The sequence below is a fragment of the Bombus vancouverensis genome, chromosome 7 (genome assembly GCF_051014615.1).
Source record: "Bombus vancouverensis nearcticus chromosome 7, iyBomVanc1_principal, whole genome shotgun sequence".
In the NCBI taxonomy this organism is placed as follows: Eukaryota; Metazoa; Arthropoda; class Insecta; order Hymenoptera; family Apidae; genus Bombus; species Bombus vancouverensis.
The window spans coordinates 2,417,220-2,489,308 of NC_134917.1; positions in this window are offsets into that span (position 1 = coordinate 2,417,220).

Below are 72,089 nucleotides of genomic sequence, written 5' to 3' on the forward strand. Positions count from 1 at the left end.
TAACGTATTACGTTAAATGGGATGACGTTGTAACGTATTACGTTATATGGGATGACGTAATAACGTATTACGTTATATGGGATGACGTTATAACGTATTAAGTTAAATGGGATGACGTTATAACGTATTACGTTATATAGGATGACGTTATAACGTAATAGTTTATATGGTTTGACGTTATAACGTATGACGTTATATGGTATGATGTTATATCGCATTACGTTATATGGCATAACGTCATATGGTATATAATTATAACGTATTACATTATATGGTATGACGATATACCGTATTACGCTATATGGGATGACGCTATAACGTATTACGTTATATAGCATGGCATTATAACGTATTACGATATATAGGATGACTTTATAACGTATTGCGTTATATGGTATGACGATATAACGTATTACGTTATATGTTTTAACGTTGTAACGTTATAAGTTATATGGTAAGACGTTATAACGTATTACGTTATATGGTATGATGTTATATCGCATTACGTTATATGGCATAACGTCATATGGTATATAATTATAACGTATTACATTATATGGTATGACGATATACCGTATTACGCTATATGGGATGACGTTATAACGTATTACGTTATATGGGATGACGTTGTAACGTATTACGTTAAATGGGATGACGTTGTAACGTATTCCGTTATATGGGATGACGTAATAACGTATTACGTTATAAGGGACGACGTTATAACGTATTAAGGTATATGGAATGACTTTATAACGTATTACGTTATACGGTATGACGTTATACCGTATTAAGTTATGTGGAACGACGTTCTAACGTATTGCGTTATATGGGATGACGTTATAACGTATTACGTTATATGGGACGACGTTATAACGTATTACGTTATATGGGACGACGTTATAACGTATTACGTTATATGGTATGACGTTGTATCGTATTACGTTATATGGGAAGACGTTACAACGTATTACGTTATATAGTATAACGTTATAACGTAATACGTTATATGGCATGACGTTATAACGTATTACGTTATATGGAACGACGTTATAACGTATTACGTTATGTCGGACGACGTTATAACGTATTATGTTATATGCTAAAACGTTATAACGTATTACGTTATATGGAACGACGTTATAACGTATTACGTTATATGGAACGACTTTATACCGTATTACGTTATATGGGATGACGTTGTAACGTATTACGTTAAATGGGATGACGTTGTAACGTATTACGTTAAATGGGACGACGTTATAACGTATTACGTGATATGGGATGACGTAATAACGTATTACGTTATATGGGATGACGTTATCACGTAATACGCTATATGGTATGACGTTATAACGTAAATAGGTTATATGGTATGACGCTATACCGTATTACGTTATATGGAATGACGTTATAACGTATTACGTTATATGGGATGACGTTATAACGTATTACTTTATATGGGATGACGTTGTAACGTATTACGTTAAATGGGATGACGTTGTAACGTATTACGTTAAATGGGACGACGTTGTAACGTATTACGTAAAATGGGACGACGTTATCACGTAATACGTTATATGATATGACGTTATAACGTAAATAGGTTATATGGTATGACGTTATACCGTATTACGTTATATGGGATGACGTTATAACGTATTACGTTATATGGGATGACGTTGTAACGTATTACGTTAAATGGGATGACGTTGTAACGTATTACGTTATATGGGATGACGTAATAACGTATTACGTTATATGGGATGACGTTATAACGTATTAAGTTAAATGGGATGACGTTATAACGTATTACGTTATATAGGATGACGTTATAACGTATTACGTTATATGGGATGACGTTATAACGTAATAGTTTATATGGTTTGACGTTATAACGTATGACGTTATATGGTATGATGTTATATCGCATTACGTTATATGGCATAACGTCATATGGTATATAATTATAACGTATTACATTATATGGTATGACGATATACCGTATTACGCTATATGGGATGACGCTATAACGTATTACGTTATATGGCATGGCATTATAACGTATTACGATATATGGGATGACTTTATAACGTATTGCGTTATATGGTATGACGATATAACGTATTACGTTATATGTTTTAACGTTGTAACGTTATAAGTTATATGGTAAGACGTTATAACGTATTACGTTATATGGTATGATGTTATATCGCATTACGTTATATGGCATAACGTCATATGGTATATAATTATAACGTATTACATTATATGGTATGACGATATACCGTATTACGCTATATGGGATGACGTTAGAACGTATTACGTTATATGGGATGACGTTGTAACGTATTACGTTAAATGGGATGACGTTGTAACGTATTACGTTATATGGGATGACGTAATAACGTATTACGTTATATGGGATGACGTAATAACGTATTACGTTATAAGGGACGACGTTATAACGTATTAAGGTATATGGAATGACTTTATAACGTATTACGTTATACGGTATGACGTTATACCGTATTAAGTTATGTGGAACGACGTTCTAACGTATTGCGTTATATGAGATGACGTTATAACGTATTACGTTATATGAGATGACGTTATAACGTATTACGTTATATGGTATGACGTTATAACGTATTACGTTATATGGGACGACGTTATAACGTATTAGGGTATATGGTGTAACGTTATAACGTATTACGTTATATGGGATGACGTTATAACGTAATAGGTTACATGGTATGACGTTATAACGTGTTACGTTATATGGGAGGACGTTATAACGTATTGCCTTATATGGGACGACGTTATAACGTATTACGTTATATGGGATGACGTTGTAACGTATTACATTCTATGGGGTGACGTTACAACGTAATGCGTTATGTGGTATGATGTTATAACGTATTACGTTATATGGTACGACGTTATACCGTATTACGTTATATGGGATGAGGTTATACATTATTACGTTATATGGTGTGACGTTATACCGTATTACGATATATGGGATGACGTAATAACGTATTACGTTATATGGGACGACGTTATGACGTATTAAGGTATATGGGATCACTTTATAACGTATTACGTTATATGGGACGACGTTATAACGTAATACGTTATATGCTAAATGTTATAACGTATTACGTTATATGGTATGACGTTATAACGTATTACGTTATAAGGGATGACGTTATAAAGAAACAGGTTATATAGTATGACGTTATAACGTATTACGTTATATGGGACGACTTTATAACGTAATACGTTACAAGCTAAAACGTTATAACTTAATACGTTATATGATATGACGTTATAACGTATTGCGTTATATGAGATGACGTTATAACGTAATAGGTTATATGGTATGACGTTATAACGTATTATGTTATATGGTATGATGTTATAACGTATAACGTTATATGGTATGGCGTTATAACTTATTACGTTATATGGGATGGCATTATAACGTATTACGTTATATGGGATGACTTTATAACGTATTACGTTATATGGTATGACGATATAACATATTACGTTATATGTTTTAACGTTGTAACATTATACGTTACATGGTATGACGTTATAACGTATTACGTTATACGATATGACGTTATAACGTATTGCGTTATAAGGCATAACGTTATAACGTATTACGTTACATGATATAACGGTATAACGTATTACGTTATATGTTATAACGTTATAACGTATTACGTTATATGATATAACGTTATAACGTATTACGTTATATGGCATAACGTCATATGATATAAGGTTATAACGTATTACGTTATATATTATAACTTTATAACGTAATAGATTATATGGTATGACGTTATAACGTATTGCGTTATATGTGATGACGTTATAACGTATTACGTTATATGGTATGACGTTATAACGTATTACGTTATATGGTATGACGTTATAACGTAATAGGTTATATGGTATGACGTTATAACGTATTATGTTATATGGTATGATGTTATAACGTATTACGTTATATGGTATGGCGTTATAACGTATTAGGTTATATGGAATGGCGTTATAACTTATTACGTTATACGGAACGACGTTATAACGTATTACGTTATATGGTATGACGTAATAACGTATTACGTTATAAGGGACGACGTTATAACGTATTACGTTATATGGGACGACGTTACAACGTATTACGTTATATAGTATAACGTTATAACGTAATACGTTATATGGTATGACGTTATAACGTATTACGTTAAAAGGGATGACGTTATAAAGAAATAGGTTATATGGTATGACGTTATAACGTATTACGTTATATGGGACGACTTTATAACGTAATACGTTACAAGCTAAAACTTTATAACTTAATACGTTATATGATATGACGTTATAACGTATTGCGTTATATGAGATGACGTTATAACGTAATAGGTTATATGGTATGACGTTATAACGTATTATGTTATATGGTTTGAAGTTATAACGTATAACGTTATATGGTAACGCGTTATAACTTATTACGTTATATGGGATGGCATTATAACGTATTACGTTATATGGGATGACTTTATAACGTATTACGTTATATGGTATGACGATATAACGTATTACGTTATATGTTTTAACGTTGTAACATTATACGTTACATGGTATAACGTTATAACGTATTACGTTATACGATATGACGTTATAACGTATTACGTTATAAGGCATAACGTTATAACGTATTACGTTACATGATATAACGGTGTAACGTATTACGTTATATGTTATAACGTTATAACGTATTACGTTATATGATATAACGTTATAACGTATTACGTTATATGGCATGACGTCATATGATATAAGGTTATAACGTATTACGTTATATATTATAACTTTATAACGTAATAGATTATATGGTATGACGTTATACCGTATTGCGTTGTATGTGATGACGTTATAACGTATTACGTTATATGGTATGACGTTATAACGTATTACGTTATATGGTATGACGTTATAACGTAATAGGTTATATGGTATGACGTTATAACGTATTATGTTATATGGTATGATGTTATAACGTATTACGTTATATGGTATGGCGTTATAACGTATTAGGTTATATGGAATGGCGTTATAACTTATTACGTTATACGGTATGACGTTATAACGTATTACGTTATATGGGATGACGTAATAACGTATTACGTTATAAGGGACGACGTTATATCGTATTACATTATATGGGACGACGTTACAACGTATTACGTTATATAGTATAACGTTATAACGTATTACGTTATATGGTATGACGTTATAACGTATTACGTTATATGGAACGACGTTATAACGTATTACGTTATGTCGGACGACGTTATAACGTATTATGTTATATGCTAAAACGTTATAACGTATTACGTTATATGGGACGACGTTATAACGTATTACGTTATATGGAACGACGTTATAACGTATTACGTTATGTCGGACGACGTTATAACGTAATACGTTATATGCTAAAACGTTATAACGTATTAGGTTATATGGTATGACGTTATAACGTATTACGTTATATTTTATGACGATATAACGTAATAGGTTATATGGTTTGACGTTATAACGTAATACGGTATATGGTATGACGTTATAACGTATTGCGTTATGTGGGATGTCGTTATAACGTATTACGTTATATGGGATGACGTTATAACGTATTACGTTATATGGGATGACGTTATAACGTATTACGTTATATGGTATGACGTTATACCGTATTAAGTTATGTGGAACGACGTTCTAACGTATTGCGTTATATGGCATGACGTTATAACGTATTACGTTATATGGAACGACGTTATAACGTATTACGTTATGTCGGACGACGTTATAACGTATTATGTTATATGCTAAAACGTTATAACGTATTACGTTATATGGAACGACGTTATAACGTATTACGTTATATGGAACGACGTTATACCGTATTACGTTATATGGGATGACGTTGTAACGTATTACGTTAAATGGGATGACGTTGTAACGTATTACGTTAAATGGGACGACGTTATAACGTATTACGTGATATGGGATGACGTAATAACGTATTACGTTATATGGATTGACGTTATCACGTAATACGCTATATGGTATGACGTTATAACGTAAATAGGTTATATGGTATGACGTTATACCGTATTACGTTATATGGGATGACGTCATAACGTATTACGATATATGGGATGACGTTATCACATAATACGTTATATGGTATGACGTCATAACGTAAATAGGTTATATGCTATGACGGTATACCGTATTACGTTATATGGGATGACGTTATAACGTATTACGTTATATGGGATGACGTTATAACGTATTACGTTAAATGGGACGACGTTATAACGTATTACGTTATATGGGATGACGTAATAACGTATTACGTTATATGGGATGACGTTATCACGTAATACGTTATATGGTATGACGTTATAACGTAAATAGGTTATATGGTATGACGTTATACCGTATTACGTTATATGGGATGACGTCATAACGTATTACGATATATGGGATGACGTTATAACGTATTACGTTATATGGTATGACGTTATAACGTAAATAGGTTATATGGTATGACGCTATACCGTATTACGTTATATGGAATGACGTTATAACGTATTACGTTATATGGGATGACGTTATAACGTATTACTTTATATGGGATGACGTTGTAACGTATTACGTTAAATGGGATGACGTTGTAACGTATTACGTTAAATGGGACGACGTTGTAACGTATTACGTAAAATGGGACGACGTTATCACGTAATACGTTATATGATATGACGTTATAACGTAAATAGGTTATATGGTATGACGTTATACCGTATTACGTTATATGGGATGACGTTATAACGTATTACGTTATATGGGATGACGTTGTAACGTATTACGTTAAATGGGATGACGTTGTAACGTATTACGTTATATGGGATGACGTAATAACGTATTACGTTATATGGGATGACGTTATAACGTATTAAGTTAAATGGGATGACGTTATAACGTATTACGTTATATAGGATGACGTTATAACGTATTACGTTATATGGGATGACGTTATAACGTAATAGTTTATATGGTTTGACGTTATAACGTATGACGTTATATGGTATGATGTTATATCGCATTACGTTATATGGCATAACGTCATATGGTATATAATTATAACGTATTACATTATATGGTATGACGATATACCGTATTACGCTATATGGGATGACGCTATAACGTATTACGTTATATGGCATGGCATTATAACGTATTACGATATATGGGATGACTTTATAACGTATTGCGTTATATGGTATGACGATATAACGTATTACGTTATATGTTTTAACGTTGTAACGTTATAAGTTATATGGTAAGACGTTATAACGTATTACGTTACATGGTATGATGTTATATCGCATTACGTTATATGGCATAACGTCATATGGTATATAATTATAACGTATTACATTATATGGTATGACGATATACCGTATTACGCTATATGGGATGACGTTATAACGTATTACGTTATATGGGATGACGTTGTAACGTATTATGTTAAATGGGATGACGTTGTAACGTATTACGTTATATGGGATGACGTAATAACGTATTACGTTATAAGGGACGACGTTATAACGTATTAAGGTATATGGAATGACTTTATAACGTATTACGTTATACGGTATGACGTTATACCGTATTAAGTTATGTGGAACGACGTTCTAACGTATTGCGTTATATGGGATGACGTTATAACGTATTACGTTATATGGGACGACGTTATAACGTATTACGTTATATGGGACGACGTTATAACGTATTACGTTATATGGTATGACGTTGTATCGTATTACGTTATATGGGAAGACGTTACAACGTATTACGTTATATAGTATAACGTTATAACGTAATACGTTATATGGCATGACGTTATAACGTATTACGTTATATGGAACGACGTTATAACGTATTACGTTATGTCGGACGACGTTATAACGTATTATGTTATATGCTAAAACGTTATAACGTATTACGTTATATGGAACGACGTTATAACGTATTGCGTTATATGAGATGACGTTATAACGTATTACGTTATATGGTATGACGTTATAACGTATTACGTTATATGGTATGACGTTATAACGTATTACGTTATATGGTATGACGTTATAACGTATTACGTTATATGGTATGACGTTATAACGTATTACGTTATATGGGACGTCGTTATAACGTATTAGGGTATATGGTGTAACGTTATAACGTATTACGTTATATGGGATGACGTTATAACGTAATAGGTTACATGGTATGACGTTATAACGTGTTACGTTATATGGGAGGACGTTATAACGTATTGCCTTATATGGGACGACGTTATAACGTATTACGTTATATGGGATGACGTTATAACGTATTACATTCTATGGGGCGACGTTACAACGTAATGCGTTATGTGGTATGAAGTTATAACGTATTACGTTATATGGTACGACGTTATACCGTATTACGTTATATGGGATGAGGTTATACATTATTACGTTATATGGTGTGACGTTATACCGTATTACGATATATGGGATGACGTAATAACGTATTACGTTATATGGGACGACGTTATGACGTATTAAGGTATATGGGATCACTTTATAACGTATTACGTTATATGGGACGACGTTATAACGTAATACGTTATATGCTAAATGTTATAACGTATTACGTTATATGGTATGACGTTATAACGTATTACGTTATAAGGGATGACGTTATAAAGAAACAGGTTATATGGTATGACGTTATAACGTATTACGTTATATGGGACGACTTTATAACGTAATATGTTACAAGCTAAAACGTTATAACTTAATACGTTATATGATATGACGTTATAACGTATTGCGTTATATGAGATGACGTTATAACGTAATAGGTTATATTGTATGACGTTATAACGTATTATGTTATATGGTATGATGTTATAACGTATAACGTTATATGGTATGGCGTTATAACTTATTACGTTATATGGGATGGCATTATAACGTATTACGTTATATGGGATGACTTTATAACGTATTACGTTATATGGTATGACGATATAACATATTACGTTATATGTTTTAACGTTGTAACATTATACGTTACATGGTATGACGTTATAACGTATTACGTTATACGATTTGACGTTATAACGTATTGCGTTATAAGGCATAACGTTATAACGTATTACGTTACATGATATAACGGTATAACGTATTACGTTATATGTTATAACGTTATAACGTATTACGTTATATGATATAACGTTATAACGTATTACGTTATATGGCATAACGTCATATGATATAAGGTTATAACGTATTACGTTATATATTATAACTTTATAACGTAATAGATTATATGGTATGACGTTATAACGTATTGCGTTATATGTGATGACGTTATAACGTATTACGTTATATGGTATGACGTTATAACGTATTACGTTATATGGTATGACGTTATAACGTAATAGGTTATATGGTATGACGTTATAACGTATTATGTTATATGGTATGATGTTATAACGTATTACGTTATATGGTATGGCGTTATAACGTATTAGGTTATATGGAATGGCGTTATAACTTATTACGTTATACGGTATGACGTTATAACGTATTACGTTATATGGGATGACGTAATAACGTATAACGTTATAAGGGACGACGTTATAACGTATTACGTTATATGGGACGACGTTACAACGTATTACGTTATATAGTATAACGTTATAACGTAATACGTTATACGGTATGACGTTATAACGTATTACGTTATATGGAACGACGTTATAACGTATTACGTTATGTCGGACGACGTTATAACGTATTATGTTATATGCTAAAACGTTATAACGTATTACGTTATATGGGACGACGTTATAACGTATTACGTTATATGGAACGACGTTATAACGTATTACGTTATGTCGGACGACGTTATAACGTAATACGTTATATGCTAAAACGTTATAACGTATTAGGTTATATGGTATGACGTTATAACGTATTACGTTATATTTTATGACGATATAACGTAATAGGTTATATGGTATGACGTTATAACGTAATACGGTATATGGTATGACGTTATAACGTATTGCGTTATGTGGGATGTCGTTATAACGTATTACGTTATATGGGATGACGTTATAACGTATTACGTTATATGGGATGACGTTATAACGTATTACGTTATATGGTATGACGTTATACCGTATTAAGTTATGTGGAACGACGTTCTAACGTATTGCGTTATATGGGATGACGTTATAACGTATTACGTTATATGGGACGACGTTATAACGTATTACGTTATATGGGACGACGTTATAACGTATTACGTTATATGGTATGACGTTGTATCGTATTACGTTATATGGGACGACGTTACAACGTATGACGTTATATAGTATAACGTTATAACGTAATACGTTATATGGCATGACGTTATAACGTATTACGTTATATGGAACGACGTTATAACGTATTACGTTATGTCGGACGACGTTATAACGTATTATGTTATATGGTAAAACGTTATAACGTATTACGTTATATGGAACGACGTTATAACGTATTACGTTATATGGAACGACGTTATACCGTATTACGTTATATGGGATGACATTGTAACGTATTACGTTAAATGGGATGACGTTGTAACGTATTACGTTAAATGGGACGACGTTATAACGTATTACGTGATATGGGATGACGTAATAACGTATTACGTTATATGGGATGACGTTATCACGTAATACGCTATATGGTATGACGTTATAACGTAAATAGGTTATATGGTATGACGTTATACCGTATTACGTTATATGGGATGACGTCATAACGTATTACGATATATGGGATGACGTTATCACATAATACGTTATATGGTATGACGTCATAACGTAAATAGGTTATATGCTATGACGGTATACCGTATTACGTTATATGGGATGACGTTATAACGTATTACGTTATATGGGATGACGCTATAACGTATTACGTTAAATGGGACGACGTTATAACGTATTACGTTATATGGGATGACGTAATAACGTATTACGTTATATGGGATGACGTTATCACGTAATACGTTATATGGTACGACGTTATAACGTAAATAGGTTATATGGTATGACGTTATACCGTATTACGTTATATGGGATGACGTCATAACGTATTACGATATATGGGATGACGTTATAACGTATTACGTTATATGGTATGACGTTATAACGTAAATAGGTTATATGGTATGACGCTATACCGTATTACGTTATATGGAATGACGTTATAACGTATTACGTTATATGGGATGACGTTACAACGTATTACTATATATGGGATGACGTTGTAACGTATTACGTTAAATGGGATGACGTTGTAACGTATTACGTTAAATGGGACGACGTTGTAACGTATTACGTAAAATGGGACGACGTTATCACGTAATACGTTATATGATATGACGTTATAACGTAAATAGGTTATATGGTATGACGTTATACCGTATTACGTTATATGGGATGACGTTATAACGTATTACGTTATATGGGATGACGTTGTAACGTATTACGTTAAATGGAATGACGTTATAACGTATTACGTTATATGGGATGACGTAATAACGTATTACGTTATATGGGATGACGTTATAACGTATTACGTTAAATGGGATGACGTTATAACGTATTACGTTATATAGGATGACGTTATAACGTATTACGTTATATGGGATGACGTTATAACGTAATAGTTTATATGGTTTGACGTTATAACGTATGACGTTATATGGTATGATGTTATATCGCATTACGTTATATGGCATAACGTCATATGGTATATAATTATAACGTATTACATTATATGGTATGACGATATACCGTATTACGCTATATGGGATGACGCTATAACGTATTACGTTATATGGCATGGCGTTATAACGTATTACGATATATGGGATGACTTTATAACGTATTGCGTTATATGGTATGACGATATAACGTATTACGTTATATGTTTTAACGTTGTAACGTTATAAGTTATATGGTAAGACGTTATAACGTATTACGTTATATGGTATGATGTTATATCGCATTACGTTATATGGCATAACGTCATATGGTATATAATTATAACGTATTACATTATATGGTATGACGATATTCCGTATTACGTTATATGGGATGAAGTTATAACGTATTACGTTATATGGGATGACGTTATAACGTATTACTTCATATGGGACGACGTTATAACGTATTACGTTATATGGCATAACGTCATATGGTATATGATTATAACGTATTACGTTATATGGTATGATGTTATACCGTATTACGTTATATGGGATAACGTTAAAACGTATCACGTTATATGGGATGACGTCATAACGTAATAGGTTGTATGGTATGACGTTATAACGTAATACGGTATATGGATTGACGTTATAACGTATTGCGTTATGTGGGATGTCGTTATAACGTATTACGTTATATGGGATGACGTTATAACGTAATGCGTTATATGGTATGACATCATACCGTATTAAGATATATGGGATGACGTAATAACGTATTACGTTATATGGGACGACGTTATGACGTATTAAGGTATATGGGATCACTTTATAACGTATTACGTTATATGGGACGACGTTATAACGTAATACGTTATATGCTAAATGTTATAACGTATTACGTTATATGGTATGACGTTATAACGTACTACGTTATAAGGGATGACGTTATAAAGAAATAGGTTATATGGTATGATGTTATAACGTATTACGTTATATGGGACGACGTTATAACGTAATAAATTATATGCTAAAACGTTATAACTTAATACGTTATATGGTATGACGTTATAACGTATTACGTTATATGAGATGACGTTATAACGTAATAGGTTATATGGTTTGACGTCATAACGTATTATGTTATATGGTATGATGTTATAACGTATTACGTTATATGGTATGGCGTTATAACGTATTACGTTACATGGGATGGCATTATAACGTATTACGTTATATGGGATGACTTTATAACGTATTACGTTATATGGTATGGCGATATAACGTATTCCGATATATGTTTTAACGTTGTAACATTATACGTTACATGGTATGACGTTATAACGTAGTACGTTATATGGGATAACGTCATTACGTAATAGGTTATATGGTATGACGTTATAACGTAATACGGTATATGGTATGACGTTATAACGTATTGAGTTATGTGGGATGTCGTTATAACGTATTACGTTATATGGGATGACGTTATAACGTATTACGTTATATGGGATGACGTTATAACGTAATACGTTATATGGTATGACATTATAACGTAAATAGGTTATATGGTATGACGTTATACCGTATTACGTTATATGGGATGACGTTCTAACTTATTACGTTATATGGAACGACGTTATAACGTATTCCGTTATATGGGATGACGTTATAACGTATTACGTTATATGGGATGACGTTATAACGTATTACGTTATATGGTATGACGTTATACCGTATTAAGTTATATGGGATGAGGTTATAACTTATTACGTTATATGGTATGACGTTATACCGTATTACGTTATATGGGATGACGTTATAACGTAATACGTTATATGGTATGACATTATAACGTAATACGGTATATGGTATGACGTTATAACGTATTGCGTTATATGGTATGACATTATAACGTAATACGGTATATGGTATGACGTTATAACGTATTACATTATAAGGGACGACGTTATAACGTATTAAGGTATATGGAATGACTTTATAACGTATTACGTTATATGGGACGGCGTTATAACGTAATACGTTATATGCTAAAACGTTATAACGTATTAGGTTATGTGATATGACGTTATAACGTATTACGTTATATTTTATGACGATATAACGTAATAGGTTATATGGTATGACGTTATAACGTATTACGTTATATGGGACGACGTTATAACGTATTACGTTATATGGGATGACGTTACAACGTATTACGTTATATGGAACGACGTTATAACGTATTGCGTTATATGGGATGACGTTATAACGTATTACGTTATATGGGATGACGTTATAACGTATTACGTTATATGTTTTAACGTTGTAACATTATACGTTACATCGTATGACGTTATAACGTAGTACGTTATATGGGATGACGTCATTACGTAATAGGTTATATGGTATGACGTTATAACGTAATACGGTATATGGTATGACGTTATAACGTATTGCGTTATGTGGGATGTCGTTATAACGTATTACGTTATATGGGATGACGTTATAACGTAATACGTTATATGGTATGACATTATAACGTAATACGGTATATGGTATGACGTTATAACGTATTGCGTTATGTGGGATGTCGTTATAACGTATTACGTTATATGGGATGACGTTATAACGTATTACGTTATATGGGACGACGTTATAACGTATTACGTTATATGGGACGACGTTATAACGTATTACGTTATATGGTATGACGTTGTATCGTATTACGTTATATGGGACGACGTTACAACGTATTACGTTATATAGCATAACGTTATAACGTAATACGTTATATGGTATGGCGATATAACGTATTACGTTATATGTTTTAACGTTGTAACATTATACGTTACATGGTATGACGTTATAACGTAGTACGTTATATTTTATGACGATATAACGTAATAGGTTATATGGTATGACGTTGTATCGTATTGCGTTATATGGGACGACGTTACAACGTATTACGTTATATAGTATAACGTTATAACGTAATACGTTATATGGTATGGCGATATAACGTATTACGTTATATGTTTTAACGTTGTAACATTATACGTTACATGGTATGACGTTATAACGTAGTACGTTATATGGGATGACGTCATTACGTAATAGGTTACATGGTATGATGTTATAACGTAATACGGTATATGGTATGACGTTATAACGTATTGCGTTATGTGGGATGTCGTTATAACGTATTACGTTATGTGGGATGACGTTATAACGTAATACGTTATATGGTATGACATTATAACGTAAATAGGTTATATGGTATGACGTTATACCATATTACGTTATATGGGATGACGTTATAACTTATTACGTTATATGGAACGACGTTATAACGTATTCCGTTATATGGGATGACGTTATAACGTATTACGTTATATGGGATGACGTTATAACGTATTACGTTATATGGTATGACGTTATACCGTATTACGTTATATGGGATGAGGTTATAACTTATTACGTTATATGGTATGACGTTATACCGTATTACGTTATATGGGATGACGTAATAACGTATTACGTTATAAGGGACGACGTTATAACGTATTAAGGTATATGGAATGACTTTATAACGTATTACGTTATATGGGACGGCGTTATAACGTAATACGTTATATGCTAAAACGTTATAACGTATTAGGTTATGTGATATGACGTTATAACGTATTACGTTATATTTTATGACGATATAACGTAATAGGTTATATGGTATGACGTTATAACGTATTACGTTATATGGGACGACGTTATAACGTATTACGTTATATGGGTTGACGTTATAACGTATTACGTTATATGGAACGACGTTATAACGTATTGCGTTATATGGGATGACGTTATAACGTATTACGTTATATGGGATGACGTTATAACGTATTACGTTATATGGTATGACGTTATACCGTATTACGTTATATGGGATGAGGTTACAACTTATAACGTTATATGGTATGACGTTATACCGTATTACGTTATATGGGATGACGTAATAACGTATTACGTTATAAGGGACGACGTTATAACGTATTAAGGTATATGGAATGACTTTATAACGTATTACGTTATATGGGACGGCGTTATAACGTAATACGTTATATGCTAAAACGTTATAACGTATTAGGTTATATGGTATGACGTTATAACGTATTACGTTATATTTTATGACGGTATAACGTAATAGGTTATATGGGATGAGGTTACAACTTATTACGTTATATGGTATGACATTATACCGTATTACGTTATATGGGATGACGTAATAACGTATTACGTTATAAGGGACGACGTTATAACGTACTAAGTTATGGAATGACTTTATAACGTATTACGTTATATGGGACGGCGTTATAACGTAATACGTTATATGCTAAAACGTTATAACGTATTAGGTTATATGGTATGACGTTACAACGGATTACGTTATATAGTATAACGTTATAACGTAATACGTTATATGGTATGACGTTATAACGTATTACGTTATATGGAACGACGTTATAACGTATTACGTTATGTCGGACGACGTTATAACGTATTATGTTATATGCCAAAACGTTATAACGTATTACGTTATATGGTATGACGTTACAACGTATTACGTTATATGGGACGACGTTATAACGTATTACGTTATATGGTATGACGATATAACGTATTACGTTATATGTTTTAACGTTGTAACGTTATAAGGTATATGGTAAGACGTTATAATGTATTACGTTATATGGTATGATGTTATATCGCATTACGTTATATGGCATAACGTCATATGGTATATAATTATAACGTATTACATTATATGGTATGACGATATACCGTATTACGTTATATGGGATGAAGTTATAACGTATTACGTTATATGGGATGACGTTATAACGTATTACTTTATATGGGACGACGTTATAACGTATTACGTTATATGGAACGACGTTATAACGTATTACGTTATGTCGGACGACGTTATAACGTATTATGTTATATGCTAAAACGTTAAAACGTATTACGTTATATGGGATGACGTTATAACGTAATACGTTATATGGTATGACATTATAACGTAAATAGGTTATATGGTATGACGTTATACCGTATTACGTTATATGGGATGACGTTATAACGTATTACGTTATATGGAACGACGTTATAACCTATTCCGTTATATGGGATGACGTTATAACGTATTACGTTATATGGGATAACGTTATAACGTATTACGTTATATGGAACGACGTTATAACGTATTACGTTATATGGGACGACGTTATAACGTATTACGTTATATGGGATGACGTTATAACGTATTACGTTATATGGTATGACGTTATACCGTATTACGTTATATGGGATGAGGTTATAACTTATTACGTTATATGGTATGACGTTATACCGTATTACGTTATATGGGATGACGTAATAACGTATTACGTTATAAGAGACGACGTTATAACGTATTAAGGTATATGGAATGACTTTATAACGTATTACGTTACATGGGACGGCGTTATAACGTAATACGTTATATGCTAAAACGTTATAACGTATTGGGTTATATGATATGACGTTATAACGTATTACGTTATATGGGACGACGTTATAACGTATTACGTTATATGGGATGACGTTATAACGTATTACGTTATATGGAACGACGTTATAACGTATTGCGTTATATGGGATGACGTTATAACGTATTACGTTATATGGGATGACGTTATAACGTATTACGTTATATGGTATGACGTTATACCGTATTACGTTATATGGGATGAGGTTATAACTTATTACGTTATATGGTATGACGTTATACCGTATTACGTTATATGGGATGACGTAATAACGTATTACGTTATAAGGGACGACGTTATAACGTATTAAGGTATATGGAATGACTTTATAACGTATTACGTTATATGGGACGGTGTTATAACGTATTACTTTATATGGGACGACGTTATAACGTATTACGTTATATGGAACGACGTTATAACGTATTACGTTATGTCGGACGACGTTATAACGTATTATGTTATATGCTAAAACGTTAAAACGTATTACGTTATATGGGATGACGTTATAACGTAATACGTTATATGGTATGACATTATAACGTAAATAGGTTATATGGTATGACGTTATACCGTATTACGTTATATGGGATGACGTTATAACGTATTACGTTATATGGAACGACGTTATAACCTATTCCGTTATATGGGATGACGTTATAACGTATTACGTTATATGGGATAACGTTATAACGTATTACGTTATATGGAACGACGTTATAACGTATTACGTTATATGGGACGACGTTATAACGTATTACGTTATATGGGATGACGTTATAACGTATTACGTTATATGGTATGACGTTATACCGTATTACGTTATATGGGATGAGGTTATAACTTATTACGTTATATGGTATGACGTTATACCGTATTACGTTATATGGGATGACGTAATAACGTATTACGTTATAAGAGACGACGTTATAACGTATTAAGGTATATGGAATGACTTTATAACGTATTACGTTACATGGGACGGCGTTATAACGTAATACGTTATATGCTAAAACGTTATAACGTATTGGGTTATATGATATGACGTTATAACGTATTACGTTATATGGTATGACGTTATAACGTAAATAGGTTATATGGTATGACGCTATACCGTATTACGTTATATGGAATGACGTTATAACGTATTACGTTATATGGGATGACGTTATAACGTATTACTTTATATGGGATGACGTTGTAACGTATTACGTTAAATGGGATGACGTTGTAACGTATTACGTTAAATGGGACGACGTTGTAACGTATTACGTAAAATGGGACGACGTTATCACGTAATACGTTATATGATATGACGTTATAACGTAAATAGGTTATATGGTATGACGTTATACCGTATTACGTTATATGGGATGACGTTATAACGTATTACGTTATATGGGATGACGTTGTAACGTATTACGTTAAATGGGATGACGTTGTAACGTATTACGTTATATGGGATGACGTAATAACGTATTACGTTATATGGGATGACGTTATAACGTATTAAGTTAAATGGGATGACGTTATAACGTATTACGTTATATAGGATGACGTTATAACGTATTACGTTATATGGGATGACGTTATAACGTAATAGTTTATATGGTTTGACGTTATAACGTATGACGTTATATGGTATGATGTTATATCGCATTACGTTATATGGCATAACGTCATATGGTATATAATTATAACGTATTACATTATATGGTATGACGATATACCGTATTACGCTATATGGGATGACGCTATAACGTATTACGTTATATGGCATGGCATTATAACGTATTACGATATATGGGATGACTTTATAACGTATTGCGTTATATGGTATGACGATATAACGTATTACGTTATATGTTTTAACGTTGTAACGTTATAAGTTATATGGTAAGACGTTATAACGTATTACGTTACATGGTATGATGTTATATCGCATTACGTTATATGGCATAACGTCATATGGTATATAATTATAACGTATTACATTATATGGTATGACGATATACCGTATTACGCTATATGGGATGACGTTATAACGTATTACGTTATATGGGATGACGTTGTAACGTATTATGTTAAATGGGATGACGTTGTAACGTATTACGTTATATGGGATGACGTAATAACGTATTACGTTATAAGGGACGACGTTATAACGTATTAAGGTATATGGAATGACTTTATAACGTATTACGTTATACGGTATGACGTTATACCGTATTAAGTTATGTGGAACGACGTTCTAACGTATTGCGTTATATGGGATGACGTTATAACGTATTACGTTATATGGGACGACGTTATAACGTATTACGTTATATGGGACGACGTTATAACGTATTACGTTATATGGTATGACGTTGTATCGTATTACGTTATATGGGAAGACGTCACAACGTATTACGTTATATAGTATAACGTTATAACGTAATACGTTATATGGCATGACGTTATAACGTATTACGTTATATGGAACGACGTTATAACGTATTACGTTATGTCGGACGACGTTATAACGTATTATGTTATATGCTAAAACGTTATAACGTATTACGTTATATGGAACGACGTTATAACGTATTGCGTTATATGAGATGACGTTATAACGTATTACGTTATATGGTATGACGTTATAACGTATTACGTTATATGGTATGACGTTATAACGTATTACGTTATATGGTATGACGTTATAACGTATTACGTTATATGGTATGACGTTATAACGTATTACGTTATATGGGACGTCGTTATAACGTATTAGGGTATATGGTGTAACGTTATAACGTATTACGTTATATGGGATGACGTTATAACGTAATAGGTTACATGGTATGACGTTATAACGTGTTACGTTATATGGGAGGACGTTATAACGTATTGCCTTATATGGGACGACGTTATAACGTATTACGTTATATGGGATGACGTTATAACGTATTACATTCTATGGGGCGACGTTACAACGTAATGCGTTATGTGGTATGAAGTTATAACGTATTACGTTATATGGTACGACGTTATACCGTATTACGTTATATGGGATGAGGTTATACATTATTACGTTATATGGTGTGACGTTATACCGTATTACGATATATGGGATGACGTAATAACGTATTACGTTATATGGGACGACGTTATGACGTATTAAGGTATATGGGATCACTTTATAACGTATTACGTTATATGGGACGACGTTATAACGTAATACGTTATATGCTAAATGTTATAACGTATTACGTTATATGGTATGACGTTATAACGTATTACGTTATAAGGGATGACGTTATAAAGAAACAGGTTATATGGTATGACGTTATAACGTATTACGTTATATGGGACGACTTTATAACGTAATATGTTACAAGCTAAAACGTTATAACTTAATACGTTATATGATATGACGTTATAACGTATTGCGTTATATGAGATGACGTTATAACGTAATAGGTTATATTGTATGACGTTATAACGTATTATGTTATATGGTATGATGTTATAACGTATAACGTTATATGGTATGGCGTTATAACTTATTACGTTATATGGGATGGCATTATAACGTATTACGTTATATGGGATGACTTTATAACGTATTACGTTATATGGTATGACGATATAACATATTACGTTATATGTTTTAACGTTGTAACATTATACGTTACATGGTATGACGTTATAACGTATTACGTTATACGATTTGACGTTATAACGTATTGCGTTATAAGGCATAACGTTATAACGTATTACGTTACATGATATAACGGTATAACGTATTACGTTATATGTTATAACGTTATAACGTATTACGTTATATGATATAACGTTATAACGTATTACGTTATATGGCATAACGTCATATGATATAAGGTTATAACGTATTACGTTATATATTATAACTTTATAACGTAATAGATTATATGGTATGACGTTATAACGTATTGCGTTATATGTGATGACGTTATAACGTATTACGTTATATGGTATGACGTTATAACGTATTACGTTATATGGTATGACGTTATAACGTAATAGGTTATATGGTATGACGTTATAACGTATTATGTTATATGGTATGATGTTATAACGTATTACGTTATATGGTATGGCGTTATAACGTATTAGGTTATATGGAATGGCGTTATAACTTATTACGTTATACGGTATGACGTTATAACGTATTACGTTATATGGGATGACGTAATAACGTATAACGTTATAAGGGACGACGTTATAACGTATTACGTTATATGGGACGACGTTACAACGTATTACGTTATATAGTATAACGTTATAACGTAATACGTTATACGGTATGACGTTATAACGTATTACGTTATATGGAACGACGTTATAACGTATTACGTTATGTCGGACGACGTTATAACGTATTATGTTATATGCTAAAACGTTATAACGTATTACGTTATATGGGACGACGTTATAACGTATTACGTTATATGGAACGACGTTATAACGTATTACGTTATGTCGGACGACGTTATAACGTAATACGTTATATGCTAAAACGTTATAACGTATTAGGTTATATGGTATGACGTTATAACGTATTACGTTATATTTTATGACGATATAACGTAATAGGTTATATGGTATGACGTTATAACGTAATACGGTATATGGTATGACGTTATAACGTATTGCGTTATGTGGGATGTCGTTATAACGTATTACGTTATATGGGATGACGTTATAACGTATTACGTTATATGGGATGACGTTATAACGTATTACGTTATATGGTATGACGTTATACCGTATTAAGTTATGTGGAACGACGTTCTAACGTATTGCGTTATATGGGATGACGTTATAACGTATTACGTTATATGGGACGACGTTATAACGTATTACGTTATATGGGACGACGTTATAACGTATTACGTTATATGGTATGACGTTGTATCGTATTACGTTATATGGGACGACGTTACAACGTATGACGTTATATAGTATAACGTTATAACGTAATACGTTATATGGCATGACGTTATAACGTATTACGTTATATGGAACGACGTTATAACGTATTACGTTATGTCGGACGACGTTATAACGTATTATGTTATATGGTAAAACGTTATAACGTATTACGTTATATGGAACGACGTTATAACGTATTACGTTATATGGAACGACGTTATACCGTATTACGTTATATGGGATGACATTGTAACGTATTACGTTAAATGGGATGACGTTGTAACGTATTACGTTAAATGGGACGACGTTATAACGTATTACGTGATATGGGATGACGTAATAACGTATTACGTTATATGGGATGACGTTATCACGTAATACGCTATATGGTATGACGTTATAACGTAAATAGGTTATATGGTATGACGTTATACCGTATTACGTTATATGGGATGACGTCATAACGTATTACGATATATGGGATGACGTTATCACATAATACGTTATATGGTATGACGTCATAACGTAAATAGGTTATATGCTATGACGGTATACCGTATTACGTTATATGGGATGACGTTATAACGTATTACGTTATATGGGATGACGCTATAACGTATTACGTTAAATGGGACGACGTTATAACGTATTACGTTATATGGGATGACGTAATAACGTATTACGTTATATGGGATGACGTTATCACGTAATACGTTATATGGTACGACGTTATAACGTAAATAGGTTATATGGTATGACGTTATACCGTATTACGTTATATGGGATGACGTCATAACGTATTACGATATATGGGATGACGTTATAACGTATTACGTTATATGGTATGACGTTATAACGTAAATAGGTTATATGGTATGACGCTATACCGTATTACGTTATATGGAATGACGTTATAACGTATTACGTTATATGGGATGACGTTACAACGTATTACTATATATGGGATGACGTTGTAACGTATTACGTTAAATGGGATGACGTTGTAACGTATTACGTTAAATGGGACGACGTTGTAACGTATTACGTAAAATGGGACGACGTTATCACGTAATACGTTATATGATATGACGTTATAACGTAAATAGGTTATATGGTATGACGTTATACCGTATTACGTTATATGGGATGACGTTATAACGTATTACGTTATATGGGATGACGTTGTAACGTATTACGTTAAATGGAATGACGTTATAACGTATTACGTTATATGGGATGACGTAATAACGTATTACGTTATATGGGATGACGTTATAACGTATTACGTTAAATGGGATGACGTTATAACGTATTACGTTATATAGGATGACGTTATAACGTATTACGTTATATGGGATGACGTTATAACGTAATAGTTTATATGGTTTGACGTTATAACGTATGACGTTATATGGTATGATGTTATATCGCATTACGTTATATGGCATAACGTCATATGGTATATAATTATAACGTATTACATTATATGGTATGACGATATACCGTATTACGCTATATGGGATGACGCTATAACGTATTACGTTATATGGCATGGCGTTATAACGTATTACGATATATGGGATGACTTTATAACGTATTGCGTTATATGGTATGACGATATAACGTATTACGTTATATGTTTTAACGTTGTAACGTTATAAGTTATATGGTAAGACGTTATAACGTATTACGTTATATGGTATGATGTTATATCGCATTACGTTATATGGCATAACGTCATATGGTATATAATTATAACGTATTACATTATATGGTATGACGATATTCCGTATTACGTTATATGGGATGAAGTTATAACGTATTACGTTATATGGGATGACGTTATAACGTATTACTTCATATGGGACGACGTTATAACGTATTACGTTATATGGCATAACGTCATATGGTATATGATTATAACGTATTACGTTATATGGTATGATGTTATACCGTATTACGTTATATGGGATAACGTTAAAACGTATCACGTTATATGGGATGACGTCATAACGTAATAGGTTGTATGGTATGACGTTATAACGTAATACGGTATATGGATTGACGTTATAACGTATTGCGTTATGTGGGATGTCGTTATAACGTATTACGTTATATGGGATGACGTTATAACGTAATGCGTTATATGGTATGACATCATACCGTATTAAGATATATGGGATGACGTAATAACGTATTACGTTATATGGGACGACGTTATGACGTATTAAGGTATATGGGATCACTTTATAACGTATTACGTTATATGGGACGACGTTATAACGTAATACGTTATATGCTAAATGTTATAACGTATTACGTTATATGGTATGACGTTATAACGTACTACGTTATAAGGGATGACGTTATAAAGAAATAGGTTATATGGTATGATGTTATAACGTATTACGTTATATGGGACGACGTTATAACGTAATAAATTATATGCTAAAACGTTATAACTTAATACGTTATATGGTATGACGTTATAACGTATTACGTTATATGAGATGACGTTATAACGTAATAGGTTATATGGTTTGACGTCATAACGTATTATGTTATATGGTATGATGTTATAACGTATTACGTTATATGGTATGGCGTTATAACGTATTACGTTACATGGGATGGCATTATAACGTATTACGTTATATGGGATGACTTTATAACGTATTACGTTATATGGTATGGCGATATAACGTATTCCGATATATGTTTTAACGTTGTAACATTATACGTTACATGGTATGACGTTATAACGTAGTACGTTATATGGGATAACGTCATTACGTAATAGGTTATATGGTATGACGTTATAACGTAATACGGTATATGGTATGACGTTATAACGTATTGAGTTATGTGGGATGTCGTTATAACGTATTACGTTATATGGGATGACGTTATAACGTATTACGTTATATGGGATGACGTTATAACGTAATACGTTATATGGTATGACATTATAACGTAAATAGGTTATATGGTATGACGTTATACCGTATTACGTTATATGGGATGACGTTCTAACTTATTACGTTATATGGAACGACGTTATAACGTATTCCGTTATATGGGATGACGTTATAACGTATTACGTTATATGGGATGACGTTATAACGTATTACGTTATATGGTATGACGTTATACCGTATTAAGTTATATGGGATGAGGTTATAACTTATTACGTTATATGGTATGACGTTATACCGTATTACGTTATATGGGATGACGTTATAACGTAATACGTTATATGGTATGACATTATAACGTAATACGGTATATGGTATGACGTTATAACGTATTGCGTTATATGGTATGACATTATAACGTAATACGGTATATGGTATGACGTTATAACGTATTACGTTATAAGGGACGACGTTATAACGTATTAAGGTATATGGAATGACTTTATAACGTATTACGTTATATGGGACGGCGTTATAACGTAATACGTTATATGCTAAAACGTTATAACGTATTAGGTTATGTGATATGACGTTATAACGTATTACGTTATATTTTATGACGATATAACGTAATAGGTTATATGGTATGACGTTATAACGTATTACGTTATATGGGACGACGTTATAACGTATTACGTTATATGGGATGACGTTACAACGTATTACGTTATATGGAACGACGTTATAACGTATTGCGTTATATGGGATGACGTTATAACGTATTACGTTATATGGGATGACGTTATAACGTATTACGTTATATGTTTTAACGTTGTAACATTATACGTTACATCGTATGACGTTATAACGTAGTACGTTATATGGGATGACGTCATTACGTAATAGGTTATATGGTATGACGTTATAACGTAATACGGTATATGGTATGACGTTATAACGTATTGCGTTATGTGGGATGTCGTTATAACGTATTACGTTATATGGGATGACGTTATAACGTAATACGTTATATGGTATGACATTATAACGTAATACGGTATATGGTATGACGTTATAACGTATTGCGTTATGTGGGATGTCGTTATAACGTATTACGTTATATGGGATGACGTTATAACGTATTACGTTATATGGGACGACGTTATAACGTATTACGTTATATGGGACGACGTTATAACGTATTACGTTATATGGTATGACGTTGTATCGTATTACGTTATATGGGACGACGTTACAACGTATTACGTTATATAGCATAACGTTATAACGTAATACGTTATATGGTATGGCGATATAACGTATTACGTTATATGTTTTAACGTTGTAACATTATACGTTACATGGTATGACGTTATAACGTAGTACGTTATATTTTATGACGATATAACGTAATAGGTTATATGGTATGACGTTGTATCGTATTGCGTTATATGGGACGACGTTACAACGTATTACGTTATATAGTATAACGTTATAACGTAATACGTTATATGGTATGGCGATATAACGTATTACGTTATATGTTTTAACGTTGTAACATTATACGTTACATGGTATGACGTTATAACGTAGTACGTTATATGGGATGACGTCATTACGTAATAGGTTACATGGTATGATGTTATAACGTAATACGGTATATGGTATGACGTTATAACGTATTGCGTTATGTGGGATGTCGTTATAACGTATTACGTTATGTGGGATGACGTTATAACGTAATACGTTATATGGTATGACATTATAACGTAAATAGGTTATATGGTATGACGTTATACCATATTACGTTATATGGGATGACGTTATAACTTATTACGTTATATGGAACGACGTTATAACGTATTCCGTTATATGGGATGACGTTATAACGTATTACGTTATATGGTATGACGTTATACCGTATTACGTTATATGGGATGAGGTTATAACTTATTACGTTATATGGTATGACGTTATACCGTATTACGTTATATGGGATGACGTAATAACGTATTACGTTATAAGGGACGACGTTATAACGTATTAAGGTATATGGAATGACTTTATAACGTATTACGTTATATGGGACGGCGTTATAACGTAATACGTTATATGCTAAAACGTTATAACGTATTAGGTTATGTGATATGACGTTATAACGTATTACGTTATATTTTATGACGATATAACGTAATAGGTTATATGGTATGACGTTATAACGTATTACGTTATATGGGACGACGTTATAACGTATTACGTTATATGGGTTGACGTTATAACGTATTACGTTATATGGAACGACGTTATAACGTATTGCGTTATATGGGATGACGTTATAACGTATTACGTTATATGGGATGACGTTATAACGTATTACGTTATATGGTATGACGTTATACCGTATTACGTTATATGGGATGAGGTTACAACTTATAACGTTATATGGTATGACGTTATACCGTATTACGTTATATGGGATGACGTAATAACGTATTACGTTATAAGGGACGACGTTATAACGTATTAAGGTATATGGAATGACTTTATAACGTATTACGTTATATGGGACGGCGTTATAACGTAATACGTTATATGCTAAAACGTTATAACGTATTAGGTTATATGGTATGACGTTATAACGTATTACGTTATATTTTATGACGGTATAACGTAATAGGTTATATGGGATGAGGTTACAACTTATTACGTTATATGGTATGACATTATACCGTATTACGTTATATGGGATGACGTAATAACGTATTACGTTATAAGGGACGACGTTATAACGTACTAAGTTATGGAATGACTTTATAACGTATTACGTTATATGGGACGGCGTTATAACGTAATACGTTATATGCTAAAACGTTATAACGTATTAGGTTATATGGTATGACGTTACAACGGATTACGTTATATAGTATAACGTTATAACGTAATACGTTATATGGTATGACGTTATAACGTATTACGTTATATGGAACGACGTTATAACGTATTACGTTATGTCGGACGACGTTATAACGTATTATGTTATATGCCAAAACGTTATAACGTATTACGTTATATGGTATGACGTTACAACGTATTACGTTATATGGGACGACGTTATAACGTATTACGTTATATGGTATGACGATATAACGTATTACGTTATATGTTTTAACGTTGTAACGTTATAAGGTATATGGTAAGACGTTATAATGTATTACGTTATATGGTATGATGTTATATCGCATTACGTTATATGGCATAACGTCATATGGTATATAATTATAACGTATTACATTATATGGTATGACGATATACCGTATTACGTTATATGGGATGAAGTTATAACGTATTACGTTATATGGGATGACGTTATAACGTATTACTTTATATGGGACGACGTTATAACGTATTACGTTATATGGAACGACGTTATAACGTATTACGTTATGTCGGACGACGTTATAACGTATTATGTTATATGCTAAAACGTTAAAACGTATTACGTTATATGGGATGACGTTATAACGTAATACGTTATATGGTATGACATTATAACGTAAATAGGTTATATGGTATGACGTTATACCGTATTACGTTATATGGGATGACGTTATAACGTATTACGTTATATGGAACGACGTTATAACCTATTCCGTTATATGGGATGACGTTATAACGTATTACGTTATATGGGATAACGTTATAACGTATTACGTTATATGGAACGACGTTATAACGTATTACGTTATATGGGACGACGTTATAACGTATTACGTTATATGGGATGACGTTATAACGTATTACGTTATATGGTATGACGTTATACCGTATTACGTTATATGGGATGAGGTTATAACTTATTACGTTATATGGTATGACGTTATACCGTATTACGTTATATGGGATGACGTAATAACGTATTACGTTATAAGAGACGACGTTATAACGTATTAAGGTATATGGAATGACTTTATAACGTATTACGTTATATGGGACGACGTTACAACGTATTACGTTATATAGCATAACGTTATAACGTAATACGTTATATGGTATGGCGATATAACGTATTACGTTATATGTTTTAACGTTGTAACATTATACGTTACATGGTATGACGTTATAACGTAGTACGTTATATTTTATGACGATATAACGTAATAGGTTATATGGTATGACGTTGTATCGTATTGCGTTATATGGGACGACGTTACAACGTATTACGTTATATAGTATAACGTTATAACGTAATACGTTATATGGTATGGCGATATAACGTATTACGTTATATGTTTTAACGTTGTAACATTATACGTTACATGGTATGACGTTATAACGTAGTACGTTATATGGGATGACGTCATTACGTAATAGGTTACATGGTATGATGTTATAACGTAATACGGTATATGGTATGACGTTATAACGTATTGCGTTATGTGGGATGTCGTTATAACGTATTACGTTATGTGGGATGACGTTATAACGTAATACGTTATATGGTATGACATTATAACGTAAATAGGTTATATGGTATGACGTTATACCATATTACGTTATATGGGATGACGTTATAACTTATTACGTTATATGGAACGACGTTATAACGTATTCCGTTATATGGGATGACGTTATAACGTATTACGTTATATGGTATGACGTTATACCGTATTACGTTATATGGGATGAGGTTATAACTTATTACGTTATATGGTATGACGTTATACCGTATTACGTTATATGGGATGACGTAATAACGTATTACGTTATAAGGGACGACGTTATAACGTATTAAGGTATATGGAATGACTTTATAACGTATTACGTTATATGGGACGGCGTTATAACGTAATACGTTATATGCTAAAACGTTATAACGTATTAGGTTATGTGATATGACGTTATAACGTATTACGTTATATTTTATGACGATATAACGTAATAGGTTATATGGTATGACGTTATAACGTATTACGTTATATGGGACGACGTTATAACGTATTACGTTATATGGGTTGACGTTATAACGTATTACGTTATATGGAACGACGTTATAACGTATTGCGTTATATGGGATGACGTTATAACGTATTACGTTATATGGGATGACGTTATAACGTATTACGTTATATGGTATGACGTTATACCGTATTACGTTATATGGGATGAGGTTACAACTTATAACGTTATATGGTATGACGTTATACCGTATTACGTTATATGGGATGACGTAATAACGTATTACGTTATAAGGGACGACGTTATAACGTATTAAGGTATATGGAATGACTTTATAACGTATTACGTTATATGGGACGGCGTTATAACGTAATACGTTATATGCTAAAACGTTATAACGTATTAGGTTATATGGTATGACGTTATAACGTATTACGTTATATTTTATGACGGTATAACGTAATAGGTTATATGGGATGAGGTTACAACTTATTACGTTATATGGTATGACATTATACCGTATTACGTTATATGGGATGACGTAATAACGTATTACGTTATAAGGGACGACGTTATAACGTACTAAGTTATGGAATGACTTTATAACGTATTACGTTATATGGGACGGCGTTATAACGTAATACGTTATATGCTAAAACGTTATAACGTATTAGGTTATATGGTATGACGTTACAACGGATTACGTTATATAGTATAACGTTATAACGTAATACGTTATATGGTATGACGTTATAACGTATTACGTTATATGGAACGACGTTATAACGTATTACGTTATGTCGGACGACGTTATAACGTATTATGTTATATGCCAAAACGTTATAACGTATTACGTTATATGGTATGACGTTACAACGTATTACGTTATATGGGACGACGTTATAACGTATTACGTTATATGGTATGACGATATAACGTATTACGTTATATGTTTTAACGTTGTAACGTTATAAGGTATATGGTAAGACGTTATAATGTATTACGTTATATGGTATGATGTTATATCGCATTACGTTATATGGCATAACGTCATATGGTATATAATTATAACGTATTACATTATATGGTATGACGATATACCGTATTACGTTATATGGGATGAAGTTATAACGTATTACGTTATATGGGATGACGTTATAACGTATTACTTTATATGGGACGACGTTATAACGTATTACGTTATATGGAACGACGTTATAACGTATTACGTTATGTCGGACGACGTTATAACGTATTATGTTATATGCTAAAACGTTAAAACGTATTACGTTATATGGGATGACGTTATAACGTAATACGTTATATGGTATGACATTATAACGTAAATAGGTTATATGGTATGACGTTATACCGTATTACGTTATATGGGATGACGTTATAACGTATTACGTTATATGGAACGACGTTATAACCTATTCCGTTATATGGGATGACGTTATAACGTATTACGTTATATGGGATAACGTTATAACGTATTACGTTATATGGAACGACGTTATAACGTATTACGTTATATGGGACGACGTTATAACGTATTACGTTATATGGGATGACGTTATAACGTATTACGTTATATGGTATGACGTTATACCGTATTACGTTATATGGGATGAGGTTATAACTTATTACGTTATATGGTATGACGTTATACCGTATTACGTTATATGGGATGACGTAATAACGTATTACGTTATAAGAGACGACGTTATAACGTATTAAGGTATATGGAATGACTTTATAACGTATTACGTTACATGGGACGGCGTTATAACGTAATACGTTATATGCTAAAACGTTATAACGTATTGGGTTATATGATATGACGTTATAACGTATTACGTTATATGGGACGACGTTATAACGTATTACGTTATATGGGATGACGTTATAACGTATTACGTTATATGGAACGACGTTATAACGTATTGCGTTATATGGGATGACGTTATAACGTATTACGTTATATGGGATGACGTTATAACGTATTACGTTATATGGTATGACGTTATACCGTATTACGTTATATGGGATGAGGTTATAACTTATTACGTTATATGGTATGACGTTATACCGTATTACGTTATATGGGATGACGTAATAACGTATTACGTTATAAGGGACGACGTTATAACGTATTAAGGTATATGGAATGACTTTATAACGTATTACGTTATATGGGACGGTGTTATAACGTAATACGTTATATGCTAAAACGTTATAACGTATTAGGTTATATGGTATGACGTTATAACGTATTACGTTATATGGGATGACGTTGTAACGTATTACGTTATATGGTATGACGTTATAACGTATTACGTTATATGGGATGACGTTATAACGTACTACGTTATATGGGATGACGTTATAACGTGTTACGTTATATGGGACGACGTTATAACGTATTACGTTATATAGGATGACGTAATAACGTATTACGTTATATGGGATGACGTAATAACGTATTACGTTATATGGGACGACGTTATAACGTATTACGTTATATGGGATGACGTTATCACGTAATACGTTATATGGTATGACGTTATAACGTAATAGGTTATATGGTATGACGTTATACCGTATTACGTTATATGGGATGACGTTATAACGTATTGCGTTATATGGGATGACTTTGTAACGTATTACGTTAAATGGGATGACGTTGTAACGTATTACGTTAAATGGGATGACGTTGTAACGTATTACGTTAAATGGGACGATGTTATAACGTATTACGTTATATAGGATGACGTTGTAACGTATTACGTTATATGGGATGACGTTATAACGTATTACATTCTATGGGGTGACGTTACAACGTAATGCGTTATGTGGTATGAAGATATAACGTATTACGTTATATGGTACGACGTTATACCGTATTACGTTATATGGGATGAGGTTATACATTATTACGTTATATGGTGTGACGTTATACCGTATTACGATATATGGGATGACGTAATAACGTATTACGTTTTATGGGACGACGTTATGACGTATTAAGGTATATGGGATCACTTTGTAACGTATTACCTTATATGGGACGACGTTATAACGTAATACGTTATATGCTAAATGGTATAACGTATTACGTTATATGGTATGATGTTATAACGTATTACGCTATAAGGGATGACGTTATAAAGAAATAGGTTATATGGTATGACGTTATAACGTATTACGTTATATGGGACGACGATATAACGTAATACGTTACATGCTAAAACGTTATAACTTAATACGTTATATGGTATGACGTTATAACGTATTACGTTATATGAGATGACGTTATAACGTAATAGGTTATATGGTATGACTTTATAACGTATTATGCTATATGGTATGATGTTATTACTTATTACGTTATATGATATGGCGTCATAACGTATTAGGTTATATGGAATGGCATTATAACGTATTACGTTATATGGGATGACTTTATAACGTATTACGTTATATGGTATGACGTAATAACGTATTGCGTTATATGAGATGACGTTATAACGTATTACGTTATATGGTATGACGTTATAACGTATTACGTTATATGGTATGACGTTATAACGTATTACGTTATATGGTATGACGTTATAACGTATTACGTTATATGGTATGACGTTATAACGTATTACGTTATATGGGACGACGTTATAACGTATTAGGGTATATGGTGTAACGTTATAACGTATTACGTTATATGGGATGACGTTATAGCGTAATAGGTTACATGGTATGACGTTATAACGTGCTACGTTATATGGGAGGACGTTATAACGTATTGCCTTATATGGGACGACGTTATAACGTATTACGTTATATGGGATGACGATATAACGTATTACATTCTATGGGGTGACGTTACAACGTAATGCGTTATGTGGTATGAAGTTATAACGTATTACGTTATATGGTACAACGTTATACCGTATTACGTTATATGGGATGAGGTTATACATTATTACGTTATATGGTGTGACGTTATACCGTATTACGATATATGGGATGACGTAATAACGTATTACGTTATATGGGACGACGTTATGACGTATTAAGGTATATGGGATCACTTTATAACGTATTGCGTTATATGGGACGACGTTATAACGCAATACGTTATATGCTAAATGTTATAACGTATTACGTTATATGGTATGACGTTATAACGTATTACGTTATAAGGGATGACGTTATAAAGAAATAGGTTATATGGTATGACGTTATAACGTATTACGTTATATGGGACGACTTTATAACGTAATACGTTACAAGCTAAAACGTTATAACTTAATACGTTATATGATATGACGTTATAACGTATTGCGTTATATGAGATGACGTTATAACGTAATAGGTTATATGGTATGACGTTATAACGTATTATGTTATATGGTATGATGTTATAACGTATAACGTTATATGGTATGGCGTTATAACTTATTACGTTATATGGGATGGCATTATAACGTATTACGTTATATGGGATGACTTTATAACGTATTACGTTATATGGTATGACGATATAACGTATTACGTTATATGTTTTAACGTTGTAACATTATACGTTACATGGTATGACGTTATAACGTATTACGTTATACGATATGACGTTATAACGTATTACGTTATAAGGCATAACGTTATAACGTATTACGTTACATGATATAACGGTATAACGTATTACGTTATATGTTATAACGTTATAACGTATTACGTTATATGATATAACGTTATAACGTATTACGTTATATGGCATAACGTCATATGATATAAGGTTATAACGTATTACGTTATATATTATAACTTTATAACGTAATAGATTATATGGTATGACGTTATACCGTATTGCGTTATATGTGATGACGTTATAACGTATTACGTTATATGGTATGACGTTATAACGTATTACGTTATATGGTATGACGTTATAACGTATTACGTTATATGGCATAACGTCATATGATATAAGGTTATAACGTATTACGTTATATATTATAACTTTATAACGTAATAGATTATATGGTATGACGTTATACCGTATTGCGTTATATGTGATGACGTTATAACGTATTACGTTATATGGTATGACGTTATAACGTATTACGTTATATGGTATGACGTTATAACGTAATAGGTTATATGGTATGACGTTATAACGTATTATGTTATATGGTATGATGTTATAACGTATTACGTTATATGGTATGGCGTTATAACGTATTAGGTTATATGGAATGGCGTTATAACTTATTATGTTATACGGTATGACGTTATAACGTATTACGTTATATGGGATGACGTAATAACGTATTACGTTATAAGGGACGACGTTATAACGTATTACGTTATATGGGACGACGTTACAACGTATTACGTTATATAGTATAACGTTATAACGTAATACGTTATATGGTATGACGTTATAACGTATTACGTTATATGGAACGACGTTATAACGTATTACGTTATGTCGGACGACGTTATAACGTATTATGTTATATGCTAAAACGTTATAACGTATTACGTTATATGGGACGACGTTATAACGTATTACGTTATATGGAACGACGTTATAACGTATTACGTTATGTCGGACGACGTTATAACGTAATACGTTATATGCTAAAACGTTATAACGTATTAGGTTATATGGTATGACGTTATAACGTATTACGTTATATTTTATGACGATATAACGTAATAGGTTATATGGTATGACGTTATAACGTAATACGGTATATGGTATGACGTTATAACGTATTGCGTTATGTGGGATGTCGTTATAACGTATTACGTTATATGGGATGACGTTATAACATATTACGTTATATGGAATGACGTTATAACGTATTACGTTATATGGTATGACGTTATACCGTATTAAGTTATGTGGAACGACGTTCTAACGTATTGCGTTATATGGGATGACGTTATAACGTATTACGTTATATGGAACGACGTTATAACGTATTACGTTATGTCGGACGACGTTATAACGTATTATGTTATATGCTAAAACTTTATACCGTATTACGTTATATGGTATGACATTATAACGTAAATAGGTTATATGGTATGACGTTATACCGTATTACGTTATATGGGATGACGTTATAACTTATTACGTTATATGGAACGACGTTATAACGTATTCCGTTATATGGGATGACGTTATAACGTATTACGTTATATGGGATGACGTTGTAACGTATTACGTTATATGGTATGACGTTATACCGTATTACGTTATATGGGATGAGGTTATAACTTATTACGTTATATGGTATGACGTTATACCGTATTACGTTATATGGGATGACGTAATAACGTATTACGTTATAAGGGACGACGTTATAACGTATTAAGGTATATGGAATGACTTTATAATGTATTACGTTATATGGGACGGCGTTATAACGTAATACGCTATATGCTAAAACGTTATAACGTATTAGGTTATGTGATATGACGTTATAACGTATTACGTTATATTTTATGACGATATAACGTAATAGGTTATATGGTATGACGTTATAACGTATTACGTTATATGGGACGACGTTATAACGTATTACGTTATATGGGATGACGTTATAACGTATTACGTTATATGGAACGACGTTATAACGTATTGCGTTATATGGGATGACGTTATAACGTATTACGTTATATGGGATGACGTTATAACGTATTACGTTATATGGTATGACGTTATACCGTATTACGTTATATGGGATGAGGTTACAACTTATAACGTTATATGGTATGACGTTATACCGTATTACGTTATATGGGATGACGTAATAACGTATTACGTTATAAGGGACGACGTTATAACGTATTAAGGTATATGGAATGACTTTATAACGTATTACGTTATATGGGACGGCGTTATAACGTAATACGTTATATGCTAAAACGTTATAACGTATTAGGTTATATGGTATGACGTTATAACGTATTACGTTATATTTTATGACGATATAACGTAATAGGTTATATGGGATGAGGTTACAACTTATTACGTTATATGGTATGACATTATACCGTATTACGTTATATGGGATGACGTAATAACGTATTACGTTATAAGGGACGACGTTATAACGTATTAAGTTATGGAATGACTTTATAACGTATTACGTTATATGGGACGGCGTTATAACGTAATACGTTATATGCTAAAACGTTATAACGTATTAGGTTATATGGTATGACGTTACAACGGATTACGTTATATAGTATAACGTTATAACGTAATACGTTATATGGTATGACGTTATAACGTATTACGTTATATGGAACGACGTTATAACGTATTACGTTATGTCGGACGACGTTATAACGTATTATGTTATATGCCAAAACGTTATAACGTATTACGTTATATGGTATGACGTTACAACGTATTACGTTATATGGGACGACGTTATAACGTATTACGTTATATGGTATGACGATATAACGTATTACGTTATATGTTTTAACGTTGTAACGTTATAAGGTATATGGTAAGACGTTATAATGTATTACGTTATATGGTATGATGTTATATCGCATTACGTTATATGGCATAACGTCATATGGTATATAATTATAACGTATTACATTATATGGTATGACGATATACCGTATTACGTTATATGGGATGAAGTTATAACGTATTACGTTATATGGGATGACGTTATAACGTATTACTTTATATGGGACGACGTTATAACGTATTACGTTATATGGAACGACGTTATAACGTATTACGTTATGTCGGACGACGTTATAACGTATTATGTTATATGCTAAAACGTTAAAACGTATTACGTTATATGGGATGACGTTATAACGTAATACGTTATATGGTATGACATTATAACGTACATAGGTTATATGGTATGACGTTATACCGTATTACGTTATATGGGATGACGTTATAACGTATTACGTTATATGGAACGACGTTATAACCTATTCCGTTATATGGGATGACGTTATAACGTATTACGTTATATGGGATGACTTTATAACGTATTACGTTATATGGAACGACGTTATAACGTATTACGTTATATGGGACGACGTTATAACGTATTACGTTATATGGGATGACGTTATAACGTATTACGTTATATGGTATGACGTTATACCGTATTACGTTATATGGGATGAGGTTATAACTTATTACGTTATATGGTATGACGTTATACCGTATTACGTTATATGGGATGACGTAATAACGTATTACGTTATAAGAGACGACGTTATAACGTATTAAGGTATATGGAATGACTTTATAACGTATTACGTTACATGGGACGGCGTTATAACGTAATACGTTATATGCTAAAACGTTATAACGTATTAGGTTATATGGTATGACGTTATAACGTATTACGTTATATAGGATGACGTAATAACGTATTACGTTATATGGGATGACGTAATAACGTATTACGTTATATGGGACGACGTTATAACGTATTACGTTATATGGGATGACGTTATCACGTAATACGTTATATGGTATGACGTTATAACGTAATAGGTTATATGGTATGACGTTATACCGTATTACGTTATATGGGATGACGTTATAACGTATTACGTTATATGGGATGACTTTGTAACGTATTACGTTAAATGGGATGACGTTGTAACGTATTACGTTAAATGGGATGACGTTGTAACGTATTACGCTAAATGGCACGATGTTATAACGTATTACGTTATATAGGATGACGTTGTAACGTATTACGTTATATGGGATGACGTTATAACGTATTACATTCTATGGGGTGACGTTACAACGTAATGCGTTATGTGGTATGAAGTTATAACGTATTACGTTATATGGTACGACGTTATACCGTATTACGTTATATGGGATGAGGTTATACATTATTACGTTATATGGTGTGACGTTATACCGTATTACGATATATGGGATGACGTAATAACGTATTACGTTATATGGGACGACGTTATGACGTATTAAGGTATATGGGATCACTTTGTAACGTATTACCTTATATGGGACGACGTTATAACGTAATACGTCATATGCTAAATGTTATAACGTATTACGTTATATGGTATGACGTTATAACGTATTACGTTATAAGGGATGACGTTATAAAGAAATAGGTTATATGGTATGACGTTATAACGTATTACGTTATATGGGACGACGTTATAACGTAATACGTTACATGCTAAAACGTTATAACTTAATACGTTATATGGTATGACGTTATAACGTATTACGTTATATGAGATGACGTTATAACGTAATAGGTTATATGGTATGACTTTATAACGTATTATGCTATATGGTATGATGTTATAACTTATTACGTTATATGGTATGGCGTTATAACGTATTAGGTTATATGGAATGGCATTATAACGTATTACGTTATATGGGATGACTTTATAACGTATTACGTTATATGGTATGACGTTATAACGTATTGCGTTATATGAGATGACGTTATAACGTATTACGTTATATGGTATGACGTTATAACGTATTACGTTATATGGTATGACGTTATAACGTATTACGTTATATGGTATGACGTTATAACGTATTACGTTATATGGTATGACGTTATAACGTATTACGTTATATGGGACGACGTTATAACGTATTAGGGTATATGGTGTAACGTTATAACGTATTACGTTATATGGGATGACGTTATAACGTAATAGGTTACATGGTATGACGTTATAACGTGGAACGTTATATGGGAGGACGTTATAACGTATTGCCTTATATGGGACGACGTTATAACGTATTACGTTATATGGGATGACGTAATAACGTATTACGTTATAAGGGACGACGTTATAACGTATTAAGGTATATGGAATGACTTTATAACGTATTACGTTATATGGGACGGCGTTATAACGTAATACGTTATATGCTAAAACGTTATAACGTATTAGGTTATGTGATATGACGTTATAACGTATTACGTTATATTTTATGACGATATAACGTAATAGGTTATATGGTATGACGTTATAACGTATTACGTTATATGGGACGACGTTATAACGTATTACGTTATATGGGATGACGTTATAACGTATTACGTTATATGGAACGACGTTATAACGTATTGCGTTATATGGGATGACGTTATAACGTATTACGTTATATGGGATGACGTTATAACGTATTACGTTATATGGTATGACGTTATACCGTATTACGTTATATGGGATGAGGTTACAACTTATAACGTTATATGGTATGACGTTATACCGTATTACGTTATATGGGATGACGTAATAACGTATTACGTTATAAGGGACGACGTTATAACGTATTAAGGTATATGGAATGACTTTATAACGTATTACGTTATATGGGACGGCGTTATAACGTAATACGTTATATGCTAAAACGTTATAACGTATTAGGTTATATGGTATGACGTTATAACGTATTACGTTATATTTTATGACGATATAACGTAATAGGTTATATGGGATGAGGTTACAACTTATTACGTTATATGGTATGACATTATACCGTATTACGTTATATGGGATGACGAAATAACGTATTACGTTATAAGGGACGACGTTATAACGTATTAAGTTATGGAATGACTTTATAACGTATTACGTTATATGGGACGGCGTTATAACGTAATACGTTATATGCTAAAATGTTATAACGTATTAGGTTATATGGTATGACGTTACAACGGATTACGTTATATAGTATAACGTTATAACGTAATACGTTATATGGTATGACGTTATAACGTATTACGTTATATGGAACGACGTTATAACGTATTACGTTATGTCGGACGACGTTATAACGTATTATGTTATATGCCAAAACGTTATAACGTATTACGTTATATGGTATGACGTTACAACGTATTACGTTATATGGGACGACGTTATAACGTATTACGTTATATGGTATGACGATATAACGTATTACGTTATATGTTTTAACGTTGTAACGTTATAAGGTATATGGTAAGACGTTATAATGTATTACGTTATATGGTATGATGTTATATCGCATTACGTTATATGGCATAACGTCATATGGTATATAATTATAACGTATTACATTATATGGTATGACGATATACCGTATTACGTTATATGGGATGAAGTTATAACGTATTACGTTATATGGGATGACGTTATAACGTATTACTTTATATGGGACGACGTTATAACGTATTACGTTATATGGAACGACGTTATAACGTATTACGTTATGTCGGACGACGTTATAACGTATTATGTTATATGCTAAAACGTTAAAACGTATTACGTTATATGGGATGACGTTATAACGTAATACGTTATATGGTATGACATTATAACGTACATAGGTTATATGGTATGACGTTATACCGTATTACGTTATATGGGATGACGTTATAACGTATTACGTTATATGGAACGACGTTATAACCTATTCCGTTATATGGGATGACGTTATAACGTATTACGTTATATGGGATGACTTTATAACGTATTACGTTATATGGAACGACGTTATAACGTATTACGTTATATGGGACGACGTTATAACGTATTACGTTATATGGGATGACGTTATAACGTATTACGTTATATGGTATGACGTTATAACATATTACGTTATATGGGATGACGTTATAACGTATTACGTTATATGGTATGTCGTTATACCGTATTAAGTTATGTGGAACGACGTTCTAACGTATTGCGTTATATGGGATGACGTTATAACGTATTACGTTATATGGGACGACGTTATAACGTATTACGTTATATGGGACGACGTTACAACGTATTAGGTTATATAGTATAACGTTATAACGTAATACGTTATATGGCATGACGTTATAACGTATTACGTTATATGGAACGACGTTATAACGTATTACGTTATGTCGGACGACGTTATAACGTATTATGTTATATGCTAAAACTTTATACCGTATTACGTTATATGGTATGACATTATAACGTAAATAGGTTATATGGTATGACGTTATACCGTATTACGTTATATGGGATGACGTTATAACTTATTACGTTATATGGAACGACGTTATAACGTATTCCGTTATATGGGATGACGTTATAACGTATTACGTTATATGGGATGACGTTGTAACGTATTACGTTATATGGTATGACGTTATACCGTATTACGTTATATGGGATGAGGTTATAACTTATTACGTTATATGGTATGACGTTATACCGTATTACGTTATATGGGATGACGTAATAACGTATTACGTTATAAGGGACGACGTTATAACGTATTAAGGTATATGGAATGACTTTATAACGTATTACGTTATATGGGACGGCGTTATAACGTAATACGTTATATGCTAAAACGTTATAACGTATTAGGTTATGTGATATGACGTTATAACGTATTACGTTATATTTTATGACGATATAACGTAATAGGTTATATGGTATGACGTTATAACGTATTACGTTATATGGGACGACGTTATAACGTATTACGTTATATGGGATGACGTTATAACGTATTACGTTATATGGAACGACGTTATAACGTATTGCGTTATATGGGATGACGTTATAACGTATTACGTTATATGGGATGACGTTATAACGTATTACGTTATATGGTATGACGTTATACCGTATTACGTTATATGGGATGAGGTTACAACTTATAACGTTATATGGTATGACGTTATACCGTATTACGTTATATGGGATGACGTAATAACGTATTACGTTATAAGGGACGACGTTATAACGTATTAAGGTATATGGAATGACTTTATAACGTATTACGTTATATGGGACGGCGTTATAACGTAATACGTTATATGCTAAAACGTTATAACGTATTAGGTTATATGGTATGACGTTATAACGTATTACGTTATATTTTATGACGATATAACGTAATAGGTTATATGGGATGAGGTTACAACTTATTACGTTATATGGTATGACATTATACCGTATTACGTTATATGGGATGACGTAATAACGTATTACGTTATAAGGGACGACGTTATAACGTATTAAGTTATGGAATGACTTTATAACGTATTACGTTATATGGGACGGCGTTATAACGTAATACGTTATATGCTAAAACGTTATAACGTATTAGGTTATATGGTATGACGTTACAACGGATTACGTTATATAGTATAACGTTATAACGTAATACGTTATATGGTATGACGTTATAACGTATTACGTTATATGGAACGACGTTATAACGTATTACGTTATGTCGGACGACGTTATAACGTATTATGTTATATGCCAAAACGTTATAACGTATTACGTTATATGGTATGACGTTACAACGTATTACGTTATATGGGACGACGTTATAACGTATTACGTTATATGGTATGACGATATAACGTATTACGTTATATGTTTTAACGTTGTAACGTTATAAGGTATATGGTAAGACGTTATAATGTATTACGTTATATGGTATGATGTTATATCGCATTACGTTATATGGCATAACGTCATATGGTATATAATTATAACGTATTACATTATATGGTATGACGATATACCGTATTACGTTATATGGGATGAAGTTATAACGTATTACGTTATATGGGATGACGTTATAACGTATTACTTTATATGGGACGACGTTATAACGTATTACGTTATATGGAACGACGTTATAACGTATTACGTTATGTCGGACGACGTTATAACGTATTATGTTATATGCTAAAACGTTAAAACGTATTACGTTATATGGGATGACGTTATAACGTAATACGTTATATGGTATGACATTATAACGTACATAGGTTATATGGTATGACGTTATACCGTATTACGTTATATGGGATGACGTTATAACGTATTACGTTATATGGAACGACGTTATAACCTATTCCGTTATATGGGATGACGTTATAACGTATTACGTTATATGGGATGACTTTATAACGTATTACGTTATATGGAACGACGTTATAACGTATTACGTTATATGGGACGACGTTATAACGTATTACGTTATATGGGATGACGTTATAACGTATTACGTTATATGGTATGACGTTATACCGTATTACGTTATATGGGATGAGGTTATAACTTATTACGTTATATGGTATGACGTTATACCGTATTACGTTATATGGGATGACGTAATAACGTATTACGTTATAAGAGACGACGTTATAACGTATTAAGGTATATGGAATGACTTTATAACGTATTACGTTACATGGGACGGCGTTATAACGTAATACGTTATATGCTAAAACGTTATAACGTATTAGGTTATATGGCATGACGTTATAACGTATTACGTTATATAGGATGACGTAATAACGTATTACGTTATATGGGATGACGTAATAACGTATTACGTTATATGGGACGACGTTATAACGTATTACGTTATATGGGATGACGTTATCACGTAATACGTTATATGGTATGACGTTATAACGTAATAGGTTATATGGTATGACGTTATACCGTATTACGTTATATGGGATGACGTTATAACGTATTACGTTATATGGGATGACTTTGTAACGTATTACGTTAAATGGGATGACGTTGTAACGTATTACGTTAAATGGGATGACGTTGTAACGTATTACGTTAAATGGCACGATGTTATAACGTATTACGTTATATAGGATGACGTTGTAACGTATTACGTTATATGGGATGACGTTATAACGTATTACATTCTATGGGGTGACGTTACAACGTAATGCGTTATGTGGTATGAAGTTATAACGTATTACGTTATATGGTACGACGTTATACCGTATTACGTTATATGGGATGAGGTTATACATTATTACGTTATATGGTGTGACGTTATACCGTATTACGATATATGGGATGACGTAATAACGTATTACGTTATATGGGACGACGTTATGACGTATTAAGGTATATGGGATCACTTTGTAACGTATTACCTTATATGGGACGACGTTATAACGTAATACGTCATATACTAAATGTTATAACGTATTACGTTATATGGTATGACGTTATAACGTATTACGTTATAAGGGATGACGTTATAAAGAAATAGGTTATATGGTATGACGTTATAACGTATTACGTTATATGGGACGACGTTATAACGTAATACGTTACATGCTAAAACGTTATAACTTAATACGTTATATGGTATGACGTTATAACGTATTACGTTATATGAGATGACGTTATAACGTAATAGGTTATATGGTATGACTTTATAACGTATTATGCTATATGGTATGATGTTATAACTTATTACGTTATATGGTATGGCGTTATAACGTATTAGGTTATATGGAATGGCATTATAACGTATTACGTTATATGGGATGACTTTATAACGTATTACGTTATATGGTATGACGTTATAACGTATTGCGTTATATGAGATGACGTTATAACGTATTACGTTATATGGTATGACGTTATAACGTATTACGTTATATGGTATGACGTTATAACGTATTACGTTATATGGTATGACGTTATAACGTATTACGTTATATGGTATGACGTTATAACGTATTACGTTATATGGGACGACGTTATAACGTATTAGGGTATATGGTGTAACGTTATAACGTATTACGTTATATGGGACGACGTTATAACGTAATACGTTACATGCTAAAACGTTATAACTTAATACGTTATATGGTATGACGTTATAACGTATTACGTTATATGAGATGACGTTATAACGTAATAGGTTATATGGTATGACTTTATAACGTATTATGCTATATGGTATGATGTTATAACTTATTACGTTATATGGTATGGCGTTATAACGTATTAGGTTATATGGAATGGCATTATAACGTATTACGTTTTATGGGATGACTTTATAACGTATTACGTTATATGGTATGACGTTATAACGTATTGCGTTATATGAGATGACGTTATAACGTATTACGTTATATGGTATGACGTTATAACGTATTACGTTATATGGTATGACGTTATAACGTATTACGTTATATGGTATGACGTTATAACGTATTACGTTATATGGTATGACGTTATAACGTATTACGTTATATGGTATGACGTTATAACGTATTACGTTATATGGGACGACGTTATAACGTATTAGGGTATATGGTGTAACGTTATAACGTATTACGTTATATGGGATGACGTTATAACGTAATAGGTTACATGGTATGACGTTATAACGTGTTACGTTATATGGGAGGACGTTATAACGTATTGCCTTATATGGGACGACGTTATAACGTATTACGTTATATGGGATGACGATATAACGTATTACATTCTATGGGGTGACGTTACAACGTAATGCGTTATGTGGTATGAAGTTATAACGTATTACGTTATATGGTACAACGTTATACCGTATTACGTTATATGGGATGAGGTTATACATTATTACGTTATATGGTGTGACGTTATACCGTATTACGATATATGGGATGACGTAATAACGTATTACGTTATATGGGACGACGTTATGACGTATTAAGGTATATGGGATCACTTTATAACGTATTACGTTATATGGGACGACGTTATAACGTAATACGTTATATGCTAAATGTTATAACGTATTACGTTATATGGTATGACGTTATAACGTATTACGTTATAAGGGATGACGTTATAAAGAAATAGGTTATATGGTATGACGTTATAACGTATTACGTTATATGGGACGACTTTATAACGTAATACGTTACAAGCTAAAACGTTATAACTTAATACGTTATATGATATGACGTTATAACGTATTGCGTTATATGAGATGACGTTATAACGTAATAGGTTATATGGTATGACGTTATAACGTATTATGTTATATGGTATGATGTTATAACGTATAACGTTATATGGTATGGCGTTATAACTTATTACGTTATATGGGATGGCATTATAACGTATTACGTTATATGGGATGACTTTATAACGTATTACATTATATGGTATGACGATATAACGTATTACGTTATATGTTTTAACGTTGTAACATTATACGTTACATGGTATGACGTTATAACGTATTACGTTATACGATATGACGTTATAACGTATTACGTTATAAGGCATAACGTTATAACGTATTACGTTACATGATATAACGGTATAACGTATTACGTTATATGTTATAACGTTATAACGTATTACGTTATATGATATAACGTTATAACGTATTACGTTATATGGCATAACGTCATATGATATGAGGTTATAACGTATTACGTTATATATTATAACTTTATAACGTAATAGATTATATGGTATGACGTTATACCGTATTGCGTTATATGTGATGACGTTATAACGTATTACGTTATATGGTATGACGTTATAACGTATTACGTTATATGGTATGACGTTATAACGTATTACGTTATATGGCATAACGTCATATGATATAAGGTTATAACGTATTACGTTATATATTATAACTTTATAACGTAATAGATTATATGGTATGACGTTATACCGTATTGCGTTATATGTGATGACGTTATAACGTATTACGTTATATGGTATGACGTTATAACGTATTACGTTATATGGTATGACGTTATAACGTAATAGGTTATATGGTATGACGTTATAACGTATTACGTTATAAGGGACGACGTTATAACGTATTACGTTATATGGGACGACGTTACAACGTATTACGTAATATAGTATAACGTTATAACGTAATACGTTATATGGTATGACGTTATAACGTATTACGTTATATGGAACGACGTTATAACGTATTACGTTATGTCGGACGACGTTATAACGTATTACGTTATGTCGGACGACGTTATAACGTATTATGTTATATGCTAAAACGTTATAACGTATTATGTTATATGGTATGATGTTATAACGTATTACGTTATATGGTATGGCGTTATAACGTATTAGGTTATATGGAATGGCATTATAACGTATTACGTTTTATGGGATGACTTTATAACGTATTACGTTATATGGTATGACGTTATAACGTATTGCGTTATATGAGATGACGTTATAACGTATTACGTTATATGGTATGACGTTATAACGTATTACGTTATATGGTATGACGTTATAACGTATTACGTTATATGGTATGACGTTATAACGTATTACGTTATATGGTATGACGTTATAACGTATTACGTTATATGGGACGACGTTATAACGTATTAGGGTATATGGTGTAACGTTATAACGTATTACGTTATATGGGATGACGTTATAACGTAATAGGTTACATGGTATGACGTTATAACATGTTACGTTATATGGGAGGACGTTATAACGTATTGCCTTATATGGGACGACGTTATAACGTATTACGTTATATGGGATGACGATATAACGTATTACATTCTATGGGGTGACGTTACAACGTAATGCGTTATGTGGTATGAAGTTATAACGTATTACGTTATATGGTACAACGTTATACCGTATTACGTTATATGGGATGAGGTTATACATTATTACGTTATATGGTGTGACGTTATACCGTATTACGATATATGGGATGACGTAATAACGTATTACGTTATATGGGACGACGTTATGACGTATTAAGGTATATGGGATCACTTTATAACGTATTACGTTATATGGGACGACGTTATAACGTAATACGTTATATGCTAAATGTTATAACGTATTACGTTATATGGTATGACGTTATAACGTATTACGTTATAAGGGATGACGTTATAAAGAAATAGGTTATATGGTATGACGTTATAACGTATTACGTTATATGGGACGACTTTATAACGTAATACGTTACAAGCTAAAACGTTATAACTTAATACGTTATATGATATGACGTTATAACGTATTGCGTTATATGAGATGACGTTATAACGTAATAGGTTATATGGTATGACGTTATAACGTATTATGTTATATGGTATGATGTTATAACGTATAACGTTATATGGTATGGCGTTATAACTTATTACGTTATATGGGATGGCATTATAACGTATTACGTTATATGGGATGACTTTATAACGTATTACATTATATGGTATGACGATATAACGTATTACGTTATATGTTTTAACGTTGTAACATTATACGTTACATGGTATGACGTTATAACGTATTACGTTATACGATATGACGTTATAACGTATTACGTTATAAGGCATAACGTTATAACGTATTACGTTACATGATATAACGGTATAACGTATTACGTTATATGTTATAACGTTATAACGTATTACGTTATATGATATAACGTTATAACGTATTACGTTATATGGCATAACGTCATATGATATGAGGTTATAACGTATTACGTTATATATTATAACTTTATAACGTAATAGATTATATGGTATGACGTTATACCGTATTGCGTTATATGTGATGACGTTATAACGTATTACGTTATATGGTATGACGTTATAACGTATTACGTTATATGGTATGACGTTATAACGTATTACGTTATATGGCATAACGTCATATGATATAAGGTTATAACGTATTACGTTATATATTATAACTTTATAACGTAATAGATTATATGGTATGACGTTATACCGTATTGCGTTATATGTGATGACGTTATAACGTATTACGTTATATGGTATGACGTTATAACGTATTACGTTATATGGTATGACGTTATAACGTAATAGGTTATATGGTATGACGTTATAACGTATTACGTTATAAGGGACGACGTTATAACGTATTACGTTATATGGGACGACGTTACAACGTATTACGTAATATAGTATAACGTTATAACGTAATACGTTATATGGTATGACGTTATAACGTATTACGTTATATGGAACGACGTTATAACGTATTACGTTATGTCGGACGACGTTATAACGTATTACGTTATGTCGGACGACGTTATAACGTATTATGTTATATGCTAAAACGTTATAACGTATTATGTTATATGGTATGATGTTATAACGTATTACGTTATATGGTATGGCGTTATAACGTATTAGGTTATATGGAATGGCGTTATAACTTATTATGTTATACGGTATGACGTTATAACGTATTACGTTATATGGGATGACGTAATAACGTATTACGTTATAAGGGACGACGTTATAACGTATTACGTTATAAGGGACGACGTTACAACGTATTACGTAATATAGTATAACGTTATAACGTAATACGTTATATGGTATGACGTTATAACGTATTACGTTATATGGAACGACGTTATAACGTATTACGTTATGTCGGACGACGTTATAACGTATTATGTTATATGCTAAAACGTTATAACGTATTACGTTATATGGGACGACGTTATAACGTATTACGTTATATGGAACGACGTTATAACGTATTACGTTATGTCGGACGACGTTATAACGTAATACGTTATATGCTAAAACGTTATAACGTATTAGGTTATATGGTATGACGTTATAACGTATTACGTTATATTTTATGACGATATAACGTAATAGGTTATATGGTATGACGTTATAACGTAATACGGTATATGGTATGACGTTATAACGTATTGCGTTATGTGGGATGTAGTTATAACGTATTACGTTATATGGGATGACGTTATAACATATTACGTTATATGGGATGACGTTATAACGTATTACGTTATATGGTATGACGTTATACCGTATTAAGTTATGTGGAACGACGTTCTAACGTATTGCGTTATATGGGATGACGTTATAACGTATTACGTTATATGGGACGACGTTACAACGTATTACGTTATATGGGACGACGTTACAACGTATTAGGTTATATAGTATAACGTTATAACGTAATACGTTATATGGCATGACGTTATAACGTATTACGTTATATGGAACGACGTTATAACGTATTACGTTATGTCGGACGACGTTATAACGTATTATGTTATATGCTAAAACTTTATACCGTATTACGTTATATGGTATGACATTATAACGTAAATAGGTTATATGGTATGACGTTATACCGTATTACGTTATATGGGATGACGTTATAACTTATTACGTTATATGGAACGACGTTATAACGTATTCCGTTATATGGGATGACGTTATAACGTATTACGTTATATGGGATGACGTTATAACGTATTACGTTATATGGTATGACGTTATACCGTATTACGTTATATGGGATGAGGTTATAACTTATTACGTTATATGGTATGACGTTATACCGTATTACGTTATATGGGATGACGTAATAACGTATTACGTTATAAGGGACGACGTTATAACGTATTAAGGTATATGGAATGACTTTATAACGTATTACGTTATATGGGACGGCGTTATAACGTAATACGTTATATGCTAAAACGTTATAACGTATTAGGTTATGTGATATGACGTTATAACGTATTACGTTATATTTTATGACGATATAACGTAATAGGTTATATGGTATGACGTTATAACGTATTACGTTATATGGGACGACGTTATAACGTATTACGTTATATGGGATGACGTTATAACGTATTACGTTATATGGAACGACGTTATAACGTATTGCGTTATATGGGATGACGTTATAACGTATTACGTTATATGGGATGACGTTATAACGTATTACGTCATATGGTATGACGTTATACCGTATTACGTTATATGGGATGAGGTTACAACTTATAACGTTATATGGTATGACGTTATACCGTATTACGTTATATGGGATGACGTAATAACGTATTACGTTATAAGGGACGACGTTATAACGTATTAAGGTATATGGAATGACTTTATAACGTATTACGTTATATGGGACGGCGTTATAACGTAATACGTTATATGCTAAAACGTTATAACGTATTAGGTTATATGGTAAAATATAACGTATTACGTTATATTTTATGACGATATAACGTAATAGGTTATATGGGATGAGGTTACAACTTATTACGTTATATGGTATGACATTATACCGTATTACGTTATATGGGATGACGTAATAACGTATTACGTTATAAGGGATTACGTTATAACGTATTAAGTTATGGAATGACTTTATAACGTATTACGTTATATGGGATGGCATTATAACGTATTACGTTATATGGGATGACTTTATAACGTATTACGTTATATGGTATGACGATATAACGTATTACGTTATATGTTTTAACGTTGTAACATTATACGTTACATGGTATGACGTTATAACGTATTACGTTATACGATATGACGTTATAACGTATTACGTTATAAGGCATAACGTTATAACGTATTACGTTACATGATATAACGGTATAACGTATTACGTTATATGTTATAACGTTATAACGTATTACGTTATATGATATAACGTTATAACGTATTACGTTATATGGCATAACGTCATATGATATAAGGTTATAACGTATTACGTTATATATTATAACTTTATAACGTAATAGATTATATGGTATGACGTTATACCGTATTGCGTTATATGTGATGACGTTATAACGTATTACGTTATATGGTATGACGTTATAACGTATTACGTTATATGGTATGACGTTATAACGTATTACGTTATATGGGACGACGTTATAACGTATTACGTTATATGGGACGACGTTATAACGTATTACGTTATATGGGACGACGTTACAACGTATTAGGTTATATAGTATAACGTTATAACGTAATACGTTATATGGCATGACGTTATAACGTATTACGTTATATGGAACGACGTTATAACGTATTACGTTATGTCGGACGACGTTATAACGTATTATGTTATATGCTAAAACTTTATACCGTATTACGTTATATGGTATGACATTATAACGTAAATAGGTTATATGGTATGACGTTATACCGTATTACGTTATATGGTATGACGTTATAACGTATTACGTTATATGGAACGACGTTATAACGTATTACGTTGTGTCGGACGACGTTATAACGTATTATGTTATATGCTAAAACGTTATAACGTATTACGTTATATGGGACGACGTTATAACGTATTACGTTATATGGAACGACGTTATAACGTATTACGTTATGTCGGACGACGTTATAACGTAATACGTTATATGCTAAAACGTTATAACGTATTAGGTTATATGGTATGACGTTATAACGTATTACGTTATATTTTATGACGATATAACGTAATAGGTTATATGGTATGACGTTATAACGTAATAAGGTATATGGTATGACGTTATAACGTATTGCGTTATGTGGGATGTCGTTATAACGTATTACGTTATATGGGATGACGTTATAACATATTACGTTATATGGGATGACGTTATAACGTATTACGTTATATGGTATGACGTTATACCGTATTAAGTTATGTGGAACGACGTTCTAACGTATTGCGTTATATGGGATGACGTTATAACGTATTACGTTATATGGGACGACGTTATAACGTATTACGTTATATGGGACGACGTTACAACGTATTAGGTTATATAGTATAACGTTATAACGTAATACGTTATATGGCATGACGTTATAACGTATTACGTTATATGGAACGACGTTATAACGTATTACGTTATGTCGGACGACGTTATAACGTATTATGTTATATGCTAAAACTTTATACCGTATTACGTTATATGGTATGACATTATAACGTAAATAGGTTATATGGTATGACGTTATACCGTATTACGTTATATGGGATGACGTTATACCGTATTAAGTTATGTGGAACGACGTTCTAACGTATTGCGTTATATGGAACGACGTTATAACGTATTCCGTTATATGGGACGACGTTATAACGTATTACGTTATATGGGATGACGTTGTAACGTATTACGTTATATGGTATGACGTTATACCGTATTACGTTATATGGGATGAGGTTATAACTTATTACGTTATATGGTATGACGTTATACCGTATTACGTTATATGGGATGACGTAATAACGTATTACGTTATAAGGGACGACGTTATAACGTATTAAGGTATATGGAATGACTTTATAACGTATTACGTTATATGGGACGGCGTTATAACGTAATACGTTATATGCTAAAACGTTATAACGTATTAGGTTATGTGATATGACGTTATAACGTATTACGTTATATTTTATGACGATATAACGTAATAGGTTATATGGTATGACGTTATAACGTATTACGTTATATGGGACGACGTTATAACGTATTACGTTATATGGGATGACGTTATAACGTATTACGTTATATGGAACGACGTTATAACGTATTGCGTTATATGGGATGACGTTATAACGTATTACGTTATATGGGATGACGTTATAACGTATTACGTTATATGGTATGACGTTATACCGTATTACGTTATATGGGATGAGGTTACAACTTATAACGTTATATGGTATGACGTTATACCGTATTACGTTATATGGGATGACGTAATAACGTATTACGTTATAAGGGACGACGTTATAACGTATTAAGGTATATGGAATGACTTTATAACGTATTACGTTATATGGGACGGCGTTATAACGTAATACGTTATATGCTAAAACGTTATAACGTATTAGGTTATATGGTATGACGTTATAACGTATTACGTTATATTTTATGACGATATAACGTAATAGGTTATATGGGATGAGGTTACAACTTATTACGTTATATGGTATGACATTATACCGTATTACGTTATATGGGATGACGTAATAACGTATTACGTTATAAGGGACGACGTTATAACGTATTAAGTTATGGAATGACTTTATAACGTATTACGTTATATGGGACGGCGTTATAACGTAATACGTTATATGCTAAAACGTTATAACGTATTAGGTTATATGGTATGACGTTACAACGGATTACGTTATATAGTATAACGTTATAACGTAATACGTTATATGGTATGACGTTATAACGTATTACGTTATATGGAACGACGTTATAACGTATTACGTTATGTCGGACGACGTTATAACGTATTATGTTATATGCCAAAACGTTATAACGTATTACGTTATATGGTATGACGTTACAACGTATTACGTTATATGGGACGACGTTATAACGTATTACGTTATATGGTATGACGATATAACGTATTACGTTATATGTTTTAACGTTGTAACGTTATAAGGTATATGGTAAGACGTTATAATGTATTACGTTATATGGTATGATGTTATATCGCATTACGTTATATGGCATAACGTCATATGGTATATAATTATAACGTATTACATTATATGGTATGACGATATACCGTATTACGTTATATGGGATGAAGTTATAACGTATTACGTTATATGGGATGACGTTATGACGTATTACTTTATATGGGACGACGTTATAACGTATTACGTTATATGGAACGACGTTATAACGTATTACGTTATGTCGGACGACGTTATAACGTATTATGTTATATGCTAAAACGTTAAAACGTATTACGTTATATGGGATGACGTTATAACGTAATACGTTATATGGTATGACATTATATCGTACATAGGTTATATGGTATGACGTTATACCGTATTACGTTATATGGGATGACGTTATAACGTATTACGTTATATGGAACGACGTTATAACCTATTCCGTTATATGGGATGACGTTATAACGTATTACGTTATATGGGATGACGTTATAACGTATTACGTTATATGGAACGACGTTATAACGTATTACGTTATATGGGACGACGTTATAACGTATTACGTTATATGGGATGACGTTATAACGTATTACGTTATATGGTATGACGTTATACCGTATTACGTTATATGGGATGAGGTTATAACTTATTACGTTATATGGTATGACGTTATACCGTATTACGTTATATGGGATGACGTAATAACGTATTACGTTATAAGAGACGACGTTATAACGTATTAAGGTATATGGAATGACTTTATAACGTATTACGTTACATGGGACGGCGTTATAACGTAATACGTTATATGCTAAAACGTTATAACGTATTAGGTTATATGGTATGACGTTATAACGTATTACGTTATATAGGATGACGTAATAACGTATTACGTTATATGGGATGACGTAATAACGTATTACGTTATATGGGACGACGTTATAACGTATTACGTTATATGGGATGACGTTATCACGTAATACGTTATATGGTATGACGTTATAACGTAATAGGTTATATGGTATGACGTTATACCGTATTACGTTATATGGGATGACGTTATAACGTATTACGTTATATGGGATGACTTTGTAACGTATTACGTTAAATGGGATGACGATGTAACGTATTACGTTAAATGGGATGACGTTGTAACGTATTACGTTAAATGGCACGATGTTATAACGTATTACGTTATATAGGATGACGTTGTAACGTATTACGTTATATGGGATGACGTTATAACGTATTACATTCTATGGGGTGACGTTACAACGTAATGCGTTATGTGGTATGAAGTTATAACGTATTACGTTATATGGTACGACGTTATACCGTATTACGTTATATGGGATGAGGTTATACATTATTACGTTATATGGTGTGACGTTATACCGTATTACGATATATGGGATGACGTAATAACGTATTACGTTATATGGGACGACGTTATGACGTATTAAGGTATATGGGATCACTTTGTAACGTATTACCTTATATGGGACGACGTTATAACGTAATACGTCATATGCTAAATGTTATAACGTATTACGTTATATGGTATGACGTTATAACGTATTACGTTATAAGGGATGACGTTATAAAGAAATAGGTTATATGGTATGACGTTATAACGTATTACGTTATATGGGACGACGTTATAACGTAATACGTTACATGCTAAAACGTTATAACTTAATACGTTATATGGTATGACGTTATAACGTATTACGTTATATGAGATGACGTTATAACGTAATAGGTTATATGGTATGACTTTATAACGTATTATGCTATATGGTATGATGTTATAACTTATTACGTTATATGGTATGGCGTTATAACATATTAGGTTACATGGAATGGCATTATAACGTATTACGTTATATGGGATGACTTTATAACGTATTACGTTATATGGTATGACGTTATAACGTATTGCGTTATATGAGATGACGTTATAACGTATTACGTTATATGGTATGACGTTATAACGTATTACGTTATATGGTATGACGTTATAACGTATTACGTTATATGGTATGACGTTATAACGTATTACTTTATATGGTATGACGTTATAACGTATTACGTTATATGGGACGACGTTATAACGTATTAGGGTATATGGTGTAACGTTATAACGTATTACGTTATATGGGATGACGTTATAACGTAATAGGTTACATGGTATGACGTTATAACGTGTTACGTTATATGGGAGGACGTTATAACGTATTGCCTTATATGGGACGACGTTATAACGTATTACGTTATATGGGATGACGTTATAACGTATTACATTCTATGGGGTGACGTTACAACGTAATGCGTTATGTGGTATGAAGTTATAACGTATTACGTTATATGGTACAACGTTATACCGTATTACGTTATATGGGATGAGGTTATACATTATTACGTTATATGGTGTGACGTTATACCGTATTACGATATATGGGATGACGTAATAACGTATTACGTTATATGGGACGACGTTATGACGTATTAAGGTATATGGGATCACTTTGTAACGTATTACCTTATATGGGACGACGTTATAACGTAATACGTCATATGCTAAATGTTATAACGTATTACGTTATATGGTATGACCTTATAACGTACTACGTTATAAGGGATGACGTTATAAAGAAATAGGTTATATGGTATGACGTTATAACGTATTACGTTATATGGGACGACGTTATAACGTAATACGTTACATGCTAAAACGTTATAACTTAATACGTTATATGGTATGACGTTATAACGTATTACGTTATATGAGATGACGTTATAACGTAATAGGTTATATGGTATGACTTTATAACGTATTATGCTATATGGTATGATGTTATAACTTATTACGTTATATGGTATGGCGTTATAACGTATTAGGTTATATGGAATGGCATTATAACGTATTACGTTATATGGGATGACTTTATAACGTATTACGTTATATGGTATGACGTTATAACGTATTGCGTTATATGAGATGACGTTATAACGTATTACGTTATATGGTATGACGTTATAACGTATTACGTTATATGGTATGACGTTATAACGTATTACGTTATTTGGTATGACGTTATAACGTATTACGTTATATGGTATGACGTTATAACGTATTACGTTATATGGGACGAAGTTATAACGTATTAGGGTATATGGTGTAACGTTATTACGTATTACGTTATATGGGATGACGTTATAACGTAATAGGTTACATGGTATGACGTTATAACGTGTTACGTTATATGGGAGGACGTTATAACGTATTGCCTTATATGGGACGACGTTATAACGTATTACGTTATATGGGATGACGATATAAGGTATTACATTCTATGGGGTGACGTTACAACGTAATGCGTTATGTGGTATGAAGTTATAACGTATTACGTTATATGGTACAACGTTATACCGTATTACGTTATATGGGATGAGGTTATACATTATTACGTTATATGGTGTGACGTTATACCGTATTACGATATATGGGATGACGTAATAACGTATTACGTTATATGGGACGACGTTATGACGTATTAAGGTATATGGGATCACTTTATAACGTATTACGTTATATGGGACGACGTTATAACGTAATACGTTATATGCTAAATGTTATAACGTATTACGTTATATGGTATGACGTTATAACGTATTACGTTATAAGGGATGACGTTATAAAGAAATAGGTTATATGGTATGACGTTATAACGTATTACGTTATATGGGACGACTTTATAACGTAATACGTTACAAGCTAAAACGTTATAACTTAATACGTTATATGATATGACGTTATAACGTATTGCGTTATATGAGATGACGTTATAACGTAATAGGTTATATGGTATGACGTTATAACGTATTATGTTATATGGTATGATGATATAACGTATAACGTTATATGGTATGGCGTTATAACTTATTACGTTATATGGGATGGCATTATAACGTATTACGTTATATGGGATGACTTTATAACGTATTACGTTATATGGTATGACGATATAACGTATTACGTTATATGTTTTAACGTTGTAACATTATACGTTACATGGTATGACGTTATAACGTATTACGTTATACGATATGACGTTATAACGTATTACGTTATAAGGCATAACGTTATAACGTATTACGTTACATGATATAACGGTATAACGTATTACGTTATATGTTATAACGTTATAACGTATTACGTTATATGATATAACGTTATAACGTATTACGTTATATGGCATAACGTCATATGATATAAGGTTATAACGTATTACGTTATATATTATAACTTTATAACGTAATAGCTTATATGGTATGACGTTATACCGTATTGCGTTATATGTGATGACGTTATAACGTATTACGTTATATGGTATGACGTTATAACGTATTACGTTATATGGTATGACGTTATAACGTATTACGTTATATGGCATAACGTCATATGATATAAGGTTATAACGTATTACGTTATATATTATAACTTTATAACGTAATAGATTATATGGTATGACGTTATACCGTATTGCGTTATATGTGATGACGTTATAACGTATTACGTTATATGGTATGACGTTATAACGTATTACGTTATATGGTATGACGTTATAACGTAATAGGTTATATGGTATGACGTTATAACGTATTATGTTATATGGTATGATGTTATAACGTATTACGTTATATGGTATGGCGTTATAACGTATTAGGTTATATGAAATGGCGTTATAACTTATTATGTTATACGGTATGACGTTATAACGTATTACGTTATATGGGATGACGTAATAACGTATTACGTTATAAGGGACGACATTATAACGTATTACGTTATATGGGACGACGTTACAACGTATTACGTTATATAGTATAACGTTATAACGTAATACGTTATATGGTATGACGTTATAACGTATTACGTTATATGGAACGACGTTATAACGTATTACGTTATGTCGGACGACGTTATAACGTATTATGTTATATGCTAAAACGTTATAACGTATTACGTTATATGGGACGACGTTATAACGTATTACGTTATATGGAACGACGTTATAACGTATTACGTTATGTCGGACGACGTTATAACGTAATACGTTATATGCTAAAACGTTATAACGTATTAGGTTATATGGTATGACGTTATAACGTATTACGTTATATTTTATGACGATATAACGTAATAGGTTATATGGTATGACGTTATAACGTAATACGGTATATGGTATGACGTTATAACGTAATAGGTTATATGGTATGACGTTATAACGTATTATGTTATATGGTATGATGTTATAACGTATTACGTTATATGGTATGGCGTTATAACGTATTAGGTTATATGAAATGGCGTTATAACTTATTATGTTATACGGTATGACGTTATAACGTATTACGTTATATGGGATGACGTAATAACGTATTACGTTATAAGGGACGACGTTATAACGTATTACGTTATATGGGACGACGTTACAACGTATTACGTTATATAGTATAACGTTATAACGTAATACGTTATATGGTATGACGTTATAACGTATTACGTTATATGGAACGACGTTATAACGTATTACGTTATGTCGGACGACGTTATAACGTATTATGTTATATGCTAAAACGTTATAACGTATTACGTTATATGGGACGACGTTATAACGTATTACGTTATATGGAACGACGTTATAACGTATTACGTTATGTCGGACGACGTTATAACGTAATACGTTATATGCTAAAACGTTATAACGTATTAGGTTATATGGTATGACGTTATAACGTATTACGTTATATTTTATGACGATATAACGTAATAGGTTATATGGTATGACGTTATAACGTAATACGGTATATGGTATGACGTTATAACGTATTGCGTTATGTGGGATGTAGTTATAACGTATTACGTTATATGGGATGACGTTATAACATATTACGTTATATGGGATGACGTTATAACGTATTACGTTATATGGTATGACGTTATACCGTATTAAGTTATGTGGAACGACGTTCTAACGTATTGCGTTATATGGGATGACGTTATAACGTATTACGTTATATGGGACGACGTTATAACGTATTACGTTATATGGGACGACGTTACAACGTATTAGGTTATATAGTATAACGTTATAACGTAATACGTTATATGGCATGACGTTATAACGTATTACGTTATATGGAACGACGTTATAACGTATTACGTTATGTCGGACGACGTTATAACGTATTATGTTATATGCTAAAACTTTATACCGTATTACGTTATATGGTATGACATTATAACGTAAATAGGTTATATGGTATGACGTTATACCGTATTACGTTATATGGGATGACGTTATAACTTATTACGTTATATGGAACGACGTTATAACGTATTCCGTTATATGGGATGACGTTATAACGTATTACGTTATATGGGATGACGCTGTAACGTATTACGTTATATGGTATGACGTTATACCGTATTACGTTGTATGGGATGAGGTTATAACTTATTACGTTATATGGTATGACGTTATACCGTATTACGTTATATGGGATGACGTAATAACGTATTACGTTATAAGGGACGACGTTATAACGTATTAAGGTATATGGAATGACTTTATAACGTATTACGTTATATGGGACGGCGTTATAACGTAATACGTTATATGCTAAAACGTTATAACGTATTAGGTTATGTGATATGACGTTATAACGTATTACGTTATATTTTATGACGATATAACGTAATAGGTTATATGGTATGACGTTATAACGTATTACGTTATATGGGACGACGTTATAACGTATTACGTTATATGGGATGACGTTATAACGTATTACGTTATATGGAACGACGTTATAACGTATTGCGTTATATGGGATGACGTTATAACGTATTACGTTATATGGGATGACGTTATAACGTATTACGTTATATGGTATGACGTTATACCGTATTACGTTATATGGGATGAGGTTACAACTTATAACGTTATATGGTATGACGTTATACCGTATTACGTTATATGGGATGACGTAATAACGTATTACGTTATAAGGGACGACGTTATAACGTATTAAGGTATATGGAATGACTTTATAACGTATTACGTTATATGGGACGGCGTTATAACGTAATACGTTATATGCTAAAACGTTATAACGTATTAGGTTATATGGTATGACGTTATAACGTATTACGTTATATTTTATGACGATATAACGTAATAGGTTATATGGGATGAGGTTACAACTTATTACGTTATATGGTATGACATTATACCGTATTACGTTATATGGGATGACGTAATAACGTATTACGTTATAAGGGACGACGTTATAACGTATTAAGTTATGGAATGACTTTATAACGTATTACGTTATATGGGACGGCGTTATAACGTAATACGTTATATGCTAAAACGTTATAACGTATTAGGTTATATGGTATGACGTTACAACGGATTACGTTATATAGTATAACGTTATAACGTAATACGTTATATGGTATGACGTTATAACGTATTACGTTATATGGAACGACGTTATAACGTATTACGTTATGTCGGACGACGTTATAACGTATTATGTTATATGCCAAAACGTTATAACGTATTACGTTATATGGTATGACGTTACAACGTATTACGTTATATGGGACGACGTTATAACGTATTACGTTATATGGTATGACGATATAACGTATTACGTTATATGTTTTAACGTTGTAACGTTATAAGGTATATGGTAAGACGTTATAATGTATTACGTTATATGGTATGATGTTATATCGCATTACGTTATATGGCATAACGTCATATGGTATATAATTATAACGTATTACATTATATGGTATGACGATATACCGTATTACGTTATATGGGATGAAGTTATAACGTATTACGTTATATGGGATGACGTTATAACGTATTACTTTATATGGGACGACGTTATAACGTATTACGTTATATGGAACGACGTTATAACGTATTACGTTATGTCGGACGACGTTATAACGTATTATGTTATATGCTAAAACGTTAAAACGTATTACGTTATATGGGATGACGTTATAACGTAATACTTTATATGGTATGACATTATAACGTACATAGGTTATATGGTATGACGTTATACCGTATTACGTTATATGGGATGACGTTATAACGTATTACGTTATATGGAACGACGTTATAACCTATTCCGTTATATGGGATGACGTTATAACGGATTACGTTATATAGTATAACGTTATAACGTAATACGTTATATGGTATGACGTTATAACGTATTACGTTATATGGAACGACGTTATAACGTATTACGTTATGTCGGACGACGTTATAACGTATTATGTTATATGCCAAAACGTTATAACGTATTACGTTATATGGTATGACGTTACAACGTATTACGTTATATGGGACGACGTTATAACGTATTACGTTATTTGGTATGACGTTATAACGTATTACGTTATATGGTATGACGTTATAACGTATTACGTTATATGGGACGAAGTTATAACGTATTAGGGTATATGGTGTAACGTTATTACGTATTACGTTATATGGGATGACGTTATAACGTAATAGGTTACATGGTATGACGTTATAACGTGTTACGTTATATGGGAGGACGTTATAACGTATTGCCTTATATGGGACGACGTTATAACGTATTACGTTATATGGGATGACGATATAAGGTATTACATTCTATGGGGTGACGTTACAACGTAATGCGTTATGTGGTATGAAGTTATAACGTATTACGTTATATGGTACAACGTTATACCGTATTACGTTATATGGGATGAGGTTATACATTATTACGTTATATGGTGTGACGTTATACCGTATTACGATATATGGGATGACGTAATAACGTATTACGTTATATGGGACGACGTTATGACGTATTAAGGTATATGGGATCACTTTATAACGTATTACGTTATATGGGACGACGTTATAACGTAATACGTTATATGCTAAATGTTATAACGTATTACGTTATATGGTATGACGTTATAACGTATTACGTTATAAGGGATGACGTTATAAAGAAATAGGTTATATGGTATGACGTTATAACGTATTACGTTATATGGGACGACTTTATAACGTAATACGTTACAAGCTAAAACGTTATAACTTAATACGTTATATGATATGACGTTATAACGTATTGCGTTATATGAGATGACGTTATAACGTAATAGGTTATATGGTATGACGTTATAACGTATTATGTTATATGGTATGATGATATAACGTATAACGTTATATGGTATGGCGTTATAACTTATTACGTTATATGGGATGGCATTATAACGTATTACGTTATATGGGATGACTTTATAACGTATTACGTTATATGGTATGACGATATAACGTATTACGTTATATGTTTTAACGTTGTAACATTATACGTTACATGGTATGACGTTATAACGTATTACGTTATACGATATGACGTTATAACGTATTACGTTATAAGGCATAACGTTATAACGTATTACGTTACATGATATAACGGTATAACGTATTACGTTATATGTTATAACGTTATAACGTATTACGTTATATGATATAACGTTATAACGTATTACGTTATATGGCATAACGTCATATGATATAAGGTTATAACGTATTACGTTATATATTATAACTTTATAACGTAATAGCTTATATGGTATGACGTTATACCGTATTGCGTTATATGTGATGACGTTATAACGTATTACGTTATATGGTATGACGTTATAACGTATTACGTTATATGGTATGACGTTATAACGTATTACGTTATATGGCATAACGTCATATGATATAAGGTTATAACGTATTACGTTATATATTATAACTTTATAACGTAATAGATTATATGGTATGACGTTATACCGTATTGCGTTATATGTGATGACGTTATAACGTATTACGTTATATGGTATGACGTTATAACGTATTACGTTATATGGTATGACGTTATAACGTAATAGGTTATATGGTATGACGTTATAACGTATTATGTTATATGGTATGATGTTATAACGTATTACGTTATATGGTATGGCGTTATAACGTATTAGGTTATATGAAATGGCGTTATAACTTATTATGTTATACGGTATGACGTTATAACGTATTACGTTATATGGGATGACGTAATAACGTATTACGTTATAAGGGACGACATTATAACGTATTACGTTATATGGGACGACGTTACAACGTATTACGTTATATAGTATAACGTTATAACGTAATACGTTATATGGTATGACGTTATAACGTATTACGTTATATGGAACGACGTTATAACGTATTACGTTATGTCGGACGACGTTATAACGTATTATGTTATATGCTAAAACGTTATAACGTATTACGTTATATGGGACGACGTTATAACGTATTACGTTATATGGAACGACGTTATAACGTATTACGTTATGTCGGACGACGTTATAACGTAATACGTTATATGCTAAAACGTTATAACGTATTAGGTTATATGGTATGACGTTATAACGTATTACGTTATATTTTATGACGATATAACGTAATAGGTTATATGGTATGACGTTATAACGTAATACGGTATATGGTATGACGTTATAACGTAATAGGTTATATGGTATGACGTTATAACGTATTATGTTATATGGTATGATGTTATAACGTATTACGTTATATGGTATGGCGTTATAACGTATTAGGTTATATGAAATGGCGTTATAACTTATTATGTTATACGGTATGACGTTATAACGTATTACGTTATATGGGATGACGTAATAACGTATTACGTTATAAGGGACGACGTTATAACGTATTACGTTATATGGGACGACGTTACAACGTATTACGTTATATAGTATAACGTTATAACGTAATACGTTATATGGTATGACGTTATAACGTATTACGTTATATGGAACGACGTTATAACGTATTACGTTATGTCGGACGACGTTATAACGTATTATGTTATATGCTAAAACGTTATAACGTATTACGTTATATGGGACGACGTTATAACGTATTACGTTATATGGAACGACGTTATAACGTATTACGTTATGTCGGACGACGTTATAACGTAATACGTTATATGCTAAAACGTTATAACGTATTAGGTTATATGGTATGACGTTATAACGTATTACGTTATATTTTATGACGATATAACGTAATAGGTTATATGGTATGACGTTATAACGTAATACGGTATATGGTATGACGTTATAACGTATTGCGTTATGTGGGATGTAGTTATAACGTATTACGTTATATGGGATGACGTTATAACATATTACGTTATATGGGATGACGTTATAACGTATTACGTTATATGGTATGACGTTATACCGTATTAAGTTATGTGGAACGACGTTCTAACGTATTGCGTTATATGGGATGACGTTATAACGTATTACGTTATATGGGACGACGTTATAACGTATTACGTTATATGGGACGACGTTACAACGTATTAGGTTATATAGTATAACGTTATAACGTAATACGTTATATGGCATGACGTTATAACGTATTACGTTATATGGAACGACGTTATAACGTATTACGTTATGTCGGACGACGTTATAACGTATTATGTTATATGCTAAAACTTTATACCGTATTACGTTATATGGTATGACATTATAACGTAAATAGGTTATATGGTATGACGTTATACCGTATTACGTTATATGGGATGACGTTATAACTTATTACGTTATATGGAACGACGTTATAACGTATTCCGTTATATGGGATGACGTTATAACGTATTACGTTATATGGGATGACGCTGTAACGTATTACGTTATATGGTATGACGTTATACCGTATTACGTTGTATGGGATGAGGTTATAACTTATTACGTTATATGGTATGACGTTATACCGTATTACGTTATATGGGATGACGTAATAACGTATTACGTTATAAGGGACGACGTTATAACGTATTAAGGTATATGGAATGACTTTATAACGTATTACGTTATATGGGACGGCGTTATAACGTAATACGTTATATGCTAAAACGTTATAACGTATTAGGTTATGTGATATGACGTTATAACGTATTACGTTATATTTTATGACGATATAACGTAATAGGTTATATGGTATGACGTTATAACGTATTACGTTATATGGGACGACGTTATAACGTATTACGTTATATGGGATGACGTTATAACGTATTACGTTATATGGAACGACGTTATAACGTATTGCGTTATATGGGATGACGTTATAACGTATTACGTTATATGGGATGACGTTATAACGTATTACGTTATATGGTATGACGTTATACCGTATTACGTTATATGGGATGAGGTTACAACTTATAACGTTATATGGTATGACGTTATACCGTATTACGTTATATGGGATGACGTAATAACGTATTACGTTATAAGGGACGACGTTATAACGTATTAAGGTATATGGAATGACTTTATAACGTATTACGTTATATGGGACGGCGTTATAACGTAATACGTTATATGCTAAAACGTTATAACGTATTAGGTTATATGGTATGACGTTATAACGTATTACGTTATATTTTATGACGATATAACGTAATAGGTTATATGGGATGAGGTTACAACTTATTACGTTATATGGTATGACATTATACCGTATTACGTTATATGGGATGACGTAATAACGTATTACGTTATAAGGGACGACGTTATAACGTATTAAGTTATGGAATGACTTTATAACGTATTACGTTATATGGGACGGCGTTATAACGTAATACGTTATATGCTAAAACGTTATAACGTATTAGGTTATATGGTATGACGTTACAACGGATTACGTTATATAGTATAACGTTATAACGTAATACGTTATATGGTATGACGTTATAACGTATTACGTTATATGGAACGACGTTATAACGTATTACGTTATGTCGGACGACGTTATAACGTATTATGTTATATGCCAAAACGTTATAACGTATTACGTTATATGGTATGACGTTACAACGTATTACGTTATATGGGACCACGTTATAACGTATTACGTTATATGGTATGACGATATAACGTATTACGTTATATGTTTTAACGTTGTAACGTTATAAGGTATATGGTAAGACGTTATAATGTATTACGTTATATGGTATGATGTTATATCGCATTACGTTATATGGCATAACGTCATATGGTATATAATTATAACGTATTACATTATATGGTATGACGATATACCGTATTACGTTATATGGGATGAAGTTATAACGTATTACGTTATATGGGATGACGTTATAACGTATTACTTTATATGGGACGACGTTATAACGTATTACGTTATATGGAACGACGTTATAACGTATTACGTTATGTCGGACGACGTTATAACGTATTATGTTATATGCTAAAACGTTAAAACGTATTACGTTATATGGGATGACGTTATAACGTAATACTTTATATGGTATGACATTATAACGTACATAGGTTATATGGTATGACGTTATACCGTATTACGTTATATGGGATGACGTTATAACGTATTACGTTATATGGAACGACGTTATAACCTATTCCGTTATATGGGATGACGTTATAACGTATTACGTTATATGGGATGACGTTATAACGTATTACGTTATATGGAACGACGTTATAACGTATTACGTTATATGGGACGACGTTATAACGTATTACGTTATATGGGATGACGTTATAACGTATTACGTTATATGGTATGACGTTATACCGTATTACGTTATATGGGATGAGGTTATAACTTATTACGTTATATGGTATGACGTTATACCGTATTACGTTATATGGGATGACGTAATAACGTATTACGTTATAAGAGACGACGTTATAACGTATTAAGGTATATGGAATGACTTTATAACGTATTACGTTACATGGGACGGCGTTATAACGTAATACGTTATATGCTAAAACGTTATAACGTAATAGGTTATATGGTATGACGTTATACCGTATTACGTTATATGGGATGACGTTATAACGTATTACGTTATATGGGATGACTTTGTAACGTATTACGTTAAATGGGATGACGTTGTAACGTATTACGTTAAATGGGATGACGTTGTAACGTATTACGTTAAATGGCACGATGTTATAACGTATTACGTTATATAGGATGACGTTGTAACGTATTACGTTATATGGGATGACGTTATAACGTATTACATTCTATGGGGTGACGTTACAACGTAATGCGTTATGTGGTATGAAGTTATAACGTATTACGTTATATGGTACGACGTTATACCGTATTACGTTATATGGGATGAGGTTATACATTATTACGTTATATGGTGTGACGTTATACCGTATTACGATATATGGGATGACGTAATAACGTATTACGTTATATGGGACGACGTTATGACGTATTAAGGTATATGGGATCACTTTGTAACGTATTACCTTATATGGGACGACGTTATAACGTAATACGTCATATGCTAAATGTTATAACGTATTACGTTATATGGTATGACGTTATAACGTATTACGTTATAAGGGATGACGTTATAAAGAAATAGGTTATATGGTATGACGTTATAACGTATTACGTTATATGGGACGACGTTATAACGTAATACGTTACATGCTAAAACGTTATAACTTAATACGTTATATGGTATGACGTTATAACGTATTACGTTATATGAGATGACGTTATAACGTAATAGGTTATATGGTATGACTTTATAACGTATTATGCTATATGGTATGATGTTATAACTTATTACGTTATATGGTATGGCGTTATAACGTATTAGGTTATATGGAATGGCATTATAACGTATTACGTTATATGGGATGACTTTATAACGTATTACGTTATATGGTATGACGTTATAACGTATTGCGTTATATGAGATGACGTTATAACGTATTACGTTATATGGTATGACGTTATAACGTATTACGTTATATGGTATGACGTTATAACGTATTACGTTATATGGTATGACGTTATAACGTATTACGTTATATGGTATGACGTTATAACGTATTACGTTATATGGGACGACGTTATAACGTATTAGGGTATATGGTGTATCGTTATAACGTATTACGTTATATGGGATGACGTTACAACGTATTAGGTTATATAGTATAACGTTATAACGTAATACGTTATATGGCATGACGTTATAACGTATTACGTTATATGGAACGACGTTATAACGTATTACGTTATGTCGGACGACGTTATAACGTATTATGTTATATGCTAAAACTTTATACCGTATTACGTTATATGGTATGACATTATAACGTAAATAGGTTATATGGTATGACGTTATACCGTATTACGTTATATGGGATGACGTTATAACTTATTACGTTATATGGAACGACGTTATAACGTATTCCGTTATATGGGATGACGTTATAACGTATTACGTTATATGGGATGACGTTGTAACGTATTACGTTATATGGTATGACGTTATACCGTATTACGTTGTATGGGATGAGGTTATAACTTATTACGTTATATGGTATGACGTTATACCGTATTACGTTATATGGGATGACGTAATAACGTATTACGTTATAAGGGACGACGTTATAACGTATTAAGGTATATGGAATGACTTTATAACGTATTACGTTATATGGGACGGCGTTATAACGTAATACGTTATATGCTAAAACGTTATAACGTATTAGGTTATGTGATATGACGTTATAACGTATTACGTTATATTTTATGACGATATAACGTAATAGGTTATATGGTATGACGTTATAACGTATTACGTTATATGGGACGACGTTATAACGTATTACGTTATATGGGATGACGTTATAACGTATTACGTTATATGGAACGACGTTATAACGTATTGCGTTATATGGGATGACGTTATAACGTATTACGTTATATGGGATGACGTTATAACGTATTACGTTATATGGTATGACGTTATACCGTATTACGTTATATGGGATGAGGTTACAACTTATAACGTTATATGGTATGACGTTATACCGTATTACGTTATATGGGATGACGTAATAACGTATTACGTTATAAGGGACGACGTTATAACGTATTAAGGTATATGGAATGACTTTATAACGTATTACGTTATATGGGACGGCGTTATAACGTAATACGTTATATGCTAAAACGTTATAACGTATTAGGTTATATGGTATGACGTTATAACGTATTACGTTATATTTTATGACGATATAACGTAATAGGTTATATGGGATGAGGTTACAACTTATTACGTTATATGGTATGACATTATACCGTATTACGTTATATGGGATGACGTAATAACGTATTACGTTATAAGGGACGACGTTATAACGTATTAAGTTATGGAATGACTTTATAACGTATTACGTTATATGGGACGGCGTTATAACGTAATACGTTATATGCTAAAACGTTATAACGTATTAGGTTATATGGTATGACGTTACAACGGATTACGTTATATAGTATAACGTTATAACGTAATACGTTATATGGTATGACGTTATAACGTATTACGTTATATGGAACGACGTTATAACGTATTACGTTATGTCGGACGACGTTATAACGTATTATGTTATATGCCAAAACGT